This window comes from Nothobranchius furzeri, chromosome 10 (assembly GCF_043380555.1).
Source record: "Nothobranchius furzeri strain GRZ-AD chromosome 10, NfurGRZ-RIMD1, whole genome shotgun sequence".
NCBI lineage: Eukaryota > Metazoa > Chordata > Actinopteri > Cyprinodontiformes > Nothobranchiidae > Nothobranchius > Nothobranchius furzeri.
Window position 1 is genome coordinate 31,895,564 of NC_091750.1, and position 72,089 is coordinate 31,967,652.

The following is a 72,089-nucleotide window of genomic DNA, read 5'->3' on the forward strand; positions in this document are numbered from 1 at the left end:
ATCCAGATGGAATCAGAAATCACCGTTCTCAAGAATCACGCAAAGGGAGCTAAACTCAAAGAAAGGGTAAAATGCATTGCGCCAAACCAGACATCTACACTTAAAAGTCTCCTACAAACTAATGAAAAAGAGAAGTTTGAAAATGATGTGAAAACGCTGAAATCAAGCTATGTGGCTTTTTAGCCGAGCACAACATTGCAATGAGAAGCACAGACCACTGAGTACAGGTGATTAAAGGCATTCTGCTGCGACAGACAGTGAATCAGATGAGGAGATCGAGATCAGCAACTAGGTGAGTAGGCTGCTTTGTCATTTATTGGGTCAGTTTTTCCACTGCTGTGATGTTTTGTCGCGTACTTTTAACCTATGTAGAAATGAAATAAAGTGGACTGCGCAAATGTGCATATTGTGTCAATGCGTGGAGGTCGGAGTGGTGCCGACACACTCTGCACGTTTATAGGCATTATATTACTGGTTTTAAAGATGTTTATTTAAACAGGGCAATATAAAACACCTTCTTTGTTATATTATATTGGAGTGAGAAGTCGTTTATAGAACGTTATTATCAAATTTATAATGTACGATAATTTGTACTGAAAAACTATAATTTAAGCCTCTCCGTACGATATTGTGGGATTTTGGATCTGGCAACACTGGTTCCAACTATCGGCTTGTGGAGCTCTCGGGAGACCGATGTTTTCTACCCGGTTCTCCCCTCCTCACAGCTCGGTGCATCTCTGTCTGATCGTGGCTTCTGTGTGCTGCGGCGGGCTACCAGCCTGTGGAGCTCTGGGATGGAAACCTTTCCACCCGGTTCTCCCCAGCGGCAGCTCTGCACATCTCAGATCGCAGCGGCGCTTGTCTGCTGTGCGGCTGCCGGCTTGTGGAGCTCTCGGAGACCTCTGTGTTCCACCCGGTTTTACCCAGCGGTCAGCCCGGCGTATCTCTGACTCAGAAGCTCTGGTGTTGTGCACAGTTAACTCCGGTTGTAGCTAGGTTGCTACCTCCTTTAGCTTAGCTCCCACCTCCGCATTAGCTTTGGGTTAGCTTGGAGCTAGTTCGACTGGGTGTCATCAGTTGATCCCAGCCTTACAGCCCCACCCTCAGCTCCACCTCTCTTCCTTTTTGTGGAATTGTCTGGGCTTGACGGAACCTGTGACAGGGTCAGAATGGCGGTGGTGGCCACCTCCCATTTCTCTTCAAAAATGGTCTATGGAAACCCATTGTCCATATATGTTTGTCGATGTGAAATACACAAACTGCTCTACAGACTTGAATGTGGCGGTGATTTTAGTTGTGCTTTGTTCTGCCATGACATGACACTGATTTAACTAGACCATAGCACGGTCACCAGATCCACACCGAGACCATCAGCAACATTGCAGTAGGATTTATTAAACAAGCAGTTCTTTCTGGTACGTTGCATATTTGGATGATGACATACCGTTGTGTTGTTTGGCCCCAATTTCCTCACATTTCTAAGTAACTGAAGTCCTGCACTGCTGCTCTGGGGTTCATCCAACTTCAGTCCATCCCTTTTTAACACCACCCAGGCTAAACGTGTTACTGATACCATGATTCAAATTGAATTTAAAATGTGTAAAATATTGTAATGGCTTCTCATTTAGTTGAAATGTATTTTTTTAAAGTAACTAATGAATCCTCTTATGAATTATATAAATGGAAACCGCATTCCCTCGCCCGGACGTGGGTCACCGGGGCCCCCCTCTGGAGCCAGGCCTGGAGGTGGGGCACGTTGGCGAGCGCCTGGTGGCCGGGCTTTCACCCATGGATCCCGGCCGGGTACAACCCGAAGAGGAAACGTGGGTCCCCCTTCCCATGAGCTCGCCCCTCGTGGGAGGGGCCAAAGGGGTCAGGTGCAGTGTGTGACGGGTGGTAGTCGAGGGCGGGGACCTTGGCGGTCTGATACTCAGCTACAGAAGCTGGCTCTTGGCACATGGAATGTCACCTCTCTGGTGGGGAAGGAGCTTGAGTTGGTGTGTGAGGTTGAGAGGTTCCAACTAGATATAGTTGGACTCACCTCAATGCATGGCTCTGGAACCAAGTTTCCTTTAGAGGGGTTGGACTTTCTACACCTCTGGAGTTGCCCCCACTGAGAGGCGCTGAGCAGGGGTGGGCATACTAGTTGTCCCCCATCTTGGTGCCTGTACGTTGGGGTTTACCCCAGTGAATGAGAGGGTAGCCTCCCTCCACCTACGTGTGGGGCGACGGTTTGTGACTGTGGTCTGTGCTTATGCAGCAAACTACAGTTCAGACTACCCACCCTTTTTGGAGACTTTGGAGGGGGTGCTGGAACGCACTCCTGGTGACTCCCTCGTTCTGTTGCTCACGTGGGCAACAACAGTGAGACCTGGAGAGGTGTGGTTGGTCTGCAGTGATGCGGGCGTTGTACCGGTCTGTCGTGGTGAAGAGAGAGCTGAGTCAGAAGGCGAAGCTCTCGATTTATTAGTTGATCTACGTTCCTATCCTCACCTATGGTCATGAGCTTTGGGTAGGGACCGAAAGGAGATGGCGGATACAAGCGGCCGAAATGAGTTTTCTCCGCAGGGTGGCTGGGCTCTCCCTTAGAGATAGGATGAGAAGCTCGGTCATTCTGGAGGGGCTCGGAGTAGACCCGCTGCTCCTCCACATCGAGAGAAGCCAGTTGAGGTGGCTCGGGCATCTGGTCAGGATGCCTCCTGGACGCCTCCTTGGTGAGGTTTTCCGGGCACGTCCAACCGGGAGGAGACCTAAAGGTAGACCCAGGACACGGTGGAGGGACTGGAGGTACTATGTCTCTCACCTGGCCAGGGAACGCCTTGGGATTCCACCGGAGGAGCTGGCCCAAGTGGCTGGGAAGAGGGAAGTCTGGGCCTCTAGCCTTAAGCTACTGCTCCCGCGACCCGACTCCAGATAACCCCAAAATTCCACTACCTCCGCTCCCGCAGCCGCTCGCTTCCAAACTCAATTTTTACTGGTACCCGCTCTACAACGGCTCCGCTCCGGTGCGGAGACCTGAGGTGGGCAAACAAGCATGCGCGGGATTTTCGAGATCTTGCGATACAGTCCGAGTAATAAACGCGGAAGTTATATCCAAACACCCGTTGTGTGGGAGAAGCATCGGCATGAACTGTTTAATCTGCCCATCATTTGTGTTGAGAGATCAGCAGTGTTTGGATCAACAAAGTGTGACTACTTTGATAGTGGAAACTGTGTTTATGGCTTACTTTTGTGCATTTAAACTTCAGCCGCCATTGATAGTTAAAAGTTGTTAAACCTGTGCATATGAAACAAAAAACGCTTTTTGTTTATCGATTTATTGTGAAAAACGGAAGTTGTGCTTGCTCCTTTTCCTGTTGGGCGGTTGTGATTCCTGTCCATTGACTGCGGAGGTGCTCCGGCGTCCGGCAAAAATAGGATCGATTCTATTTTTGCCGGACGCCGGAACAGAGGGCGGCGCACTGCGCCGCACTGCCGGAGCACGGCCGCAGTAGTGGAATTGCTTTAATGACTACAACGGGACAGATTTTGCTGCGGAGTTCGTGCCGGAGCGGAGGTAGTGGAATTTGGGGGTAAGCGGATGAAAATGGATGGATGGATGGCAACTAATAAATCCAAACAGAAAACAAAGTCATTTACTCATTTTAATGTATAAAAAAATACTTTTCTGCGCAAAGAGACAATCGGTTCCTATCTGCAGAGCAAACGAGGAACCAAAACAATAGTGACCACCAAATAATGACAGGTGGAGCAAAACAAGATGAGGTAAATAGCACAATTTACAATTAATCATGCCCCAAATTCACAACAACAATCATCAATACAGTTACAAAAAATATTCAACAAGAAAACAGACCTATTATACAAGGCAAAGTTCACCTAACAGGATTATTCTGTGTTCTCTACCATAATTAGACCTCTGTACACTAAAGCTGCACGTTGTCCTGCCGATGCATCATCAGCAGCACATCTACAGTGCACAGTATCATGAACACACTATCTGACCACCAGGCAGGAGACACACAGTTTAGAGGGTCCAATGCAATCGTCATGGCAAAAGGCACCACAGCCTTGGCACATGATCATGGCTTTCAGACGACACGAACACTTGAGAGCCACTTCCTCAGCGGCGTTCTCCGTGAAGGCCTGAATGCTGAGAGTAGTATGGCTAGAGGTGAGGCGGGGGCGGAGCTGGAGTACACTGTCAGCTACTCCCCGAGGAAAACCACCATTGTCCATCATGGACACGTTAGCCGTGTAGCTTACTCCAAGATTTCCACTCTGTTTGGGGACTTTTCCATACAGCTGGAAGGGAAGGGAAGATGCAGAGGAGGGCGAGGAAGAGGGAGAGCTGGACGAACAGGAAGCTTTGTTGTGCTCTTTCTTTGCTATTCGTGCCAAAGTAATTTCCATATTCAGGAGGCCCTCCATTGCACCTCCACTCAAATATCCATCCATACAGTTCACAGGTTCCTTTTTGGTGCCATTGAAAGGCAAAATGGGGAGGGATTTGGCAAGAGCCTGGCAGGAAGGTCTTGCACCACCTTCATTCTTTACTGTAGGAGGAGACTGGTGTGGATGAAAGTGGGGGGGCTGTGACTGTGGGGGTCGCATATTTATCTTTGTCATCATGGCACTCTCAGCCGGATGAGGCTCTATGCAGGTAGGTGAGGGGGTAGTGGGCACAGTCTGATATGCTGACTGAAGCCTGTCTGGAGTAACTTTCTGAGGAGACTGATGACCATGAGAGTCATTAGCAGGTGCAGGTTCCACAACAGCTCGAGAACCAACGTCCGACTTACTGCTTCTGGATAACAAGGAAGTAGAAGATGGTGGCAATGAGGTGATAACAGGAACAGCCCCAGAAGCCTGTTGGGGCAGGTTCACAGATGCATCTGATGTTTCCAGGAGAAAAGACACTGAAGGACCTGTTGGGGACCTTGTGATAGGAGACAAGTTTGTACTAGAAAACTGGACAGAGAACTCATGCTTGTTGTGAGGCCCCAGGTTCCTTGTTGCTGGTGGTCTGATCTGGGACCCTGGCAATCGGCTAATCTCCAGCCTATTGGCAGAGTGAGCGGGGAGAACTTTCTCCAGGGGCAGGCTGCCCTGGAGCAGCTGTGTCACCAAAGGGTTGTTGGCCTCTACAGTGGACACAGGTCTCACTGTGCTTGTCAGTTTTTTAGAGGCAGCAGCAGTGTTTAGGTGTGAGACACCAGACATCTCATGACACCTCTCTTCAGCGGAGTTTGGTGTAGAGGTTCGACAGTCTTCTGTAATTTCTATTTTGACCACTACGTTGTTTTCTCTGAGCCCGTGTGGAGAGGCAGCAGGAAGAAAGTGATGGTCTGAGGAGAAAGGGCAACCGTGCTGCTGAGGCAGACCATTGGGGTAGCAGGGTGCAACGACTGTCTGGCCTTGGTGACTGGACACCAGGGCCTGAATGACAGGCTGTTGGTTTGGAGAGGGAGGGCTACATATGACTAACTGTCCATGTTGGTGGGAACGCCAGTGTGGGTCAGTGTAATTTTGCTGCTCATCTTCCTGGCTGTCATTCTCACAGTCTGAAGCGGTTTCTGTAGAGTCACTGTGAGTGTCAGCCTCCTCATCCTTCTCCCTGCAGTCATTCAGCATCTCAACACGTTTGGTAGATGAGTCATCTGTCAGCTGTCTTGCTGAATGAGAAATTCCTTCACAGAGATCCCTGTGGTGAAAACTGTGCTGGATGATACCCCCAACTTCAGCCACATTTGCCTTTTCAAGTTCTTTGGTCTGACATGAATTAGCCAGTGTCTGAATAACGTCCACGCCCTGAGCCCCAAACCTAGGAAGGGAATCTGGAATAGAAGTTTGGGTCAGTGAAGGTTTTTCACAACTTTGGTGAACAATAGCAAACTTGGGGAGCTGGCTTTCCTTATCGGTCGACTCAGAGGCCAGTACCACAGATCCCGAGTCCGGCTCTGGGGAGGCCATACCAGTACTGTCAGCAAATCCACCAGAGGGGGTCTGAACTGCTGTTGACTTTTCTTCGATATCGTCTCCAACCTTGAGCAACTTGGTAGAACTATCTTGCAAAGGACTTAAGGTCTGTGGAGACTCCAAGGACGTGGATGTAGATGTGTTGGACAATGAAGGAGAAGGGTGAGAGCCGACTTCTACACTGAGAAGCTGTAGTTGTGTTCCAAATGAATTAGGGCCTGAAGGTGATTCCTGCTCCTCCATCTCACTACTTCTTCTTCTTCCATCTCCTCCTCCGGGCTCGATAGGTCCTGGATGCTCTCTTGTTCGTCGTCCATTGCTGCTATCCGGTAACCCAGCAGCAGGCTGCAGCCGGACACTGGTCGGCCCTGGCCCTTCGCTAGAGGCTGCAACAGCAGCAGCGGCTTCGCGCTGGGCACGGGCTTGCTGGGCACGGGCTTTGATGTCTGCCAAAGTCCGCGCCCCCCCCGTCCCCGACCTACGCGAGCCCTCGCCGGGGGGCACGATCCGGGGACAGATTTGGTAGGTGGGGTGCCCTTTGACCCAGGGAGGTTTGATTCTGGATAGTTGAATCTAAGACAGAAAAAAAATGCAACTAATCAGTTACACTTCATGTACAAAGAGTTAGTATGGCAGGTCTTAGTTTAAGCAACATGGTCTTACCCGGATAGGTGGCACCTTGGGTTCTTCGGTTGTCGGCTGTGGTTTTTCCGTACTGACACCGTCAATTGTGGTACGAAAGGACTGACGGCTGTCAAGTCGCGCCCTTTTGACGGGAAAGCTAGAGAGAGCCTCGGTTTCGTCTTGCCTTCTCTTCTGCTCGTTGAGCTCAGTGCTGAGAGCCAGAGTGGTAGCTGGACTGGCTGATGGACTGCTTTCACGGCTGCTGGTACCAGTTCCCCCGGTGACTGAGGTAATCACAGAGGCTGTGTCGTCTAGAGGATCAGCAGGAACTGTAGCACTGGAAGAGCCTGAAGATGATGAAGAGTCCAAAGCTGCAGCAAAAGCTCCCTGTTGTTCAGACGAAGAGGGCGATGAAGCAGGTGAGGATGTGGATGAAGACGATGAGGTAGAGGAGGAAGAAGAGGATGGTGAGGTGGTGGAACCTGACACAGCTGCCGTTTCCTTGGGGAGGAGGCTTGGAGTAACTTCAGGCTCATAATTTGCACTGGTGGATGCTGGACTGGGACTGGGAGCAGGGGAAGGGGAAGGGGCTGGCAGCATGACTGGTTCTGGGGTGGGAGGAGCCACTGGCTCTTTAGAGGCACTCTCAACAGGGGACTCCACACCACAGTCCGTTTGGAGAATTACCTCTCCTTGGATCACCGTGTTGCTGGACACGGACGAGTCTATGGTGACAGCTGCTATGTCCAACACATCACCCGTCTCAGCTGCTTCTGTGGACGGCAGCGCTGGAGCGGCCTTGCAGAGTGTCCGACGTGCTCTGCGACGCAGGTCAGCCCGTGTGCGTTTTCTCATCCTGCCATCCCTTCTTCGACGACCCACACTGCGTCTTTTAGGGGCACTAGTTGCCACCACATTAACATCGCTGTCCAGTGCTACTTCAGCAGCTTCGCTCATCGTGAGCTTCAGGGACTCCTCTTGTGTGAGGCCAGACCTGCAGACACAGAAGGGATGCACTGTAGATGACACTAAAGAGCCATAATACACAAAGAAACAATGATACCAACCTACTGGACCACCACAAAGTCTCAGGAGCGCAAACGCGCATTACAGCTGTTATTCTGGTGCGCATTATTTATTTTAACAATGCATGCACACCTGCAGACCACTTATGAGCACCCCCTGCTATAAAGCATTTACTCATGCTTTGTCATCCTCCTTCTCACCTTGGATGTTCAATTTTAAATATGTGAATCAGTATAATGTGGTTTTATTTTTTTATTTTTAATAGTTTTTATGAGTATGTGACTATTTCTGCCCATGTTGTTTTATTATGTGCAGTGCTTGAGTCGGTTGTCATGCCATGTTAAAAGTGCCCTATACATAAAGTGTATGGCCTTTGAGAAGCCCGACATAGGTGAGGTTCAGTCACATGACACAAAAACACAGAAAGCTTGAATCTGGATGAATTTGGCAAATCTTACTTTTCTCCATGGTATTCCTCAAAAAACTTCTCCTTCCACACCTCCACCTTCTTCTCCTTCTCCATTTCCTGTCGAAAGCGGGCTTGCATCTCATGAGTGAACTCACCTATGAAGTTAAACAAATTTGTGTTTTGAACATGTAGTTCCACAATTCACCTTTCAACAGAGTGGGGCTGTTCTGATGGTTTAGGATAGGACCACTATTAGTCATGGTTCAGATGGTCCTCCGCTCCAACAAACTTTAGTTGATTAACAGATTCATGAAGAAATTTAGGGCATGATGAACACATAACTGAACCATTGGACACCACTGAGAGTTTTGGGTCAAACTCTGCATGCACCGTGACCCAGATGGATGCGGTTAGTTTGGAAAGCCTTTTCCAACAGCACAGTTCAGTGTTTTCCCCTAAACCTTCAGTACCTGCTTTGTTGTGGTTCCTGGCATGCCAACTAAGGTTGGGCAATATATAAAAATTGCTGGGCAATATTTGTCGGTCTAAAATAGAGACTTTGGGTGATTTATTCCCACAAGTAACGTTTAAACTGTCTGTGGGCCTGACACACCGGATGGAGCACTCCACCAATCACAATTACTTAGTTTGTGGAAGCAAGCCACGAAGGTTTCACGTGACAGTTTGTGTTTTCTAAATTTCAATTTTAGACTACTGTAACTCTCTTTTCACGTGTCTGAGCCAAGCCCCCACAATGCGGCTCTAAAATTGCAGTTCCACCCTCATCCACTAGGGGCTGGTGTCAGAAGCGAGCAAATCCTCATTGACCCCATGTTAAAAATACCAATTTCACAGCAGAAATAAACATGTTTACAGCCTGGTACCAGAACATGTTTTAGGTTTAAATGATCTAGTTTACACTCATGACAACTCTGAGGGGGGTGAATGTTTTTCTCACTCTTCTGTTTAAGTGTATTAAAAGCCTAAAATTCTGTATAATTAATGAGCATCAGACCCACGTGACCACAGAGCTAGCTCCGGGGAAAGGCCTCAGTAGAGCCTCGGTCTGGCCTGGAAACTGTTCCGGGATTTTGAGTCTCTGTGTGTGTGTGTATTCTTGTTTGGATATTATTTGTGCAATTGTTGGACAAAATGACTTGCTGTGGCATTAATTGCACTAATAGAGCGTCAAAGGAGTCTCCACTTCATGTTTTTCGGTAAGTAAAATTATATTTATGTATTTTAGGTCACTGCCGAGCTGAGCTTAGATTTTAACATGTACTGTTTAACCATGAAATTTAAATGTAATAGAGTAAAACCCAGTGCATTTAACATAATGCTGCACTTTAGAAAATGGGTTGAAATATAACATGTTGGTGGAGCTGGGTTCCCACTATCGGCTTGTGGAGCTCTCGGGAGACCGATGTTTTCCACCCGGAATGCCGGCTGTTTCTTCCCGCAGCTCGGCGCATCTCTGTCTGATCGTGGCTTCTGTGTGCTGCGGCGGGCTGCCGGCTTGTGGAGCTCTGGGATGGAAACCTTTCCACCCGGTTCTCCCCAGCGGCAGCTCTGCGCATCTCAGATCGCAGCGGCGCTTGTCTGCTGTGCGGCTGCCGGCTTGTGGAGGTCTCGGAGACCTCTGTGTTCCACCCGGTTTTACCCAGCGGTCAGCCCGGCGTATCTCTGACTCAGAAGCTCTGGTGTTGTGCACAGTTAACTCCGGTTGTAGCTAGGTTGCTACCTCCGTTAGCTTAGCTCCCACCTCCGCGTTAGCTTTGGATTAGCTTGTAGCTAGTTCGACCGGTTGTCGTCAGTTGATCCCAGCCTTACAGCCCCACCCTCAGCTCCTCCTCTCTTCCCTTTTATGGAATTGTCTGGGCTTGACGGAACCTGTGACACGGTCAAAATGGCGGTGGTGGCCACCTCCCATTTTAGCACAAAAACGTGTTATTGGAGCCTATGGAAACCCATTGTCCATATATGTATGTCGATGGTCTGAGCAGAACCTCCCTGAACCGTCTACAGGTGGTTCAGAACGCCTGTGCTCGGCTTCTGACCAAGTCCTCCAAACACACCCACATCACCCCGCTTCTCCAGCTTCACTGGCTGCCAGTCAACTTCAGGGTTCATTTCAAGATCCTGGTTCTGGTCTATAGGGCCTTACATGGATGGTGATCTTCTCAGTCCCTACACCCCCAGCAGGTCCCTGAGGTCCAGTGACTAAAGCCTACTGGTTGTGCAGCACCAGGCTAAAGGTCAAAGGTGACAGATCATCTGCTGCTGTGGCCCCCAGACTCTGGACCTCTCTCCCCCTGAGCCTGAGATCAGTGGACTCAGAGGTCTCCTTCAAAAAGCAGCTGAAGACTCACTTGTTCAAGCTGGCTTTTGTATGACCTTCTTCACCTCTCTCTCTTTATTCTGCTCTCCCACCTATTCCACCTTCCTCAGGATCCACTGGTTTCCCTCTTTCCTGTTCACTCTCTCTCTTTCTTAACATTTTTTATCACAATTGTCACTTTTTTGCTCATTTTAAATATATTTGTAATCATGTGAGCATCACAGTAAACCAGTGGAGCAAACTGAGCTTTAAATATTTAGGTTTTCTGCTCCAAAACATGAAAGTTAACAGGTGAGAAATTGCATTTTCATTTAAGATAAAATGGTATTTATATTTTGTTGTTGGCCCGTGACTTCGTCCCAGGTTTTCATTTCTGAGTTTGACACCCCTGCTGTAAACAATGAATTGAGTGGTTTGACAGTGTACTTTTAAATGATGTGTAATATTTGTATGTAAATGGACCAAGTGCTGCAAAAAAGATGCAGATTTGATGAAGGGAAATGTCCCATCTGCTAGACTAATTCAAAGGCATAAATAAATACTGCTCATTAAAAAAAAGATTGGCAAAGGGCTTGGCTAATCAGTGATAGACTAGTAATTTGTTTAATCCCCCAACCCTAGAGATGACCCGGTCACAAACGCTACAACGGTCACAACTGGCTAGTGTGTGGAGTCACTGGTTGCTGCAGAGCTTTCTGCCTGCAGCTGCTTCTCGGTTCAGAGTCTGACAAAAAGCCATCGACTAATCAGAATGTTCAACATCACCATTGTTGTTTTTCTGTGTAGTATACAGGTACTTTTGTCCTGAACGAAGGTCGTAAGTGCTGCGGTTCTCAAACTGGGTAAAGGTAGCTGCTTGTACCCACAGTGCTGAGGCTCCTGATGGTGAGGTCCACATTAGTGATTAAAGATTAGCAGACATGTTCATGCTCCATTACTCACTCACCCTCGGCCAGCCTTTCCTTCCAGCTCTGGGAAGCGTGGGTGAAGAACTCATTATTGAGAGCTGAGCTGCTGAGTCTGGCCATGCCATCAGGTCCAATCTACAATCAGAGACGGCACAGAGCAGGTCATACGTTAGGGGACTGGGACAATCAGAAATGAATGGCTGGAGCCAGAAAAGATGACATCATTGGCCTCTCACTAAAGTCTAGTTTGTGCTTCTGCGTTTGTGCTGGTACGAAGGCACGCAACGCCATTACCCGTCCTTCTGAGGGCTCTACAGCTGGCTCGCAATGACAGAGTCGAGCCCACTTTTCTCAACATCCACCAAACGAGACAGACCACAAGCTTGTGATTGGTCAGGACTCTGCTTTTGTCTACAGCACCACCACTGCCCCCTCAAAAACATAAAGAGGGCGACAGATATCTAGCGGCAGACACGGAGCAGCTTGAAGAAAACCTGCAGAAAAACTAAAAATATGAACATTTGATTCCCCGTGACTGGAGGAGTGATTCAATGGAACTGACGGGAAACGTGGGCTTAGAGGTAGCGAATGCATGCAGAAGTGGAGGAGAATGAGAGACAAGTGTGTCTGTTAAGTTTCTGAAATACAAAATACACAATATTAAATACACTACTTCGGACCAGACACATGAGAGGGTACCACAGAACAGCACTGCACCCTCTGCTGTCCTGGCGGGGAATTGCTTTGCAACGCTCTTCAGGAGACCTGAGTCCGACAGCAAAGCGTTGGTTAATGTGTCTCCCTTGCGGATTTGACGCAGAAGCATAAACCAGGCTTACATAAAAATAGTCATTAAAAAACTTCTTACACAAAGGTCAAGCAAACACGTCTTCTTTCAGATTTATGGGTTTTTTAAATATATAAACTCTGTTATGGTTACACTGCTCTGGAAATTTAAGTCAAAACACCGAGCCTTTCAGGTCGGATGTTTACATCTACAAATGCAGCAGGAGGAAACACGGTCCACACCTTTAAACACCAGCAAGTACAACCCCCTAAATCCATAGGATTATAGATACAGCTGATCTGAGATCAATAACAGCTGTTTTGATTCCACTGTAGGGTCTGCTCTTCTTTGGAAACTCAGGATACACCTGAGAAGGATCAAAAGTTTCCTGGAGAGGACCCCTATGGCTCTCCGGAACAAACCCTGGTCTGGTTCTGGTGGAACGTCCTGGCCAGTAACCTTTGGATCAACAGCTGAAAACACAGAAGAGTAACGGTCCTGCTGCAGCCCCATGGATGGGTCTAGCCAGGACAAACTAGGCGATGAAGACCAGATACCTGTCGGTCCACCTCTGGTAGCAAATGCAGGAGCTGCTGCTGAGAGTGCGATGGGAAGGCTGAGAAGGTCCGCACGTTGATCAGAGCTCTGATGTTGGTGTTCACCAGGATGGAACCAGGAGTCTCGAAGTCCACGTCAACCCCTCCTCGACTTCTCTTCATGTGTCCTGCAACAGAAACAAAGGGTTCCCCTGAGAGAAGCCAGTGTGATGGTGGAGCAGACACAAACCAGAGGCATGTGGTCCACAAGGGACAGACTCGGTCCATTCAGTAGAACAGGACATATGACCCGACTCCGGAGAAGCGGATGAAAATGGATGGACAAATAACAGATTTACACGTAAGTAGTTTAAATAGAGTGCTGTGCTGTTTGAATGTATAAACTGAACACCAAGAGGAATCACTAGTCTGATTGTTTTCCATGAATAAAATAAAAATGTCAGCAGGAGCGTCTCAGGATCTGCCTGAGTTCTGTCTCGGTGAGACAGATAACAGCAATCCAAAGTGCTTTTTATGTGTGATCTGACAATTGATCAACCATTGCTTAAAATGAAATACAGCTTAGCCGGTTAATTGCTGTGATCATAAAACACGTAAACGGCAGCACGCAGAACTCACGAGGCAACGTTTACTTGTTGCTATAAGTAATAAGACAGAAAAAGCCACGCCAAAATAAGTTTAGGAAGCCCACTAAGAATCGTAATAAAAGCATTTAAAATAAATACCATACACAGGTGAGGAAACATTGGTTTAAGTACCTGATATGAAGCGGTCGCTGCATAAGTGAAAACCTTTACTCTCCGGATCCCACAGCTTCATTTTAGCCCGGTCACTAGCGCGTTTTATTACAATGATCTAATGTTTGCGACATTCTGGATCTTGGAGAGTCCTGTAGATGGCTCATTCCTTATGTCGTCCGTGTCTGTTCTGCATCCTGGGGCACAACAGGAATCTACCATATTTCCTGTTTGATTGAGTTTTCTGACAATAACAAATAGTCCAGCTGCCGGCTTCTACCTGCCAATATGGGGCCGTTTCGATTTGAACTGTTGCATGCTGGGAGACGTGACGTCAACTCCCGGAGCTCTATAGTCCCAAAAGTCGGAATCTGTTTGCTTCCTTTAAAGGGATATTCCACCCAAATTTAAATTTGTCTGTTGACTTATTTCCTAGTTATATAAGTGGGAAAAATTATTTGCAACCAGCCCAGTCATTCTCCTGACCCAGCTGTACTCCTTTAGCTTTAGCGTAGCATAAAACACTGAGAATGGATCCAACTAGCATTGAGTAAAAAACGTGCCTAAAATCACTCAGTGGTGATCCCAGCTCTGCTCGGTGGCCTAAATAACCAGACGGACAGAGGTGAAAATACTCCGTAACATACAGGAAAACTTGGAATTACTTTGTGAAAAAGAACAGCTGTACGTCTGCTGAAAGTGTCAAGGCAGCCCCAAACACAGCTTATGCTGACAAAAAAGTAACCAAGTAACTTTTACTTTGAGTACATTTTATTTAAGATACTTTTACTTGTACTTGAGTAAAATATTATCCAAGTATTGGTACTTGTATTTAAGTAGGAAATGTTAGTACTCTTAGCACCTCTGACCAAAGCCTACAGGTTGTGCAGCACCAGGCTAAAGGTCAAAGGTCATCTGCTGCTGTGGCCCCCAGACTCTGGACCTCTCCCCCTGAGCCTGAGATCAGTGGACTCAGTGGTCTCCTTTAAACTCACCTGTTCAGGCTTTGGTGGGACCTTTGGTTGATTCTTCCTCACTACCTTCTGTTAATGATGCTCTCTGTACCAATTTTACCTTTCTCAGGATCCTGTGTTACCTTTCTAGATTTTTGGCCTCCACAGTTTTCAGTTTGGTAATTTTTTTTAAATATTCCTTTAGGGCACGAATCTAGCGTCTTTGGGAGACGCCATGTTTCTTTCTGGCTGTCTTGGGATCCTACGCCTGTCGATGACATCACACTAAATGATTGGCTGTACGTACGACTTACAAAAGTTACATAACCATGCTCAAAACCATTTAGGCAGAAAGAAACATGAATGCAATAACAAAACTGCTAAAATCTTTCTTAAACCTACGTGAAAGAACAGAATTGAAAAAGAGATGCAATATATTTTGACCGAGCGGTATTGCCATAGTGCAATGATGTCATTGGCAGGCACAAGCCCCCGAGCACATCTGAGTAAATACAACGGCTGAAAACTACAATCAGCAATGCAGTTTCTCATGGAATTACCTGAAGGACCATCAAAGTCTGAGGAGCCACGCCACGGTTGCATGCTTTCTGCTCCACAGGTAACATCTACTGTAATGTTTTCTAGTGACATGTATATATGTATATATACACACATAAACACACACACACACACACAGACACACACACACTTTTTTACTTATTTTTGTTCTTGTGAAATGCCTCGTGATTTTATCTTGAGGCACTATATAAAATATTGTTTCTTCTTCTTTATCTCTAAGATAATTTAACTTAGAGCAGTAATGGTTTTGTTGCTCAGACAATCCAGATCCTGCACCCACAGCAGGGATCTGATCCGACCTCATGAAGGTTCTTCTACAGAACCAGACCAGCATCACTTACTTATTTCTGTTGGATTATCTGACCAAATACCAATATTCTTTTAAAATCACAAGCAGACGAAGATCACCAAGTAAAATGAAAACGGAAGTTGTCAAGAGGCTAGACTAAAACATTCCGGTGGTTCCAGCACAGTAGGACGGGTCACCTGAGGGGACGTGCTCTCCGTTCACTTTGAGAGGAGTGAGGACAACCCGAGGCATCATCACAGCCTTCTTTCTTGTTCTTCCTGACTGTGGAAGAGCACAAATAATGTTTACCAGAATGAAGTACAGAGCTAAATACTTATTTTCTACATCATAATACAAATGATTTAAAAGTCATTAAATGTGATTTCCTTGATTTTTGATATCTTCTCTCAGTTGAAGTGAACCAATGATGAAAATTACAGATGTCAGCTTTTTAAAGCTGCTTTCTGGAGTTCCCCCCGTTCAGAAAGTATGTATGATTTTTCAGAAATCCGTAAAAGTGATTATCTCATCATGTACTGTGATATAATATAAGCAATATGTTGTTTTTTTTGCTAACCACGCCCCCTGCCCCGCAGAGCTCCATTCAATGGAAACTGAGCGCCGACCAGAACTAACCAATAGCATTAGACTACCGCTTATTTGCTTTAAATTTAACGAATACCTTGGTTGATGCAGAGTTGATGAACTTTTCATGGACAAGAAAGTCTCTAAAATATAAATATATGAAAACACAACATGGCATGAGAATAATACTCGTAAAACAGCGTGTTTTAGCTCCGTTTGTCGGCTAAGAAGCACATTTATAAACAGAAACGTGAAGTTGTGACCTTAAACAGGGGAATTGACTTTTTGTCTGATATGCTTGTCAGCCACTAGATGGTGCCTTCAGATAAGAGAAATACTCCGGAAAGAATCTTTAAGAGGGGTACTTGCACAAACGGTGGCTGCCAAATACCGTACATAAGACATGGTCAGTGATTGGCAGCCAGGCCTTCTTGTAAGCCTTCTGAATGGTCTAGGCACTGGAAGAACCATACATACTTAGAGAAGGGTACCGTAATCAGTACTTTTTAAAGGCACCAGCTGAATTCTTTGGTACCGACCAACGACAGATTCGCGTGATATGAAACGGTGCATTGTTTCGGTACCATAGAGTTTGGAACCCGATTTCCCGTGATAGCCTGCAGTGCGTTATGTCGTCCGTCGCTGCGGGCCAGCTGTAAACAGAACAAGCAGCGTGGTAGAAAGAATGCGCTCTAAAGTTCGGGTCCACTTCAGCGAATGTGATGGGTGACCATGACAACATCGACACTGTTCCATGTGAGTTACCATCGTCTTAATCTGCTCCAGCAAGTAAAAAAACTGATTAAGATAATGTTAGCTTGATAGTTAAGTACCAGTATCTATGTTTCCTAGGTACCAGGAAATAGTACCGAATTGATTCAAATGTGAAAGGTACCTAGCCCTCAAGATATTACATGGTTATTTAAAGCACATTTCATAATTTGTCAGAATATTTTCAGATGTTTACTTGTGTTTTACAATAATTAGTAGTTGTTTTTTTGATCCAAGGTGGTCCGTACACTTGAGTAAACACAAGCCACAAAGCAACAACAAAAGTAAGTACCACGGCGGTGGTAAAACAATAAAAATAAAGGCCCAGCAGGAGGAAACGACCTGGAGGAGAGGCTGCTGGTGACAATCTACAGAGCCTCCATAGAGAGCATCCTAGCGTACGGCACCTCAGCATGGTATGCAGGTGCTCAGCTGCAGACAGGAAAGTACTGCAGAGGGTCATCAGCACAGCCCAGAAGATCACCAGCTGCTCTCTGTCCAGCCTGGAGGACATTACCTCAGTAGAGCAGGCAACACCACCCCAGTAACCACCTGTCGGAACGGTTACCGTCAGGCTGACCGTACAGGTCACATACGACCAGGACAAGTAGATTCAGGGACAGCTTCCACCGTAGTAACAACCACAAAACCAGGTGAACCCGTAAACCTGAACCACACATTCACTGTTTCAAGACTGATCAGGTGCACTAACATTTATAAGTGCTATTTGTGTTTACTCACTATGCTAAAACTCTGTTTACAATAGTGACCTGCACATTACCCAGCGGATGCTGCTACAATATCAGACCAGCCAACCATGTCAAAATCTTTTGAGTACCACTTGTGCGGCATTAATTATTTTTTACATACAAGTCTGTTACTTTCAACACTGTAATTTCCCTATTCACTGGCTGGCTTTTATTTACCCAGTATGTCATTTAGTCAGTGGAAAAACGGCTTTTTGCATAATTGGTGCTAAAACCAATAAAAGACACGTGTGAATGACGGGAACCTGACATTACACCATAACTAGTCTGTGTTATTGGAGGATTTAACAGAGCGTACACTCTGGAGGGAACGCGTTCTCCGTGAGCAGAGGAAAGCAAAGGAAATCTTTCTGCTATGCTGGGATTTGGGATCCTTTGTGGGGCGACACAAACCTCATAAATCCGATTCCAGCTCATGTTTTATTTTACAACTATCAGAACCCCTCAGAACCTCCTCCACTCCCCGATCATACATGCCGCATTGCCATGGTAACCAAATAGCTGTGGCTGCACTCTCAGAAAACATTTCCAAATAAAACTAACTCCAAACAGAATGACTCCCTAATGTAAATGAGAACCTGTTACTCTACGATTTATAAAATCCATTTTTTATTCATTACTGACAGGAACCTCATGTGGTTTTTGGCACTTCGGCAGCCTGTGTTTCAATCTCGTTGTCAAGAAAGTTTCTCTTTTTTTCAGAAAACGGAAAAAAAAATCACAGGGAATCCCCTCACATGCTGAGGACGCAGCGTGACCAAATATGGTTAACTCATTCACTGCCATTGACGAATAAATTTGTCAATTTTTTTTTACTGTGTGGGTGTCGGAACGAGCCCCCGCACCGTGAGAACAAACAACTCAGCTCTAAAGTCGATCTTCGTCACGTGATCAGGAAGCAGAAATCCATGTGTTAGGAGATCGTTTTGGGCCGCTGCTGTAAAAAAACAAGTGAGGCGCGAACCGGAAAAGCTTCTGGCGATCACAATACAACAACGGATTATGAAAGAACGGATAACGCTCGAAACGTGCGGATTCTTCCTGATGTAAGAGGTGAGTCTCTGCTTTGTTTTGCTAGTGTTGGCGTCGACATCATCCTAGCGCGCAACGTTCTGTCACTCTTAAAAAAACAGTAAAAACTGTGAGAAACACTGGCAGCGAAGGGCTTTACTGATCAGGAATCGGCTGGCAGTGAATTACCGTAAATTCTCTAATACAGGCCCGGGCCTGTATTTGACTCAAGCTCCAGGCCTTTATTGGAAGGAGGACCAGAATTAGAGGCAGGCCTCAATTTCTATTTGAGAAAAATGAACTAATGGTTCGCTGGAGTTTGACAATTAAAATTGCGCCCACATTTTCAAAGTTAATCACATTTCTTTTAACAATGATAGTTTCTGCTTCAGCCCTCTCCCCCCTCCCCCTGCCTCAGCCCTCTCCCCCCCTCCCCCTGCTTCAGTCCTCTCCCCCCTCCCCCTGCTTCGGTCCTCTCCCCCCTCCCCCTGCTTCAGTCCTCTCCCCCCTCCCCCTGCTTCAGTCCTCTCCCCCTCCCCCTGCTTCAATCCTCTGCTTCAGTCCTCTCCCCCCTCCCCCTGCTTCAGTCCTCTCCCCCCTCCCCCTGCTTCAATCCTCTCCCCCCTCCCCCTGCTTCAGTCCTCTCCCCCCTCCCCCTGCTTCAGCCCTCTCCCCCCTCCCCCTGCGCAGCGGCCGCAAACTCACTGATGCACCTGCAGCCTCTCGGAGTTCCTGCTGCTCTAAACATTAAAATAATTATTTCATTTTCTGTTCCTCACTTCTGATTAGCTTCAGTGGTGTCTGTTTGTTGCAACCAGCAGGTACAAAAACTAACTTGTTTTTATTTGACTATTTTTCTGTCCTGCCTGTTTATTATCTTCCTGCATCTCCTCTCAATCCTAAAGAGAAACTGCTACCTGGCTTCATATATATTCACCTCATGAGTTACCTTTGAACTGCAGTTCTAAAATATCTACCGACCGCTAAAACAGCGGGGTGCTCACCGGCCGCACCGGTGAGGTGCGTCACCGAGGACAAAACAGGTGATGCGCCCTGATCCACAGCAGCGAAACACATCAGGCACAAATAAAAGAATAAAAGACAGAAAACATAAAAGGAAATGAGCCGACATGAATGATCGCGTGTTAAATTAGTTTTTGAGGTGGCGACACCTGATTTGATAATGTTACTGTGGCCGTGCTCAGGACGCAGATGTCTGGAGCGCGTCAACAATCAGAGCTTTGCATGCGCAAGCTGGTTAAGGTTAGGATGGGGGTGAGGGGAAGGTTAAATTGCAAGAGGGAAAAGGTCACAATTCGGTTAAATGTCCGTTTTACGGCGGGTGTCAGTACCGACGCTCTGGCACAGCGCGTTGCCTCCAGACACGCAGGAGCTCGTCACCTGCTGACAGCAGGCTGCTGTCTTTTCTGTGGACTGCATCTTGCCGGTCATGATCACGTGACAGCGACTAGTCGATGACAGGCATAACAAGTCACTATAGAGCGGTGAAGTCGACTAGTGACTAGTTCATACAACCCCTGCTACTGCTCCCCAGAGTGTTCTGCAGCATAATCAGCACGTTCTCTTTGGACTTGATATCAAATTTTCGCCTCCTCTTCGTCTCCGCACGGTTAAAGTTACCCTCGCAGTCTATCACTGGCAAATCAAAAGTGAGACGATGACACAACCGCCCCCCGTACTTGCTTGTTACCACATTCCACCCGGCCACAATAAAAAAACGGCCATTATTCACCTCCGACGACTCAGACACCGGCCAAAATATGATACCCGGCAGTTAATTGAATACAGGCTAATATTAGAGGATTTACGGTAGTTAATTGAGGGAGTTTTTCTATGCAAATGTCTGTCAACAGGCACAAGCACCTGAGTACGCACAAGTGGGAATTATCAACAGCTGATTGTTGAGGAACATGCGTACGAGATGTCACCGTGTGTTTCACAAATCAGTCTTTTGACTGTTCGTACGAACATTCTAAAATCCATTCCTAGGATTGAAGATAGGAACGTTTCTACGAATGTTTGATTAATGAGGCCCCTGGTTTGAAGAGTCTAGGTGTTGTAGTTTACAGCTGGACCAGATCTATGGTGGACCAGATGAAACTTGTCTATTTTTCAACTGTAACAAATCAAATAAAGGCTTCACAAACTATGTTTTATGGACTCTACTATTAGTTTAAAATAATCTAGTTAAGTTCTGAATACTCTACCAAGAACACGCTTATTTTCCAATGGGGGAAACCATTCTTTTAGGTTTTGTGTGAAAATAAGTCCAGAACTACAAATGTTCTTCACAAAAGTGATGTAATCGAACCAGACACGGAGCAAAACAGAAGGAAAAAGGCAGTAAGTTCAGCGAACTTCAAATCCTTCCATCAGGAGGGAAGAACCACCATAAATCTGGCCATGTTGTAAGTAGCAGCTAATGACTGGCATGGTCAAAACACATCACTAGTTTTAATTTAAGCATAAATACAACATATATGTGATCCAGGGTCCAAGGCTAAGCGATTAGAAAATAGCCCTTTTAGCACCGTTGACTTGCTTTCATTTTTTCATTCTTCCGGGAACCCATGAGCCGACCAGAAAGGGAGGAGACTTGGGCTCCCTGCTGAGCCTTTTATAACAAGAGTCTGACATTTCAGCCTCATAATTTTGTTGCTTTATTTAATATTTTAAGCAGCAGACCATGGTCTCCTGAAACATGTCAACATGGAACATTCGATTAATCAGAAGATTCAACAGAATATTCAAATACTAAAATATCCAATAGCTGCAGTCCTATTTTAAACCAGAATGAAAAACAAACCAACACAAAAACACAACCTGCACCAAACCGAGGTACGCCTGAGAAGGGAAAAGTCTATAAATACAAAACAGTGGTGTTGTACTTGAACAAGTTTATTTAACAATCATTCGTAAACTTTTTGTTTGGTGAACGTAACCCAAACTCGCACATAATTTGCCTGATGAATATTAAAGTGAGCTCTCATTCTGGCGTGTGAACGGGTTTATGAATGGAGCTCTACCACAGTTAGAGAGCTCCAGATCTCCACAGAGCTAAAGCCTTAGCTAAAACATCCAATTAACCCTAGAGTTTATAAGAAGTGGACCACGAAAATGTAACTATCATGCACAGTAGCCATCGGCGTCTACTCTTCTACTGAGAGGGTGCAGGTCAATCCAGAGACACCAAACACGGAGCCAAGTATGCCAAAGTTTGCCTTCAAGAGAAACAACAAATAGTCAAACAATTAAAAGACAAACTGCGATGGCAGCAGTATGCGTTCACAAAAGCCAAAGCCAAAAACAATGCAGCAGTGAGAGCTAGTTTTACTGTGGCTGAAGAAATTGTCCGCACTTTTGTAAAGCATTCATATTCATTTTATGTGTACTTCTGGTTGCTCTGGTTTTACTTTTGAGTGAAATAAATTTAAGAAAATTCAAGTTTATCATGACTTTGGCCTCGTCTGATCAGTTTGCTGCCTGACACTGAAGGGCGGCACATAGGAGGCACTTGAGCAGTGCATTAATCACAGCATGTTACAGTCAGGTCCATAAATATTGGGACATGGACACAATGCTAACATTTTTGGCTCTATACACCACCACAATGGATATCAAATAAAACGAACAAGATGTGCTTTAACTGCAGACTGGCCGCTTTTATTTGAGGGTATATCATACATTTTTCAGCACGCCACTTGATAGTGAGACTGCTACCCGTTAGCTTTAGCATTAGCCGATCTGCGTGTAGCTGCACTTTTGATCCCAAACTATGGACCGGTTCTGCCTTTGCTGGTTCCTTCATTTTCCTCCACTGCATCCAGATGACCACACTGTGCGCCAGTAAAAAGCTTTTTTCTTACACGTAACTTACTTTTGTTCAATAAAGTTCTGGGGAAAATAGTAATTCAAAGATGTTGCACCAGTGCTACGTTTAAAAATAGACAGACACACACAGACAGGTACAGCCCTGCTCTGATACGGAAGAGCCTGGGGGAAAATCAGGACGACAATAGCACCAACCATAGATATGTACCAACTAGCGAGAAAAGCAATTTTTCATCTTTTTCTGCAGCGGTTTTAGTGCTTTTCGATGCACCGCTGCTGATACAGCACCCTGTAGTGGTGCAACGCTGCAACTGCAGTTAAAATAACATCCATATAGCTGGGGCAGAGTGAAATCAGGCTGGGGCGGCACAAAATTAGCTGGAGGCGGCCGCCACGCACATTTGAACGCAGGTAAACCCTAAACTTGTTTAAATATTTTTCTTTATATATTTTTTTAATAATTTGATTGTTGAGCAGTGGAGTAATGTGGGTTTCTTCACCTGACAAATTTGACTATATTTATGTTAAAGTTGCTTTATTGAGCAACAAGTAAACAATTTTTAAATGCACAGTAATATTTATAAATTGAATGAGTAATAAATACATTTGACTATATGTTATAAAGTAGTAGCATTTATTTTACATTATATTTGGTTACATTTATAATGTTTTACAGTTACATGTGGCCCTTTGAGGGCAACCATTAGGCTAACGTGGCCCTTAGTGAAAATGAGTTTGACACCCCTGGATTAGAGCAACATTAAAGCAGATGTGATCAGAGAAACATTAGTGGTTTGGTGCACAGTGCTGACCTGTCTGGAACGGCTCAACCGGGTCTGGGCGTGTTGGGTCTGCTGTCCATCTGAACGGTTCTGTTGTCCTGCTGTCCTGCTGAGACGAGTCTGCGGCTGAGTGCTGGGAGTCTGCAGCTGAGAGGAGCAGGACGCATTGGACGAACTCTCATCCACCGACACTTTAGGTCAGGAAAACAACAACCACTTAATACAAATGCCAACAGGAATATGGTTTATCCAGTTTTAAAGTCTGAGTACATTTCAAGTCCTAAAAGGCTCTGGTACCATCAGAATGCCTGGTTCTGATGAATAAATGTGAGTCGTTATCAAGATCTGAGTCAGTCTGGACTTTAACAGAGCTCTGGTGGTACCAAATGTAACTGATAACTAATGGTAACCAGTGGTAAGTTAGAGTAACCAGTGGAAACTAGATGTAACTGGTAACTAATGCTAAGAAGTGAATAATGGTAGCAAGTGAATTTCCCCACTGTAGGACTAATAGTCTATTATCTTCTATTCTAACCAGTGGCAACAAAAAGTAACCAGTAACTAATGGTAATTAGCAGCAACTTAAGTGCAGTGGGAACTAGATGTAACAGGTAACTAATGGTAACCAGTGGTAACTAAAATGAACTGGTCATTCTTAATTACAAGTGTTAAATACAAGTAATTACTCATAACTGGCCACTAGTGGTAACAAGACTTAAACAGTGGTAACTACTGGTCACTAGATATCACTAGTGGTAACTAGAAGTAACCAGTTATCAGTGATACTTGTAACTTTGGTGCTGTTCAGCGACTTTGCCAAGGCAAGGCAGCTTTATTTGTATAGCACCTTAGAACAGTATAAAACCGACCAAAGTGCTTCACAGAAATTAAAAACATTAAAAAATACACAACATAAAAATGCATAAGGACTAAAGATTAAGAACCAACACTACAAAGACTTTCATGACGAGTTACAAGCCATATCATAAAAATGGGTTTTTAAAACCACAGTGAAGAGGCCAACCTAATGCTTGGGCATAATGTTAGGCAGCACATTCCAGAGCCTAGGGGGCCGCTACAGAAAAATCCTTGGCACCTCTCAGAAAGCCCTCTTATACTTTGCTCACTGCCAAAGCAGTCGCGATATGCTGATGTCTGTGAAAAGTCCTGAAATGTCATGGAAACACAATAGCTGAGAGGACTGAGCCATTGCATCTCCCGGTCAATTTCCACCCTCCCAAAAATTACCCTGAAGGTCTGACAATGGAAACGTGCCTAATATCTAGCAGCAGCCTGAGCTTTGTGATAGAAAGTTAAGTGGCAGAGTGGGTGGAGCATGCATTTACAGGTCAAAGATAAGGAAAGGATCTGTAATCCAACTCAATTCAGATGGAACAAACCAAGTTCAAGACTATAGGTGAGGGTTGGAACATAAACTGACCGATAAATCGAGAGCTTTGCTTTCTGGCTCAGCTCTCTTCACCATGAAAAACCGGTACAATGCTTGCTCCATCTTTCACTAACTTGTGAACAAGACCTCATGACACTTGAAATACAATGCTTGGGGCAGGACCTCATCTATGACCTGGAGAAGGCATTCTTCCACATGTACATTAGTTTGGCTGCGGCCTTTCTGCGTGGAGTTGCGTGTTCTCCCCATGCATGCGTGGGTTTCCTCCGGGTACTCCGGTTTCCCCCACAGATCACAACATGCCCTATAGGTTATAAACTGTAAGTTTATCAAACCAGGAAAATGAAAAGGGAACAGAAAGAAGAAAACTCATGTTATCTGTCCCTTTTTAACTAAAATGACATTTTTACACTGAAATATATTGAAACTTTGTTGCCACTTGCCACGTTGGAGAAATGGATGCTTGGTTAATAAAGACATGAATGCATGCAGTTGTCCCCCAAATGCGGGGGGGTGGGGGGGGGGGGAATTTCTCAAGTAAATAGGAATATTTTGGAACAGATAGAGAAGTCTTGGCAAAAAGGACATCTTAATGTTTATTCTACCACTTAAAGAGAGGGGTAGCATATCCCAGACTCTTAACATCTTGTTTCAATCGATCTATGAGGGGCAAAAAATTATATTTATAAAGATCCTTGTAATTTAGGGATATCTAAATTCCTGGATATTTAAACCTTTTAGTATTAATTTTGAAAGGTGTGGAACCAAAGGAAGTACTTCTTGCAGCCAAATTAATTGGTATCAGTTCACTTTTCTGGATATTAATTTTATAACCAGATATTCTACCAAATCTATGCAAAACGTTCAGTATATGAGGGAGGCTGTTCATGGGATCACAAACATATAAAAGCAAGTCATCAGCATAAAGAGAAAGCTTGCACTCTTGACTACTGCGAGTAACCCCTTTAATATTAATATCCTGTCAGACAGCGAGCGCTAAGGGTACTATGGCTATTGTGAAGAGGAGCTGTGACAATGGACAACCCTGTCTAGTGCCCCTCTGTAGGTCAAATAAAGCTGAAATGTTATTTGTTCGGACAGCTGCTATTGGTGATGAATAGAGAATTTTAATCCAAGATAAAAACTTTTGACCAAAACCAAATTTTTCAAGATTATAAAACAGATAGTTCCATTCCACGCGGTCAAACGCCTCCTCCCCGTCCAACGATAGCACTGTCTCTGGTGTGGCTGATGTGGAGGGGTTATAAAGAATATTGAAAAGACGCCTGAGATTAAAAAACAAATATCTACCCTTCACGAAGCCAGTTTGGTCAGACGCTATGATCGCGGGGAGAGCGTGTTCTAAACGTCGGGCAAGCAATGTAGTACGGATTTTGACATCTGTATTAAGAAGCGATATAGGCCGATATGAACTACAATTACTGGGATTATTATCAGGCCGATATGAACTACAATTACTGGGATTATTATCATTCTTCAGAATAAGAGAAATGGTGGCTTCCCGCATAGTACGGGGAGAGAATTTGTTGAGAGGGATTCATTAGATACAGAGTAAAAGTGGGACAAGTACCCTAGAGAAAGTTTTAGAAAATTCAGATGGAAACCCATCTGGGCCCGGTGATTTTCCACTTTGCATGCTCTTCATAGCTGCAATCAGTTCTCCTGTTGAAATATTCTCTTCCATCCCGGCAATTGATTCTGGTTTCAACTGGGGAACGTCCAAATCATGAAAAAAGGAGTCTAGTATGGAATTCTCCTGGAGCGACTCCGAGGTATATAACCTTGAGTAGTAGTTGTAGAAACACCTGTTGATTTCAAATTGATCTGTGTGTTTTATGTTTTGCTCATCATTAACTTCCGATATATACTGGTTAGCAGTTCTCTGATGCAGCTGGTGTGCCAAAACTTTACCTGCTCTTTCCCCGTCTTCATAATACTTACGCCTGGATTTCAAAATCAAATTTTCTGCTTGGTGGGTCGAAAGGAGGTCAAATTCCATTTTGAGAGTCAGGCGCTGTTTGTGCAAAGTATCTGAAGGTGAGGCACTGTACAACAGATCTAATTTCAAAATTTCATCGGCCAATTCCATCAGTCAGCTTGTGCACTCCTTTTAACTTGCACAATATGAAATAACCTGTCCTCTCAAATACGCGTTTAATGATTCCCCAATTAAAGAGTATGAAACCCCTGGAGTCTGATTCTGGGCAAGAAAAAATTCAATTTCCGAATTAATAAAAGTCACAAAGCCATCATCAGAAAGAAGCAGAGGATCGAGTCTCCAAGATCGGTGACCCGAGGCTACCCCTGGAATGCGCAATGTCATAGTTAAAGGGCCATGGTCCGAAATGACAATAGGTTGATACTGACAATCTGATACATTTGGGAGGAGTTTCTTATCTATAAAAAATAATCTATTCTTAAGAATGACTTACGGACTGGCGAAAAAAAAGAGTAGTTCTTGGTATTAGGATTGTAAAAATGCCAAACGTCGGCTAAACCTGATGCCTGGAGAAAAAATTTAATGACCTCAGCTGACTTTGACCTGACTGCTGATTTGGGGAGCTGCGATCCAAAGCTGTGGAGAGAACGCAGTTCATATCCCCGCCCAAAATAACATGATGCAAATCCATACTAGGCAATTGTGAAAACACATTGTTAAAGACAACAGAATCATCCCAGTTTGGGGCATAAATGTTTACCAAGATAACTGGAACTCCATGAAGACGGCCCACCACCATCACACAACGCCCTGCTGGGTCAGACTCTACTTTAGACATTATAAATGGAACCCTTGTGTTTATAAGAATAGTAATCCCCTCGTCTTAAGAGTTGAAATTACAATGGTACATTTGTCCAATCCAACCCCCCTTCAACCTACCTTGATCAGCAACACGCAGAAGGGTTTCTTGGAGATAAACAATATCAGCTTTCAGATTAAGATGTACAAGAACATTTTTTCGTTTCACAGGATGGTTTAACGATTTGACATTCCAGCTAACAAATTTTACTGAGCAGCCCATACCCTGTCTTATAGTGATAACATTAGCCATTTTTAATTATAGAAAGAGTGAGGCAGTTCAAAATCCCTTTTATAACAGGATCTTGGACTTCACACCTGCAGCTCATGATATAACCCATTAATAGAGGCCTAGCGGGTACCCCAATAATCCCACCTCAGTCTTCAACAAGAACATGACGACCAAAACCCCCACCTTTTAATAGATCACACAAATGTGGACAACGAGAAACCACTAAATGAACAGCAATATGGCCCCAGCCCACTCTCCTTAACATGGAATGTGCATTAATATTACAGAACTCGAATTACTATTTGCAACAGTGTATGTCAGTCAGCATTAACCCACCTCCTCATCAATTGGGTGTCCACAGAACAGAGAAAGAAAACAGGAAGGAGGAGGGTGGCATCTCTGATAATAAAAATGTGATGAAAAGTATGATTATTGTCCTCCCGTGGGTTTGTCTGCCACAATGGTGCTCCTCACGTAGGCCATCGCCCTCTCTGGGTTCTGACACTCTCTGGTGTCCCCTTTGAACGGGATGTGGAGACGTGCAGGGAATAGTATTCCATAACGGACATCTCTATTGCCCCGCAGCGGATTCCTGAAGTCATTGAACACAGCACGGGCCTTAGCAACCCTTGTGGTTGGTCTGGAAAAATTGCAACCGGTTGCCCTCTGTAACGCAGCGGGCCTCGTTCCCGAGCATGTCGTAGCACATCCAAGCAGTCTTTGTGATAACGTAACTTTGCAATGATGACCCGGGGTTTGCCATTTGGCTTCTTTGGTGCAAGACCTCTGTGTGAGCGGTCAATCAGGATCTCTTTCTCCAACTGCTTAACTTCTTTCAACATCTTGGAAACTGAAGCAGCGGTGCTCGAGCCTGCTTCCTCTGCGATTCCCACAATACAAACATTGCACCGCCGCAGCCTCCCTTCGATATCTTCATTCTTCTCCTTAAGTTCTGTAACTTCCTGCTTCAGCTCAGCAACAGCTGTTTGCAACATGGTGACTTCATCAGAGCATGTTGTTAGCCCTTCCTCCACACTGACAACCGTGGCTTTAACAGAATCCACATCAGAGCCAACAGTCGATCCTTTAGCTCACCCCTGATTGCATTTAGCTCGTCAGATAAAACACTTTTCAGTTCAGACCTAATAATTAAAGCAACGTCTGCTCTCAGTGAGGTGACAACTTCCGCTTTCAGGGACTCTGCATCCATCTTTCCCTCCGGGGCCGGAGTGGGCATCTGGTCCATCCGAGATGGCGAAGGCTGCACCGACGAGCTAGCTCCCTCGCTAGCCTCTAGGCCTGTGTACTTGTATTTCCAGAGCTTACTCGCCATTTACCGAACGCCCACAGTCCAAACTTAAAATATTACTGTCTATAGAAGTTACAAATTTGTGCACACGTCGAATATGCCACACGAGCAAAATGAAACGGAGTTTTAGGAGTTTAGCTCCGTACCATGCGTCTTACTCCATTGCTGGCTCACTAGCGCCCCCCTAAATGTTTACTTTTAAAAACAAAATGTTAGTGTAGAGCAGTGAAATAGGCACCCATTGAAACATTTTCAAACTGCAAATGTTCTGGAAGTTGCTTATGCCATTCACTTGGATAGAAAAATATGTTTCATAATGGAAATAAACTAGTTATCAGTACAAACCAGTATACTGCACAGGCCTAGATGGACCCAGCTAATCGCTGGTACCTTTCTATGTATTAACTGGGTATTGTCCCATCCTCCCATGCAGCAGTGACCGCTAAAGGGCTCAGGTGCATGTTGGACTCACCTTCATGGTCTAAAGCAGCAGCAACACTGGTCTCAGTAGAGTCACAGCTTTCCTGCTCAACAGCTTGACTGGAATCAGCTGGAGTGGCTGGTGTGCTGCTGCTGCTGGCAGAAGTAAGTGTGGAGCTGTCGGCTGGATTTATTGGCACCTCTGACACCGAAGAGGGTTTTGTCCACTGGAGGGCCTTCTTCTACACACAGCAGAGCACAGAAGAGCAGCAGTTTAGAAACAGAACCCCAGCAGATATGAAACAAAGCAACTGAGAAATAACTGAACTGTCTACAAACACTGTGTCCAAAATCAGAGACTGCGTCCTTGAGGTAATCCTAATGTTATTAATGGATTATTATTGGTCAGTACAACATGTCGCGAGTTTACGTGTATACATCATCACATGTGCTTTAGAGAATCAAGGGGAATTTTTGATTTGGGACTCTGTGGAGCGACAGAAAACCCGCACAAATCTAAATCCAGTCCACATTCAATTTCACAACTCCCAGAACCTCCTCAACTCCCCGGTCATAAATGTCGTGTTGCCAGGGTAACCAGACAGCTCAGATAGGGCTGCACTGAGACATTTCCTAACAAAGCCGACTCCAAACAGAACAACTCCTTAACTGTAAATGACAACCCATTATTTAAACTTCACATATACGGAAACCTCTCCTGTGTCCTGCAACTTGTTTGGTTCTCTTACACTTCGGCAGCCAGCGCCTTGATCTTGCTGTCAATAGTTTATTTTTTCTCCAGGATTCCCCTGAGGATGTAATAAAATATGGTTAATTGAGGGCTATTCTTTATGTAAATGACTGAAGGGACACAAGCACCTGGTACGCACAGGTGGGACTCATCAACAGCTGGTTGCAAAGGAACATGCGTACGAGTGGCCACGTTTTATAAATCGGTATTTCGACTGTTGGTAAGAACATTCTAAACTTCATTCATGGGAAGAAACAGGAATATTCCTACAGAGCGTTTGAATGAGGCCCCTGGAGTGAGGATGCTGCTCCACAAGGCTGCAGTGCCACGGCAAAATGTTTTATTGTCGTCGTCGTCGTCTTCCTCCGCTTATCCGGGTCCGGGTCGCGGGGGCAGCATCCCAACTAGGGAGCTCCAGGCCGTCCTCTCCCCGGCCACCTCCACCAGCTCCTCCGGCAGGACCCCAAGGCGTTCCCGGACCAGATTGGAGATGTAACCTCTCCAACGTGTCCTGGGTTTTATTGTGTAATTCACAAATGCTTTAATGTTTGAAAATAATTATTGCCAAACTGTACAAAAGTAGATATGCCATGGTATTAGCGTCTTCAGCAGCGTTTTACAGAACATTTAACTGAAATACATTAAATTCTACTGATCATAGTTCAACTGGATAAATTTAGATGTTATTTTAACTAAGATGAGAGATCAGGGCTGCAACAAACGAATATTTGGATTATTGGTGAATTGGATGGGGTCTCAACTCGATTAATCGAGTCATCTGATTAAACTGGGAAAAAACTGTTAGGGAAACACTTTTCTCTGTCTTTACTTTAACAGAACGTGATTGTGCTCTGCTAACAGAGTTGTTGAATGTTAAAATAAAGTTAAAGTTATGGGGGTGGGGGCTGCGGGCGGGCCTGTGGGCTTGCCGCTGTTATCTCCCGTGACTGTCGGCTGCTGGTTGTGGCCCCCCGGGATGATCCTCTGCGCCTCTCGAGAGGGGCAGGGGCTTTTCTGGTTGCAGTCTCCTGAAACAATGTTGATTTTATATTTCCTCATCAGACTGACGCAGCGACAGCTTACTCTAATTGTTTTGTTGTGTGCCTCAGTTTGGAGTTCAGGAGATGGTTTTGACCAGGACCACACCCCTAAATGAAGCAAGTGCCATGTGATTGGTTGATTAGATAATTGCATTAAGGAGAAGTTGAACAGGTGTTCCTAATAATCCTTAAGGTGAGTGTATGAGCCATCTAATAATAAAGACAAGAAGATAGCCTAACAAACAACTTTTAATTCACTTTGTAACCTGTTGATGCAAATGCTACAGTCAGATGGAGGTAGGAACCTAAAAACAAAAAGAAGTTTTACACAAAAATGACTTGTGTTCACAAGAGGCATGGTGGCAAGGTTAAAGCACTTCTTCCAGTCTTAACTCAGAAAATGGCAGGACATGCCAAGGTACGCGTCTGTAGCGTCTGGTGGTCTGTGACGTCAGCAGTCAGGGACCACTGACAGCTCTGAGTAAAGATAAAAGATATTACAGTTAATTTATTTACCAGCTTGATAATTCTGTTATTTCAAATAATGTAGGCTAAGATTTAACAAAAAGAAGATGTTTTATGCTTTCAAAATATTAGTTACTTGATTGCTCAGTCAGCAACCATTTTATTTTATCATAAAGGCATTTTATTCTAATGTTTAATGTATTTGTGTCCAGAGAGAAAAAACGCACACACACATATCTTAAAGGTTGTATCGTATTTCTTTTCCATCGTGGTGGCGAAGTGGGATCAGCCTGGTAGGTAGTTGTCATGGTAACCTGGGTTGATCATCTCTGACACCTTGATACCGACCATGGACAGGAGTCTGGTGACCAGCTTGCTCACGAAGCCCTCGGTCAGGACGTTAGCTTGCTGAGGTGTGCTCGTAACAAACTGCTCCACGGAAGAGGAGCACTTTTATTAACGCTGTAACGTAGCGGGATGAAATAAATCATTCGTGTTTGTGATTAGAGCAAAAACACGTGACATGCAAACGTGTTCTAAAGGTGATAAAATCACCACCTCTACTGGTGTTGCTGCAGCTATAAACACATCTGTTGATGTTAGCAGCTAACAAGGTAGACTTACCGAGGCGACTCTGTTCTCCCCGTGACGTGCTTCATTCTAAGGTGCTCGTGCATCGCCGATGTGCTCCCGTGAAAGGAGAGTTTCACTTTGCAGAGTTTGCACTCTACAGGCCTTTCTTTGTCTTCGTTTACGTTTGTTTATGTGGCAGACGCTTTTATCCAAGGCAACATACAGTTTATAACCTGTAGGGCATGTTGTGATCTGTGGGGGAAACCGGAGTACCCGGAGGAAACCCACGCATGCATGGGGAGAACACGCAACTCCACGCAGAAAGGCCGCAGCCGAGTTTCGAACCTGCAACCTTCCTGCTGTGATTAAACAGTAATAACAACTGTGCACCATGCAGCCTTTGTATAATGCTCCCAAACCTTTGAGCTACATTGCACTCAACATGTTTTCTTTCTTTGGTGATGAAGGCTGAGCTGGATGGCCACCACTGCGCATGCGCCTCGGAGATAAAGCGGTGGCTCACCAGAAAGGCAGGAAGCAACCGCCGAACGTGCCGCAGCAGGCGAGATTAAAAAACTTTACAAAATAAACAACGCGTTGACTATTAAATTAGTATTTGACTATTTTGTTTGTCGATGCAGTGACGAGTTGACTAACCGTGGCAGCCCTAAAGGCAAGGCAGCTTTATTTATATAGCACATTCCATACAGAGGCAATTCAATACGCTTTCCATAAGCAAGATTAAAATAAATATGACAGAAAATACTATTTTAAATTTTAAAAGAAACAAAGTTTAAGTTAAAGGGTGAGCAGATACAGTGCAGAAGGTGCAGCATAAGAACATTTATTCAAAGGCTGATGAAAACATGGTGTTCAATTTTGATTTAAAAGTTTCTAGAGTTGGGGCACACGTGTGTGTGGGGTTGGGCATCGATTCACTTTGAATGATTCCGATTCCAATTCTGATTCCTCGTTTCGATCCCGGTTCCTATCGATTCCTGATTCGGATTATTTCAAGACACGCCATGCTTTACATTAGCCAGCTAACCATGGGTCCTACTTGATGAAATAATCAACTTCAACATGAATTTTAACTATGAACAATAACATCACCTTCATTTAGACCAGGGTCTGGCAACCTTTTCCCATGAAAGAGCCATAATTACCCAATTCACACAGTAAAGACAACACTGGGAGCTGAAGCAGCCACGGCGTTGTGGGCGGGGCCTACCCTCAGACAGCAGAGAGCTGCTTTAACCGATCACAACAGTTGACAGCAACCAACCCCAGTCGCTCACCTTCCAACAGAAGATAATAGATAAAACAGTTTGTATTAAACTGACCCAGAATGTGTAGCTCGTCTGTGTCGACAGTACTTAGATATTTTTCACCCTGTCAGTGGTTTTAATGTTGAGCAGGTGACGCTTTTTGAGGCGTCACACATAACTTAAGAATATAAATTCAGGCTCTGTCTTGTTGGACTGTTGTAATTAAACTTTGTGCTGAACTAAACTTTACATTAACTCATTCACTGCCATTCATTTGCATGTTTTACTGTGTGGGCGTCGGACGAGCCCCCACACCGAGAGAACAAACATCTCAGCTCTAAAGCCGATCTTCATCCGCATACGTCACACGTCACGTGATCAGGAAGCAGAACATCCATGTGTTAGGAGATCGTTTTGGGCCGCTGCTGTAAAAAAAGAGAGGCGCGAACCGGAAAAGCTTCTGCCGATCACAATTCAACAACGGATTATGAAAGAACGGATAACGCTCGAAACCTGCGGATTCTTCCTGATGTAAGAGGTGAGTCTACTCTTTGTTTTGGTAGTTTTGGCGTCAACATCATCCTAGCGTGCAACGTTCTGTCACTCTTAGAAAAACTGTAAAAATGGTAAGGAACGCTGGCAGCAAAGGGCTTTACTGATCAGGAAACGGCTGGCAGCCAGTGAGTTAAACATTGTTGAAAAGGTAAGAAAAGGATCCAATCTGTTATTTTCTTCCCTCGTTTACACTGACGGGGACAACGGCGTGGTGCGCGGCTCTGGTGGTAATCAGGTTTAATGTTCCTGTTTGCAATCATCGTCACAAGAAGGCAAAACAGTTCAATGACAGGGTTCACAATGACCGGATATTTCCCGTATTTATTTTGACAGAGAAACCTCAAGCCTGCAGATGCGCTGACATTTTAATCGTTACGCACATCGTGGAGGTAGCTCCATCAATCAGAACATCTGAGCTGGACGCTGTCAGCGCATGCGTAAGGTGGACAGCGAGCTGAAGACGTGTAGAACGGAGGCTTGGAGCACGTTGCAGAACCAGAACCATGCAGGAAGATTCTGTGTTTTCTAAACCCGGTCTCTCAGAGACTTGTCACTTAAAAAAGGTTCCCGGATTATGAGCCTTTGGCTGAATAGCGCTTGTTCCTGTCTCCAACACTGTGACACATCCATGAGCCTGTCTGAGAAAGTCCAGAACCTCACATCCTCTTCAGCTCAGAAAGCTCCTACAGAGACATCTGATTACGCACAAGCAGGTGACCTGTCAACCGTTGGACCTGTTCAGGTTTATGCAGACATATTTTAAATTTAGAATTGGCTACAGATGAAAAATGAATTCAATAAAATAAACATTACAAATACATTGTAATTAAATATTCATTAATTAGTTTACAAGCAGAGACCCGCATCAGCTGGATGAAAGAGCCGCATGCAGCTCCAGAGCCGCGGGTTGCCGACTCCAGATTCAGACAAAAACATGTTTTGGAGACAAAAGAAGACGACTTGCAGCACAACCAGTGTGTTTGTTTCTGACCACAACCAAAGTGTGGAAGCAGCCTCTGGGATGAGAGGCTAAATGTCTCCAACATATCCAGAAACGTCCAGCTGTTTCCAGCTAAAACTCTCAGGATGATCATGTCCAGGATGACTGAGAACTACACCTCCATGCTGCAGCAGCTTCAGTCACAACAGGAAGTGAAGCTTAAACGTAGCTGCTGTCAGTAACAAGCTAACAGGTTTAAACATTAAAACTCAACAGAAATAGTTCATAAAGGAAATTAAAATGTTCACAACTTTGTGTGTGATTTATTATAATAATAATAATAATAGTTATTATTATTATTATTATTATTATTTATGGTGGCAGAAGCTGGTGTGGTCCACCACAGAGAAGCTGCTCTAGCATGATGACTTTAATTATTCTACAGGTTATTGTTCAGCCTTCTGACGCTCACACACACACACACACACACACACACACACACACACACACACACACACACACACACACACACACACACACACACACACACACACACACACACACACACACAGAGTGTTGGTGACTGCTGACGCTCCGTGTGTGTTGTTATTTCTGCAGTGAGACAAACTCACCTCACACCGTCCAGAGTTTGTTCTTTAAAGCTTCTATTAAATCCACCGTGTTGACGTATTTAACACGTTTCCTCTACGCTGCAGGAGTTAACGTTCATGTTACGAGTAAAAGTTCAGCAGACGCGTTTGTTTATATCTGGGTGGGGGGAGGGGCGGTGCTGCACACAGACAGCTGCTGTGATCAGCTCTGAAAAGCGTTGATCACAATTTGCAGATCACGTTAATTTTTCACGGAACTTGGCCGCAAATTCCTCTTCCGTTGGCGTTCTAGGAATCGAAAAATAAAAAACTGAGCGATTCCGGGAAAAATGAACAGTTGGAACCGGTTCCAATCGATGCGCGATGCCCAACCCTACATCTGAGGTCATGAAGAAGCCGATTCCACCTGTGAGCAGCATAGTAGCTGAAAGCAGCTCCACCCTGTTTGGTTCTGGCCAGCTTATTGTTTCCTAAGCCTTTTTTTAGGAAGACCATTCAAAAGAGCACTGCAATAGTCCAGCTACAAACTAACAACTTCTGTAGCACCAGTGCTACAAGCTTAACATGTTAATGTGCAGCTCTGTTAGTAATGAGTACTAAACAGCAAGATAAGCAGAATTAGCAGCCTGAGCTGATACCATGGGAAAGTTCAGAGACGAGTACCTTGAGCGTGAAAAGGCTCATCCGTCCAGGAAGCTTGAAGAAGATGCTGTTCTTGACCCGATCCCCTCGAACCTGGGAGTGTAGCATGGTGACGAGGCAGGCCAGAGGAGCTGTCCCACTGAAACACACACACACACACACACACACACACACACACACACACACACACACACACACACACACACACACACACACACACACACACACGATAAAGAGCGACAGTGTTTGGAATTGTTCCGTTTAGGTTCAGATGAATCACGTGAGACGGTAAAATGAGCCACAGGATCTGGTCTGACTCTGCTGGACCTTCTGGCATTCACAGCAAATGAACAAAAGCAGTATAGAGCAGCAGCCAGCTCATGCTGGTGTGTTTCAGAGATAAAGCATCTATAATCTGATGGTAACCAGTAAGCTGTTTTCAGAGACAGACCAGCTCCAGCAGGTTTAACTCTAAACTAGCAGCAAACATCTAGTCTGTTGGCCTCTGAGACAGAAAAATATGAAAGCAGTTAAATATTTAGTCCTTCAACCTACCTTCTGTTCAGATGAAGCAGCAGCCCCAGCAGGTCATGGAAAATGAAACAAATCACTTATGAACACATGAACGTCGTCATTCACTCAAAACATCAAGTGACTAAAAAGAATGTGCAAAGATGTGAACAGGCTAATGTGTTGCAGGTGGAGGACGAGGTGCTGACCCTCGTCCCAGCAGCTTCACAACGTCCTGGCACCCACATGAGAACCAGCGACCTCATCAAAGCTGCACTTACCCAGCCCATAATCTCCTGCTCCCACCGTCAGGTATCGTCTGTCCTGCAACGCTCCCACTGGGAATGTCACATCCGGTACGATACCGATATTGCAGGCTTCGGTATTGGCCGATACCGATATCCTCACAAATCATACATACTTTTACCTACTCCGTGGTGTGAAATGTATGAAAGGCTGGAGCACGTGATGTTACTCAACAAGAGTCAGCAACACTAAGTGTGAAAAAAATGATTTATTTTCATTAACCGCAGGTTGCATGAATGTAAACCTTAAACATAATGTATTTATTAAAAAATAATAATAAATTAAGAGACTGAAAAATATCTTAGGTAAACAAATAAGGCATCTTTTTAAAGTATAAAATACTAATTCAAGCTCACTTCAGTTATTTTCTAATTTCAACAAATGACATGAACTGCTGAGGGCGGGGACATTAGAGACAAAACAACACGTTCCGTTTACCAACTGCTACGAGTCCTACGTTTCTACTTCACACTGCCAGAATCCTCATGCAGTGTTTTGTGATGCTGCTTTTGACGCACAACGAGGCAGGACGTATGAAACTTCCCTGCTTCTGTTCCAACACGGGAAACTCGTGCATGGCAAATGTTGCACTGAGCCACACGGTCTCATGGACTTCAACAAAAATGCTGCCAGGGTTGACATTGCTCCTTTGCTAGCATGCCCTCTTCAGATCATGTGGGATTTGCATGCTGGATCTGGGAACAGACTGCTTATATTGGAGATTTTTGATGCAGTTTGATATAATCCAATACAGCGCTTTTGATCCAATATCAAAATACTTCCGACATCGATATGGTAACAGGACATCCCTAGCTCCCACAGTACCTACCTACATTGATTCCCCTATATAGGCTCAGCCGTGGTGCAGCGCCACGGCTGAAATTCCAGCGCTGCGCCTACAAGAGCCCTGGCTCAACATCGACCCCTGGAAGCAGAACAAGCAGCACCCTAATGCACCTTTTATCATAGGAGAAGTTGGTACCCTTTAGTACTCCCCAAGATGCACAGAAAAGTCTCTTGCAGCCTTTGTGAACATCAAACAGGAGGTTGGCCATTTTGGATTAAAGCTGTGATTTTGACACCATGTTGGTCATTTGTAGGGTGAGTTTTTGATTTTACTACCAGTCATTTGTCACCCAATCATCTCAAGAATTGTGTGCGATTGCTAGAGCTGTAGCGAAGCGTCGATGACGTCGACGGCTCGATTCTAAAAATTTGTCGAGGTCAGATCCGGAAGTCAACGCTCCGCGCCCACTTGTTGCATCCCCAGGAATTTGTAAATAGAGGAGGAATCTGCCTGTTTTTCCTCTAGTTCGCCCTCTTCTCCGCCTTCACTAACATCTCCACCAAATACCGAAGACCCGGAACAACGTCCGTCCACTACTAGATTCCTTTCCTGTTTTGCCCGCCTTCGTCTCCCGGCAACGGACAACAACTTCTGGGGTCAGATGCGCTGCTTCGTCTCCACCGCAGATGTAGAAAATCACCGGGAGCGTTTCTCCCTTCATAAAGGAGCTTCTTTCAGACATCAGGAGAGCTGTTTTGGTGGTAGCAGTCTCTCCTCCGTGCTGGTCTGTTTGCTGCTGGGTGTTTTTGGTTTATTTAAACTTGGTAACTTGAACTTAATGTTGGTAAAGCTACTGTTAGCATTTTCGCTAACAGCTTCTTGCGTTTGGATAAGCTGTTACGTTTTGGTTTAGAGTTCATCTTTTTTGTGGTGCAGATCTCCCTTTTATTACATTTAGAGTGTTGTGGGTTTTCGGTTTAGTGTAAAATATCACCTTGAGTTTGGTTTAACCGCCCAGTTTAGAGTTTGGACCTTTGGAGATCCTTATTTTGGTCCAAAACCCAATAATCTTTGCCCAGTGGGACATCTCTAGTTATTTGTACTTTGTTTTAATTCCCCACAGGCAGAATTAGTTTTATTATTCCCAACCTGTGGATGGAAAGATAGTGTTTTTGTTGTAGTTGTAAATAAAACTGGTCATCATTTTAACTTTTAAATCCCATCTTATAGACCCTTTTACTGCCTACGTCATCAAAAGTTGCGCGCGCAGCCTGGCAACGAGAGTGAAGACTTCCTCATTCACACTCGATAGTAAAACAGCATTTTAAACCCTTTGTTTTGAAGTTCTGAGCACATAAAAATGTCGGGCTGTTGCGTGTATGGATGCCAGAATCGCTTCTCTTCAAGCAGTGGACTGAAACTTTACAGAATTCCGAAGGGAGCACATCCATTTCAACAAAATCGGAGGCGTCTGTGGCTGCAGGCCATCAAAAGGGTTGGTGAAAACTGGACTGAAAACACGATCCGAAATGCTCGAGTTTGTAGCGCCCATTTTATACCAGGTAAGGTAATTATTAAATGACAGAATTAAACAAATTTATATGCTTTATTTCATGCTTCAAATTAACATTTCATTCTAATTCATCTGTATTTTCCCACTGCATATTAGTATAAACTGTATTTCTCTAAAATTAACACGATTGTACTCTGAGCACGCTAAAAACAGAAACCTATGCTATACTCACCCTGCCATGCAGGTACGTAGTTCTCTGGTTTGTTTACTACGACCCAAGCCTCGTACGTAGCAGTCTTGTGTCCTTGTCTTTGGCTAGGAAGGACTTCTGCCTTCAAGACGCAAAACTCAGAGTCTATGTGGTGATATTTTACTTTCTGTACGTGACCACAGACAACATAGTTGTATGCATCTAACCATTTGTATGCCCGTAGCTTCTCACGTGTGTACTTACTGGGCCTCTCCACTAAAAACGTGTATATATATATCGGGCCACTGGATATCTGGCCACGCACCTACATCTTCCACCCGTTCCGTAATGCCACAGGGATCCGGGAGTCTGTTGCCATTCGTTGAAGTGAGTTTAATAATATAACATTCAAGATTTGCCGGTGATATCCCCGCAGCGTAGCTTGATAAAGCCTGACACAACGCCATTCTCTGTTGCCAAGCTGTGCGCGCATTCTCGCTGACGTCATATTGTTTAGAAACAGTAAAAGGGTCTATTGCCCCTTCCTTTTTGCACACGAGCCAAACTCCCCAGGAAGGGTCGTAACACCACTCGCCTCACGCACATAAGTGACCAAAACAAGCAGCATGGAGACACTCCGTCTCCAACCAGCTCTCAGGCAGCAGCCTGCACTCCCACGTTCTACACGTCACCTAGGGCTGTGCGATATGATGAAATATTTTGCCTGGACGATAGAAAATGTCTATCGTTTTATATGAAGCCCTTTCGTTTACGTCATGGTTAGAAGTTTTATGGCAGTATTTTACATCAAAAATCACTTTACGGCATGCCCCTGCACACTGCAAAGCAAAACAAACAAGCATGGATGAAGACGGTAGCGCACGCATTCTAAACCAGCTTCAAGTAGATGACCAGCTAACCCAAACCACTTTAAGTCAGGATCTCTGCTGGATTTCTACTCTTCTCTTAAGGAGGAGAACTTTCCAAACCTGAGGAGACATGCTCAGAAGATGTTGGTTCTATTTCGTCTAGTCTTAGCCCTTAAGCTAGCTGCTATTGGAAGGATGATCTCCGCATCAGCCAATCATGAAGAGCTTAAATGTACGCCCACCAATAGTGGGCCCCCTCGTGGTATATAACTGCAGTGACCCCACTGCTCACCCCTTTTTCTCTTCATGCCAAGCTTGAGAGCTTTATTAAAGAGCAAATATTATCTCAAAAGAGCAAATTATCCGAAGACGACTTACCAGCCATGTCCAGCGACACCAGACCCTGCCCGACCTGCCAGACGGGCTCCATTTCCAGCGGCGACCTGCACGCTAAGTGTGAGGTCTGTCTCGGGGCTCACCACGCTGGCTTGGCCTTGACCCCGCAGGCCTCGTGCCCGTTCTGTGCCGCTCTGCCCGTGGCGGAGAAGATTCGCCGGGTCGAGTACTTCACTCCCGCCGCCGACGAAGAATTTCCGGTGGCTGACTCCTACCCGCTGGACAAGGCTTTGGTTTTCTTCGACGCCGGTCAGGAGCCGGCTGGCTTCAACCGGCTGGATGACGTCACTGACAGCGAAAACTACGATGAGGCGGCGTCCCTCCTAGACATAACGGAGGTCGACGAGCTTCGCTCAGCGGGTCCTTCTGCCCCAGTGGCTTCTCGCTCCTCCCTGCCAGCAGTAAGAGCACTGCTCCAGGAGCTGCCCGCCATCATTTCTGCGTCAGCAGCCCGCAAGGGGCTAGCTGTGCCAGAACCGGCCCTGCCTGAAGCGGATGATTTGGCGGGAATTTTCGGGGCAACTCAGACACGCTGTCCAGACCCTATCTGGCCGCGCTTCCCCGCTGCTATGAGCTGCTGGTCTGCCGCCTTCTCCGAGCCTGCCAAGCTCAAGGCGCCAGTCTCCACTAGAGCCGGATTTGGCCTCGCTGTTCGGCGCCAAGAACCACCTCGCTGGCCCGCGAGCTGTTCCCGCTTCAAAACATGACCAGCTGCTGACGCGGCTCACCGACCGCGCACATCAGTGTGCCTTTCAGACCGGCGCTGCAGGGAATAACATCGCCCTTCTTGCCTTCGGCGTCTCCAAGATGATGGAGGAGCTGGAAGCTCCCGAGGAGTCGAAAGCCGTCATAACTAAGACTGCTGATGCCATCCTCAATCTGTGTGCTGCTGTGCTCACCGGTTCTGCTCGCATCGCTGCCTGGCAGACCCTCATCCAGCGAGCGATCTGGCTGAAGGCCCTGCCCTCCATTCCGGAACATCTGCAAGGGAGATGCCACCCATCACCACCGATGTTCTGTTTGGTCCCCATCTTAGGGGCGTCATTGAGAGGGCTCAGAAGACGGCCGAACTATCAGCTACGGTGCGAGACCTGGTCCACCCTCGGTCAGCCTCGCACTCCGGCCGTTCAGCCAGAGGATGGGACGAACGGCGCGGAAGCTTCAGACGTCCAGCTGCACCGCCCGCTCCACGGAGCCGGCCTCCCGCTTCGGCTCCACATCAGCGGGACCAGCGAGATGGCGGACAACGGTTCCGGCGGGGCCAGCAGACGCCGTCTTGGCAGTCCCAGGTGCAGGAGCCTCGCCGAAAGCAGCCACGGAAGTGACTCTTTGGGGGGAATGTGTGTGTTACTGATTGTTCTGATGTTGTTGGTTTTGAAATAAAACGTCACTCAAAGAGCTCAATCCTACAGTCCTCCGCAGAATCCTCTGCCAAGTTTTCACACATGTTCCCCACACCAAGCACTGCTGCACGCACACATGTTCCTGCAGGTAGTCATAATACACGGCCAGCCGTAAGGGTGCGCTCCATTTGCGCTCTGGCCCCAGCATCCGGCCAGGCCCAACTCGTCCCGCTCTCCCCACGCCGTTGGGTGGGGCGGGATGTCATGTCACTGTCTCGACCACGCGCGGCGGCACAGTGCGCGGCTCCATCCGCTAGCACTCTGTCGCCCCCGTGCACAGGCCCGGCTCCCACTCGTCCTTCACTCTCGGACTCCACGCTCCGCGGTGTGGACCAGCCTGTTCCAGCTGTTTCGCACTTGCCCTTTCGAGCGCAGCCCTCCATGGGTCGCCCCCAGTTCTCTGGTACGGGCGACGGCGGTAAGGGCGCATGCACAACCCTCAGACGTTGTTCACGTGACCGCGCACACGCGTCCATTGTCGGAACGCGCGCACGAGTGGCGCCGCCTTTGCATCATGAGCAAATGGATTTCGGACACCATTCATTGCGGTCACACACTTCATTTTCAGGCCACTCCACCTCCCTTCAACGGGATCGTGGAGACGACGTTCACATCGCAAGTACAGTCTCAGGCGCTAGAGCTGGAGCTGCGGGAACTTCTGTCCAAGGACGCTATTTCACGAGTCCCTCGCGGACAAGAGCTCTCGGGTTTCTACTCCCGCTACTTCGTAGTACCGAAGAAGTCGGGAGGAATGAGGCCGATTCTCGACCTGTCCCTGTTCAACTGCTCCATAGCAGTAATGCATTTCCGCATGTTAACGATGAGACAAGTCCTGGAATATGTGCGCCCCGGGGATTGGTTCACGTCAATCGACCTGAAAGACGCATACTTCCACATACCAGTAGTTCCAAACCACCGTAAGTTTCTGCGTTTTTCGTTCAAGGGAGTTCAATATCAGTTCAATCGCCTCCCTTTCGGCTACTCGCTAGCCCCGCGCACTTTCTCCAAATGTCTGGAGACCGCGCTGCAGCCACTGCGCACGGAGGGAATGAGGGTCTTATTTTACCTGGACGATCTTCTCCTGTGCGCTCGGTCCGAGGACGAGGCGTTACAGCAAACCAGGAGGTTGACAGAGCATCTGTCAACCCTAGTCAACCCTAGGGTTTTCTATAAACTGGGAAAAGAGCTCCATCCTTCCATCCCAGTCGATTGTGTATCTCGGGGTGGAGTTGGACGCCTCCCTAATGAGAGCACGTTTGTCGCCTGCAAGAGCGGCAGATCTCTCCACGGTGATCTCCCGTGTTCAACCCCGCAAGATCGTGAGAGCCCGGTTAGTCATGAAACTCCTGGGCATGATGTCCGCAGCCCATTCAGTAGTGCCGCTAGGTTTGCTGCGACCGAGGCGCTTGCAACGCTGGTTCGTCCGCCTCCGGGTACACCCAATACGTCAGAAGAGACGTATGTTGAGGATTCCCCCTTCAGTGGGCGGGGACCTCGCTCACTGGGGGAACCCCTGCATCCTCTCACGCGGGGTTCCCATCGGACGTCCTGCGTCACACGTATCTGTGTTTACGGATGCGTCACTGTCGGGGTGGGGGGGCACGTGCTTGTCCCACACGGTGGCAGATCGCTGGCCCTCCCACACGCACGAGCACATAAATGTGTTGGAGCTTATGACAGTGAGGAATGTGATCAGACACTTCGCTGCCCTTCTCGACGGCCGTCATGTCGAAGTTCACACAGACAACCGGGTAGCGGCAGCCTACATAAATCGCCAAGGGGGAGTTCGATCCCTCCCACTGTTGCGTGTCGCCACAGATTTACTGTGTTGGACACATGTCCACCTGCTGTCCATCAGAGCCATCTACATTCCGGGGGTACTGAATGTAGCGGCAGACATCCTGTCGAGAGGGGGACCCCGCGACTCCGACTGGCGTCTACATCCTGCACTGATATCACAGATCTGGATCAGGTTCGGGGAACCGTCTGTGGATCTGTTCGCGGCTCGCGAAAACGCTCAGTGTCGCCTGTGGTTTTCCCTGAGTCCCCGGGACGGACCCCCGCTCGGGGCGGACGCCTTCTCACACCAGCCCTGGCCTCGAACGCTCCTTTACGCGTTTCCACCAGTCCCTCTGATTCCCCGTCTCCTGGACCGAATTCGGTCGGAACAGCTCTCGGTGATTCTGGTGGCTCCCAGGCGCGTGTCCGCGTCATGGTTTCCGGACCTGCAAGCGCTAGTGTCCGGCTCCCCGTGGAGGGCGGACGCCCTTCTCCAGGCGGATGGGATAATCAAACATCCTCCGGAAATAGGCCAACGGCTGTGGGTCTGGCCGCTGAGCGGTCACGCTTAGAGGCTTCTGGGCTGTCGCATGATGTGGTGGCCACGATTCAGAGTGCACGGGCGCCCTCTACCATTGCCTCTTACGCTGCTAAATGGGCAGCTTTCCAGAACTGGTGCGCAGAACGGAATGTTCAAGCGCTCTCCTGCCAGCTGGCGGATGTCCTATCATTTCTGCAGATACTGATGGACAGGGGCCTCGCATTCAGCACTGGTAAGACATATGCTGCAGCTATCTCATCATGTCATCAGGGTTTTGGAGATAGATCTGTTTTCAATCATCCCCTCACAAAAGGTTTTCTAAAAGGTGTCAGAAGGAACAGACCTGTGTCCCGCCCGCTTTTTCCCCAGTGGGATCTAACGGTGGTTCTGCACGGCTTATCTGAAGCTCCATTTGAACCCTTGGACCAGGTCTCACTCAAGTTCCTGTCGCTTAAAACTGCATTGCTGCTGGCGCTAGCATCAGTTAAGAGAGTGAGTGACCTAACCGCCCTCTCAGTGGCTCCCGCATGCCTCAGGATCCGGGAGGATGGCGGGTCTGCTGTTTTATGCCCCAACCCAGCCTTTGTGCCCAAAAGCATTAATGCTTCCTTCAAATCCAGGTCAATTTCATTGGCTGGACTTTTTCCTCCTCCCCATAATTCTGAGGAGGAGGCGGCTTCTCACCTTCTCTGCCCGGTGCGCGCGCTTGCACGATATGTGTCACGCACTTCAGGGATTCGTCGCTCACAAAACCTGTTTGTGCACTACAGGGAGTCTTCCCTTGGTCAGGCGCTGTCGGCCCAGCGCCTTTCACGCTGGCTGTGTGACGCCATTTCCCTCGCTTACACATCATCAGGGCGGGATCCCCCTGAGGCACTCAGGGCTCACTCGGCCAGAGGGATTTCCTCTTCGATGGCGCTCCTCAGTGGTGTGTCAATGGAAGACATTTGTCAGGCTGCTTCATGGGCTTCACCCTGTTCCTTTACTCATTATTATTTACGAGATGGGTCTTCAGGTTCCATCACTCGTTCAGTGCTTGGACCCCAGCAGGCTAAATGAATGCTTATGGCACCTCATTGGCCTTGCTGAGATGGATTTTATCCTCTTGTGGATGATGTTTTTTAGTGGGGGCCCCTCTCTTATCGTGCCTGCCTCAGTCTTTAGGCCTGGTCTGAGGCTGAACATCCCCCACTAGAGGAGATTTGATTGGGTGTGTCCATTGGTTGTGTTAACCAGTGGGGCGTAAACCCATCCAGCTGCGCTTTATTCCAATAGCAGCTAGCTTAAGGGCTAAGACTAGACGAAATAGAACGTTGGTTACGTATTGTAACCCCAGATTCTATGAGTCTAGTCGCAGCCCTTAAGCCACTGGCCCCACTGGTTATGATGGGAATAAGAGCCATTGGAGGTGAGCAGTGGGGTCACTGCGGTTATATACCACGAGGGGGCCCACTATTGGTGGGCGTACATTTAAGCTCTTCATGATTGGCTGATGCGGAGATCATCCTTCCAATAGCAGCTAGCTTAAGGGCTGCGACTAGACTCATAGAATCTGGGGTTACAATACGTAACCAACGTTCTCTTCGGCTCTACCTACATTTGTGCACAAACATTTTCAATGATGAAGTTTACAAAATCCAGGTATAGATCCTCTCTCACTGGTGATCATTTGTCAGCTGTGCTTCACATCTCCACCTCAGACATTCAGCCTGACTCTGATGCACTCGTTAAAGCCCAGCAGAGACTAGATTTCTCTCACTGAATAAGAAAAAAATCATTTAAAAACACAGAATAAGGTGTTTGGACCACAAATGTAGGCAACTAGCAGTGAACTGGGACACTTTTTTAAACCTCTTTCTCAAGATCACAGTTGAGTGATTTTATTTTACAGACAATACTGTGTGTCTGTAGGATGCTAAGAACCTCTTTCCAACAATATTTGAAACTCCGAATGTGTTTTGGAGTAAATGTGACTGAAACTGTTAACTAATAGAAGTCACAAATGTTTAACAAAAACCAACACTTTGTTTACCATTGCCTTGGGAAATTTGAATAAATCACATTTTTGTAAGCCAACCTCACTTTTTCCTTTTTGCTCATTTATAACATAAAGTCTACTCTTACCAGCTTGAAGAAACAATGATATTTACTGCTTTTTATAAAGAAATACCATTAATATTATGCATAATTGACTTCAGCCTTTTGGCCTGGCCCTCCACAATATTTTCTGTTTCTCATGTGGCCCCATGGAAAAAATAATTGCCCACCCCTGTCCTACTGGAAGCTGGTCCAGACACAGAACTACTGTGGTGGAAGAGAAATGAGGCACACTTTCCCCTAGCGGCCAAGCTAGCGAGGAAATATTTATGCATCCTGCCACAAGTTCCCCATCAGAGCGGGCTTTCAGTGCAAGTGGGAAGAGTGTCCTGCCAGAGGTCAGCACTGAAAGCAGCAAGAGTGGACCAGCTCGTGTTCCCAGCACTCTACTTGTAGAAGCCTCAGATTTCATATCCATTCTACTTGAAGTGCTTTTGTTTACCTCTTAAATATTGCAATCATTTTGCAGCTACACTTTAAACCTTGAAAGGCTCTGTGTGTGATATTTTGTAACCAACATTTATTTTAGGGGCAAGGCAAATTTTTTCATCCCGACTCTGCAGATGGACAAGCCATCGTCCAGAATTTGTCTTTTAGCAGCTTTGGGAGTCTAAAATATTCCCTCACAGGAGACTTCAAGCGCTTATGAAAAACGAAGCGGTCCCGCTGGTTGTTGTTGCTGGTTCTGCTGCGCACGCCCGTTTAGTTTCACTTTTCTTTTGATCTGTTAATTAATTTTCTGATTTGCGGTGTTGGAGCATATAACACCATGGTTAATCAGGAGTGAACTGGCCTATCCGGCTAGAGCTGGGCATCAATTCAAATTTCAAGAATCAATTCGCTTCCAATTCTCAAGAATTAGAATCATCTCAATTTGATCCAATATATTGATTCAGGTCCGTGAACTCTTCATTTTTTGCTGTTACCTTAATTACATGACTATGTAGTTGTGTGGTATATCTACACTATTAACATTCAACAAATTAATTAAATATTGGCTATTTAAAATGGCTGTATTGCCCAATCCTTCTCTTAGAAGTTAGGGTTTTACAAACATGCTGTCAGGTAGAAGTAGTAAACAGACCCAGGACAGCCAACAGAGAAAGTAAGAAGTGTCAAAAACTGCATCAATGGACTGCTATTAGAGCACGAACCTGGGGCACTATTAAAAAAAAAAACTAATTTAAGAATTAATCCAAAAGCAGTAGCTGTGCGCACACACACACACACACACACACACACACACACACACTTATTTTTTTTATATTTATGTTGGCCTCACTTAGGGCTGGACGATATATTGATATTTTTAAAATAGATATAATTTTTTAAACAACAAACAAGATGACTTTATATCTTTATATCGCGATGGTGGCACAGGAGTTAAGTGCTCGCCCCGTAATCGGAAGGTTGCAGGTTCGAGACCCGCTCAGTCTGTCGCTGTCGTTGTGTCCTTGGGCAAGACACTTAACCCACATTGCCTGCTGGTGGTGGTCGGAGGGACCGGTGGCGCCAGTGCTCGGCAGCCTCGCCTCTGTCAGTGCGCCCCAGGGCAGCTGTGGCTACATTGTGGCTCATCCCCACCAGTGTGTGAATGTGTGTGTGAATGGGTGAATGACTGATTGTGTTGTAAAGCGCCTTGGGGGGTTCCAGGACTCTAGAAGGCGCTATATCAAATACAGGCCATTTACCATTTTACCATTTAACTGGTCAAACAGCTATGCTAGCAATTAGCCGCTATGCTAGCGACATGTTGCTCTGTCTCTAAGCGATAATTATGTGTATTCTCACAAGTTTGCTCAATCTGAGAGCCTCTGGGTAAATGTGCTGCTCTAAACTTTGCATTTAGCATTCTGCTTTTGAATTATTTGATGATGTTTAACGCCAACGGAGTTCTGTTTTCCATCCTGCTTGTGCGGAGACGAGCCAAACCCCTCCCTCCTCTGTGTAATCAGGAAACATCTACGGATAGCCGGAGTGGCCAAATGACCTCAAAAGTGTTGTAAGGGTTTGAATAGTAAACTAAAGGGTTAATGTTTTATTTTGAAGGCGAGCTCAACGGGTCAGAAATGTTGTTCCGGTTTTTCCCGCTCTGATTAGCTATGCTAGTAAATACTTTGTTACGAGCGATTCTGTTGAAAAAGTTAAGAGTTTGTAAGGTGTGGGTTACGGCGGCAGTAGCCTGACAATAATACTGATAAAAGAGCAACCAGAGACTCTGAGTCATTACAGTATAATCGCTGACACTGCAAGCCTCCAGCCATGTTGGCCCTGATAACTAATAACTCCACAGTGCATGACCCATGTGACCTTCAGTAGATGCAATGACATCATCAAACAGTTAGATTTATTTTCTCTGGACAAGAAATATACGATATGGCCCACCTCTAGATGAAATTTAAATTATTTTATAGCTTTCAACTGTGTGTGTATGTGTGTGTGTTAGCTGGTAGAGAATAGGCACTAAGGTTAAAGTTTGACAAGAATCATAAAATATTTTTTATGCATTTAATCTACTGATATAAGTTTACAATTTGTCAGACAGCTTGAAGTGAGTTAACTTGTAAATATTTTACAGGAGGAAAAATATCGATATATATATCATATATCGGAATTCAGCAAAACGATATTGACGTAAGTTTTGGTCCATATCGCCCAGCCCTAGCCTCACTCAAGTTAAATGCTTTTTAGCAATATTGGTCAGATTTCTTTGGACTTTATCATCTTCAGGGTAGACCTTCCCTTGAGTGTAATGATTATTTGCTCCAAGAAAAGGCCCCTGTCTGAACCATTAGCCATTTTAACAAGACACACCATGCAGGCAAATCAGCGTAATATTGCCTCAACAGTGCGTCTTATAAATGCGCCATGCTGACATGGCATTGTGTGAATTTTGCGGAATTCGTTCCGCCTTGCTGGGTAGTAATATTGCAGTAATGGTCCGTCATAAAAAAGGCATTACGCCATGGAGCAACAGAGGGAGGTGTCATGATGACGTGGGGAGTTGATGCCAAGCTAGGGCCGGCAAATAGATTGAAAATTAACGTAAACACGGGCAAGAAGTTTTGCTTTTTGAACAAAATCAGCTGAGACGGCAAAACGGAGCGCCGCAGTGCTCCATGAGCGTCTCTCTGCTAGAGCTGAAGCTCAGATCATCCAAGACTGCACAGGGACTGATGGGGACAGACACCTTTAGGAGTGGCTTGTTAAAAAATTGAGGCTTAATCGCAATAAAAAGCAAGTTATGTCCAAGATAAATGGAAGTCCGCGGCAGCCCCACACCTCCTTTATGCCGCCATCACCTAATCTTTTGTAAAAAAGGACACGATTGCATCACATTGCGCCATGGTCTGACCACTTATAAACGACCTAAGGGTCCCTGTTGCCGCCAAGGCGCTGTGGCAAGTTGACAGCATTGTTTTGCAAAAATGGCTACAGACTCTGGAACCGTCTCCCCCTGAGCATAGGACTAAGCTAGGGAGCTAGCTTTAGACTGGTGTTCTGTTGTTAAGCTGCTAGCAATAAGATAAGGAAATTATTATAGCTGTTAGTTGTCTTGAGTCATAACATTTGTGTGTGTGTGCGTGTGCATGTGCGTGTGCGTGTGTGTGTGTGTGTGTGTGTGTGAGCACGAGCGCATGCTCGTGAACGGCTTTCTGACCTCATTTCCTTCAGCCCTTTGGTCTGGATGACATGGAGGATTTGTTTAGGAGTCATGGGTGCATCAGAGAAGTTCTCCAGAACCTGATGGACAGGAAAAACAAACTGTTACTTTAGAGAATACATAGATGAAGGTTTCTGTATCCACAAGGGCAGGAAATGGGTGTAAATTTTCACTTGTCTCACAATTTGATTCTGGTTATTGTGTCACTGATTCGATACGCGTCACGATTATTTCATTTGGACTTGTTTTCATCAATAAACAGAAGATGTCTGATATTTGCTTTAAAAAAAATCATAAACATGTCTGACACAACATGACATCCCCCTTACAGCTTTTCAATCATAACAGGCTTCAGGACAAACCAATCCACCTTTATTTGTATAGTACTTAATACACAACTCTGTTCACCAACGAATCAAAGGTAAAACACTACAAACAACAATAAAACACAAAACAGTCTAAAAAATTAACTAAATGAAACACAACACAGAGGATAACAACAAACTGGCAGTGTTAATCAGCAGTAAATAAAAGTGTGTCCTGAGAAGAGTTTTAAAAACCACTAGTAAGGAGGCCTGTCTAATACTGACAGATGATTGGTTAGACAGTCTAGGTGCAGCAACAGCAAAGAACCTATCAGCACTCAGCTTCACCCTTGCCCTTGGTACCAGCTGCTGCTGTGTAAAAGTGCAAAACATTTAAAACATTTAGGATTTAATTCAGTAAAACGCTAGGGCTGTCGCGGTTGAGGAATTCCCCCTGCGGTGATTCAGGGTGGCTTAATATTGCGGTGTGCGATATTATTGCAGCACTTTTTTATTGCAGTACTATCTAAACATAATGTTTACACATTTTAAAAGGGTTAAAAATTGCCGTGATGCAGCGCGGTGGGTTTCTTCATATTGCGATATTTCATTTTTGCGGTTACCGTGACAGCCCTAGTAAACGATTATTTTTAAAATGATTATTTTGTCGAATAGTCGACTATTCTAATGACTATTTAGACAATTAATCTAATGATTATTTTTCTTTTGCACAGTTAATAAAAACAAAAAAAATCTAATAAATTCCTCAAAAAAATTGATAAATTGTTACTGTAAGAGAATAAACATACAGGCCTTCCACTTTGTATAACACTGCTTTTATTGTGTTGGTTGGTTATGTTCTGGTGACGTGTAGAACTTGGGAGTGCAGGCTGCTGCCTGAGAGGTGGTTGGAGACGGAGTGTCTCCATGTTGCTTTGTTTTGGTCACTTATGTGCATGAGGCGAGTGGTGTTACGACCCTTCCTGGGGAGTTTGGCTTGTGTGCAAAAAGGAAGGGGCAATAAGATGAGATTTAAAAGTTAAAATGATGATCAGGTTTATTTACAACTACAACAAAAACATTATCTTTCCATCCACAGGTTGGGAATAATAAAATAATTCTGCCTGTGGGGAATTAAAACAAAAGTACAAATAACCAGAGATGTCCCACTGGGCAAAGATTACAGGGTTCTGGACCAAAATAAGAATCTCCTAAGGTCCAAACTCTAAACTGGTCACAACAACCACGAGGTTAAATGTTCACGCTATGACACCCCTAACCCACAAACATAAGGGCCAGTCCTCAACTACAGACGCCACAGGACCACTGGATTTACCCCTGAATGCAAACAACCCTCCACAAGCTGCCAGTGCGCACCTAAACATCAGATCCTTCTCTTTATGAATCATCTAACTGCCATTTATTATGACTCCGAGTGTTTTTGAACGTGACACAACCGAGGAGTCGGCGTGGTTCTGTGTGCATGCATCATACCACTACATCTGAACTGCTAGTTAACCTAGCTTAGCTTAGTTCACGTTAACCCGCATGGCTTTTCAGCGATACTTGCTCCGGCTAACTACGAGATGTGCGCCTGTCCCGCTGTTAAAGTCCAACACGGGGACGTTTTTTGCCTGACTTGGTCCTTTTTCAGTTATACAGGTCGTTTATGCGCTGGTTGCCAGGACTGACTGGATGCTAAGGGGCTAGCTTATTGCCTAGCGAACAAAGAGCTCATATCAAGAGATGGCTATCGTTCTAGCCGGTTTTAGCGAGTTGCATCACGTCATTTATCACAAGAAATAAACGCTACAAAACACGATTTCTCTCTGTAGCGTGCATAAACACCACCAGTCCGCTGGCTGGGCCCAAGCAGACATAATAAGGCTGAACTGCTGCTAGCTAGCTAACAACAGCAGCTAGGACGGGGACTGGAGCCAAACACGATATAAAACATCTCACTCATGCGGACAGCGTGAACATGGAGCCTTTTAGGGGCTATCAACAGACTCACCATACGAGCTGCCTCAGCCCAAGTCCTCTCCTTCTTTCTCTTTTGTTTGTCCTTCATTTCCTCCGCTGCTGCTGTTAGTCTGCGGCTACTTGGCTGTCTGCACTGCACCGATGGCGACTCAAATTTTCAGCAAAATGGCCAACTAGGTTTTAGGCTGCCAACGTGTCGGACAAACGCGCGTTCCTTCAGCCGGAGACGACGCTGCGGTGCTGCTCAGAGGCTCGCTGGCGGGTCTGAACAGGCTCCACACGCACGGCTGGCGGTGTAGCTCCAACAGAACGAGAAGCAACTCCGGAATGCAACAACGGGGTCAAAGGTCATATCCTCCACTGGAATGTTACCAACCTGGTCCACGCTTCCGCCAGTAAATGGGTCAATGGAACAGCTGTTGCGCTCCAGCTGGGTGTGATATGAGCGTGATGACGACCACCTGGACCAAACATTTGATTAGTTTCTTTTTCTATTTCTTTTATCCAAAGGGTCATGTGGGATTAGGGTGACCATATATTTCCATTTCCAAAAGAGAGGACAGGAGATCTGTGCCTACCAATGACGTCACACTAGGGATGGGCGATATGGCCTAAAATCAATATCACGATATATTGAGGATTTCACCTCGGTAACGAAAAGTGGACGATAACCACAAGTATATGCAGAAACAAAAGTTGTCCACTAGTCAAATGTATTACGTTGAGTCACATTTTTACATGACTCAAGGTGGTGCACCCAGTGTTGCCAACTGTTTTTGACTGAAAGTAACTGAAGTTCCCCCCAAAAGTCACTAGATGTCGCCAGATGAAGTCACATGCTAATTTACATATTGATGACGCCATCACGCCACATTGGCGTTCATTTTCCCCAGGGCTCCGCTGGGGGTCCCGCAGGGATCGATCCTTGGTCCTCTTTTGTTTGCCATTTATCTGCTACCTCTGGGGTCAATCTTTTGTAAACATGGCCTATCATTCCATCTCTATGCTGACGATTGCCAGATTTACTCTCCGTTGTGTCAGGACAAAGGTCACTCTATCCAGTCCTTTGTGACCTGTATTAATGAGGTGAAGTCTTGGCTAATGGCCATCTATCTGCATCTGAATGAGGGAAAGACAGAGCTCATTGTTTTTCACCCCAACAGCAGGAATGTGGGTCGTTATGTTGATCTTGGCCCTCTTTCTCCATACTCAAAACCAGTTGTTACCAGTTTGGGAGTGAAAATTGATGCTGGACTTACATTTGAGGCTCACATCAACTCAGTGATCCGGTCCAGTTTCTTTCACCTGAAACGCCTTGCAAATATCAAGCATATGCTGTCAAGAGCCCACCTGGAGCGGGTACTGCATACCTTTGTAATTTCTTGGCTTGATTACTGCAACTTTCTTTATTCAGGGTTGTGTCAGTCATCACTGCATCGCCTACAGGTTGTGCAGAACAGCACAGCAAGGTTCCTGACTGGGACCAGGAAACGGGACCACATCTGTCCAGTTCTGGCCTCCCTGCACTGGCTTCCGGTTTGCTATTGTGCACAATTCAAAATCCTTGTCGTTGTTTACAATTTCTTCCAGGGTGGTGCTCCCCCCTATCTAGCCACACTCCTGAACAAACATTCCCCATCAAGCGCTCTGCGCACCTCTGACCAAGGCCTGCTCGCTGTCCCTCGTTCTAGGTGTTGTACTCGTGGGGATCGGGCTTTCTCAGTCCTAGCACCGTCACTCTGGAACCAGTTGCCACCCTCAGTAGGCTGTCCCCATCTCTGCCAGCCTTTAAGAGTCGCCTAAAAACCCACCTCCTCCGCTTGGCGTTTCCTGAATATGTTTGATTCGGCCGTCTTTTACGTTGAATTTCTTTCTCAGTTTTCATTGGTTCACTCTATCCCTTGTTTTACCCATCTGTCCTGTACTAGAGTGATTCACCTTTTTTTGTAATTTGTATTTTGTAATTTGAATTGCTTTTATTTTTGATTTGTACTTCTACTGTACCATGTTCAGCGCCTTGGGCTTCCTGACAGGGTTGCGGAAGGCGCATTATAAATAAAACTTTGATTGATTTGATTGATTGATAGCATCTAAAAGATATATAAATACATACATATATATATATATATATATACGTAAATCCTCTAATATTGGCCTGTATTCAATTAACGGCCGGGTATCACATTTTGGCCGGTGTCGGCGGAGGTGAATAATGGCCGTTTTTTTTATTGTGGCCGGGTGGAATGTGGTAACAACCAAGTACCACAGGGGGGCAGTTGTGTCATCCGTCTCACACCATGAGAAGCTCCTGCGCGTCGGGAGGCAACGCGCTGTGCCAGAGCGTCAGTACTGACACCCGCCGTAAAACGAACATTTAACCAAATTGTGACGTTTACCCTCTTGCAATTTAACCTTCCCCTCACCCCGATCCTAACCTTAACCAGCTTGCACATGCAAAGCTCTGATTGTTGACGCGCTCCAGACATCTGCGTCCTGAGCACGGCCACAGTATCATTATCAAATCAGGTGTCGCCACCTCAACAACTAATTTAACACGCGATCGTTCATGTCGGCTCATTTCCTTTTATGTTTTCTGTCTTTTATGCTTTTATTTGTGCCTGATGCGTTTCGCTGCTGTGGATCGGGCGCATCACCTGTTTTGTCCTCCGGTGACTCACCTCACCGGTGTGGCCGGCGAGCAGCGAACACTCCGCTGTTTTTGCGGTCGGTAGATCTTTTAGAACTGCAGTTCAAAGGTAACTCATAAGGTGAATATATATGAACCCAGGTAGCAGTTTCTCTTTAGGACTGAGAGGAGATGCAGGAAGATAATAAACAGACAAGACAGAAAAATAGTCAAATAAAAACAAGTTAGTTTTTGTACCTGCTGGTTGCAACAAACAGACACCATTGAAGGTCATCAGAAGTGAGGAACAGAAAATGAAATAATTATTTTAATGTTTAGAGCAGCAGGAACTCCGAGAGGCTGCAGGCGCATCAGTGAGTTTGCGGCCGCTGCGCAGGGGGAGGGGGGAGAGGGCTGAAGCAGGGGGAGGGGGGAGAGGGCTGAAGCAGAAACTACCGTTGTTAAAAGAAATGTGTTTAACTTTGAAAATGTGGGCGCAATTTTGATTGTCAAAACCTCCAGCGAACCATTAGTTCATTTTGCTCAAATAGAAATTGAGGCCTGCCTCTAATTCTGGTCCTCCTTCCAATAAAGGCCTGGAGCTTGATGATCTTGAGTCAAATACAGGCCCGGGGCTGTATTAGAGGATTTACGGTATATATATATATATATATATATATATATATATATATATATATATATATATATATATATATATATTTGTGCAATTGTTGGACAAAATATCTTGCTGTGGTATTAATTGCACTAATAGAGCATCCAAGGAGTCTCCACTTCATTTTTTTCGGTAAGTAAAATTATATTTATGTATTTTAGGTCACTGCCGAGCTGAGCTTAGATTTTAACATGTACTGTTTAACCATGAAATTTAAACGTAATAGGGTAAAACCCAGTGCATTTAACATAATGCTGCACTTTAGAAAATGGGTTGAAATATAACATGTTGGTGGAGCTGGGTTCCCACTATCGGCTTGTGGAGCTCTCGGGAGACCGATGTTGTCCACCCAGTTCTCCCCTCCCCGCAGCTCGGCGCATCTCTGTCTGATCGCGGCTTCTGTCTGCTGTGCGGGCTGCCGGCTTGTGGAGCTCTGGGATGGAAACCTTTTCCACCCAGTTCTCCCCAGCGTCAGCTCTGCGCATCTCAAATTGCAAGCAAAACGTGGTATACCACATTTTATACACTTTTTATACACTTTTTTATACACTTTTTATTGCAGGGATTATGTAACACTTGTATTAACTGAGAGACAAGAGAAGAGAGTCACCCTTAAAACGTTTAAGAAGATTTATTTCCAAACAATTTTAAACAATATTAACTCGAACTCTAACTGATGAATGGATCTGGTGTGAATGAGACGTGAGATGGATGGTGTATGTGTGAGTGATGTTGTAATCAGAACTCTCGTATCCGGAGAAGCAAGTCTGAATGATGTTGTGATGTTTTGCTTTAGCTATGATTGGAGTATGATCGGAGTTTCATAAACACATGAGACGCCATCTTGTCGCTCTGCACATACCCTTCAGATGAGACCTCCGTACAGATCCAGAATGCCAGGTCCTCGAACCCCCCTTTCGGTACCGGAGCCGATGAAACAGCGTCAGCAATACGACAGACCAGTCTTTGGGTTGTCTCCAGATAAAAAGCAACAGTTGGTTCACAGCGTCAGATGGAACCCCCTTGGGTCATTGAGTTCAGCTTTTATTCTGAAAGGAACTGTTGCTTAGTTGGTAAAATGCAACAGATTTTATCCAGCTTGTTGGTTCTTTGCTTTAAAAGGAAGTCCGGGTGGCCGGTCCAACACTGATCTTGGCATGCGGTGAACTGCAGTGAACTCCAGTAAACTGTTGAGAACTGATGAGAACTGAACTAAGATGGCGTGGGGACTGGTTTTATTAATCTGGATGTTTTGATTTCTGGTCGAATCAAAGTTGGCAGATTTATAAACACCACAGAAACTATGCCATGCTTCAGAAAGAAAAGTTCTGATTGGATGAGTAAAAAATGTGTCATGCGTTTACATTACATGTAGTCAGAATGTCTAGTGCAGCTAGATTAAAATCATATTACTTATTAAAGCATATTAATCATAACATTGTCATTTCACTGATTGGTCAACATTAAATTATTGACTAACACTTTGTTTGATTTTGAACAGTTTGCTGTCCAGTTAGCTTAGCCTCAGCACGGCTATGGCTACTTCTGTCTCTGCTTCTCCGTCTCCTATCTCTTGCACTCTGTGTCAGATGTTTAGTTACTCCTCTGCCTCCTTTAGCGATAATGGTACGCGTAATAAATGTAGCATTTTTGTAGCTTTGGAGGCGAGGGTGTCGGAATTGGAGTCCCGGCTCTGCGCTGTTGAAAAACCCGTAAACAGCCGTAGCTACTTAGCTAGCGCGGGGCTAACTAGCTTAGAACCACCCCGTAGCGACCCTCCAGCAGAACTTGAGCAGCCGGGACCTCAGGCCGGCTGGGTGACGGTACGCAGGAAGCATAGAACCCAGCCCGTGGGCCACCACCAACCCGTCCACGTTTCTAACAGATATTCCCCGCTCAGTGACGCACCCACTGACAAGCCGATTTTGATCATTGGCAGCTCCATAGTCAGAAACGTGGCATTAGAGACTCCAGCAACCATAGTTAAATGTTTACCTGGGGCCAGAGCGGGCAACATTAATTCACGCTGGCGGTAACGACACCCGGTTACGCCAATCGGAGGTCACTAAAATTAATGTTGCTTCGGTGTGTAAGTTTGCCAAAACAATGTCGGACTCCGTAATTTTCTCTGGCCCCCTACCCGATCGGACCAGTGACGACATGTTTAGCCGCATGCTGTCCTTCAACCGCTGGTTGTCTAGGTGGTGTCCTGAAAACAACGTGGGCTACATTGGTAATTGGAAAACTTTTTGGGGAAAACCTGGTCTGATGCGGAGAGACGGCATCCATCCCTCTTTGGATGGAGCAACTCTTCTTTCTAGGAACATGGCCAGTTTTATTAGTCCTCCATGACTACCCAGGGTCCAGACCAGGAAGCAGAGTCGTAGTTTAACCCACCCCTCTGCAGCTTCTGTACAGTTACCCACCCACTACCCCATAGAGACAGTGTCCTGCCCACGACCAAAACCACACAAATTAAATATCAGGCTTAATAAAGCAAATCATGGAAAACTCATAAATATTAGAACAAATTCAACTGAGCAGAAAACTAGAAAAATTAAATGTGGGTTATTGAACATTAGATCTATTTTTTTCTAAGACTTTGTTAGTTAATGACGACTTAAGAAGCCTTCTCTGGATCCAGATGACCCATTGAATTATAGACCAATATCTAACCTTCTATTTTTATCCAAAGTCCTGGAGAAAATAGTGGCCATCCAAGCATGTGAGCATTTAAACACCAATGCTCTGTTTGAGGAATTTCAGTCTGGTTTTAGAGAGTATCACAGCACTGAAACTGCATTAGTGAGAGTTACAAATGATATTCTCATGGCCTCAGATAAGAATCTTGTGTCTGTTCTAGTCTTGTTAGATCTCAGTGCGGCCTTTGACACAGTAGATCACAATGTTCTTGTAGAAAGACTTGAACATGTTGTAGGGAACATGTTGAGGGAACTGGAACGCTTGAGGGAACTGGAACGCTTGTGGGGAGACTTGAGACTTGGGAGACAGGAACACGTGTGGTGGGGAGACGGGAGACAGGAACACATGTGGCGGGGAGACTTGAGACAGGAACACGTGTGGCGGGGAGACTTGAGACAGGAACACGTGTGGCGGGGAGACTTGAGACAGGAACATGTGCGGCTGGGAGACTTGAGACAGGAACACGTGCGGCTGGGAGACTTGAGACAGGAACACTTAAGGCTGGGAGACTTGAGACAGGAACACTTGCGGCTGGGAGACTTGAGACAGGAACACTTGCGGCTGGGAGACTTGAGACAGGAACACTTGCGGCTGGGAGACTTGAGACAGGAACACTTGCGGCTGGGAGACTTGAGACAGGAACACTTGCGGCTGGGAGACTTGAGACAGGAAACAGGGAGACGTCGACTTCAGAGACAGGAAACAGGGAGTCGTCGACTTCAGAGCCGGAGCCGGAAACGTCTACGTCAGAGCCGGAGCCGGAAACGTCTTCTTCAGAGCTCGAGACGGGAGGCGTCGACTTCGAGACGGGGGGCGTCGACTTCGAGACGGGGGGCGTCGACACTTGGACTGGAGGCGTCAACCCTTGGACTGGAGGCGTCGACCCTTGGACTGGAGGCGTCGACCCTTGGACTGGAGGCGTCGACCCTTGGACTGGAGGTGCCGGACAGGGCGGAGCCTCTTGGATGGGCTGGACCGGAGCCTCTTGGACGGGCTGGACCGGAGCCTCTTGGACGGGCTGGACCGGAGCCTCTTGGACGGGCTGGACCGGATGCAATGTGTCTTCAGGGACCAGCGCCAGAACAGGATGCGATGCGTCCTCAGGGACCACCGCCGGAACAGGATGCGATGCGTCTTCAGGGCCCACCGCCGGAACAGGAAGCGATGCGCCCTCAGGGACCACCGCCGGAACAGGAAGCGATGCCACCTCCGGGACCACTGCCGGAACAGGAAGCGATGCGCCCTCCTGGACCACCGCCGGAACAGGAAGCGATGCGCCCTCAGGGACCACCGCCGGAACAGGAAGCGATGCCACCTCCGGGACCACTGCCGGAACAGGAAGCGATGCGCCCTCCTGGACCACCGCCGGAACAGGAAGCGATGCGCCCTCAGGGACCACCGCCGGAACAGGAAGCGATGCCACCTCCGGGACCACTGCCGGAACAGGAAGCGATGCGCCCTCCTGGACCACCGCCGGAACAGGAAGCGATGCGCCCTCCGGGACCACCGCCGAGACTGGATGCGATGCGTCCTCCGGGGCCACCGCCGAGACTGGATGCGATGTGTCCTCCGGGACCACCGCCGAGACTGGATGTGATGCGTCCTGCGGGACCACCGCCGAGACAGGATGCACCTGCACCTGCACCTGCTCCAGTGTACTTCCCCGGTCAGAAGGTTTTGCTTTCTTCTCTGCATGTTCCCCTGAAGTCTGTGTCTCGCAAGCTCTCCCCCAGGTTCCTGGGTCCCTACGAGGTTTTGGAGGTCCTCAGTCCTGTCTCGGTCCGTCTCCGCCTTCCCCCTGGTCTCCGGGTCCATCCCACCTTCCATGTCTCTCAGATCAAGCCTTTTCTCTCCAGCCCGCTTTGCCCTCAGGCCGCTCCCCCTCCTCCCGCCCTGCTTGTGGATGGCCATCCTGCCTGGTTGGTTCGCCGGATTGTGGACTCCTGTCGTCGCGGTAGGGGCCTGCAATACCTTGTCGATTGGGAGGGCTACGGCCCTGAGGCCTGCTCTTGGGTGCCTCGGTCCTTCATTTTGCACCAGGCCTCATCTCCGATTTTGAGGCCTCTCTGCCTGCTCGTGGCTCTGGGCCGCCTGGTGGCGTCCGTTGAGAGGGGGGTGGTGTCAGGTACTGGGGTTTGTGGGTTCTCATTTGTTCTTCACAGGTTGTTGGAGGGCTAGGGAGACACTTAAGGAGACTCCATCCAGCTAATTACCTTGGCTGCAGAGTCACCCTGCTCACCTGCAGCCCATCATGTAATTAGACAGGAGGGATAAAGGAGCCAGTGAACCAGCCACTCAGCGCCAGATTGTTTGCCTTAGTGGTAACGTCCAGCCACCTGAATCTGTTCCTGTTTATTGAAACCTATCCTAGTTTGTTCCCTGAAACCTCTGTTGTCATGACAGGATTCCTAAGAACCCGTTCTGGATTACGCCTTTGTGTGGAAGTCTCATACCAGCCTCTGCAGTTCCCTTCGGATCTCCTGAACGACGGCTGAATCCTCCCTGGCTCCGTTCTCCTCCCGTGCGTCTCCTGTCCACCCTCCAACAACCCGCCTCACTGCTCCGAACCTCCACATCGACCCACAGCCCCGGTACCGGCTCACCTCTCCCACGCTCTGTTACAACCAAATCTCAGTGAGAACTCTCCCCACTATATACATAAGTATCTCCCCATCCCGATCATCATTTCATGTGTCATGTCTTCCAGTGATCCAATCTCTAGCTCCGGAACCAGCCCATCCCTGCCTCCGCTCACCTCTAATAAACATTTTTTTACTACATCTCCTGGTCTCCTGAGAGTCATATTGTATGTGGGTCAAATATCTAAATAGAGAAAAAAAAACATGACAAATCACTGTAACAAAGTTCTATAAAAAGATAGATGTATGAGTGTCAAAGAGCACTAAAAATGTAAATCAGTGAAATTGGTAATCAACCTACATGTGAATGTACCCATAAAGAATTAAGATTAGTGAAAATAAAAACAAATATGGATAACAGTAATATGTGGATTAAACCCGTCTACTGTTAACTAACTGATAACCTGACTTCAGGAACCCACAGCATGACCATCTCAAATCACCCAAGTCTGCACGTCCTGTATAAACAGGAAAGACAACCATGCACACACACAAACATAGACAAACTTGTGTAACTCAAGACAGAGAACTATGGAGCCGACGAATCTGGCAATAGAAATCACTCCACCTTCAACGTTCTAGCTGAAGGCACAGGAGGTGCAGGTGGAGGAGCAGGACCGGCCTCACGAACCGGTGCGATGGCCCGAGTTAGGCGCCCCCCGACATTGCAGACCGAGTCCCCTAGAAAGGTCAACCGTGCGGAGAAGTGACGGAACAGGAAAAATGACAAACCCCACGACAGGCAGAGGTTTAGGCATGCAGTGAATATCACGACAGAATCAGCGGAGGACCAGGAGTAAGACACTGGTTGAAACCTGAGACCGGGATCTGCCGACAACTCACGCAGCACCCTGTTCACCACACCCACCCGAACCATGGTTGGACCACCGAATGTTACACGATCCACCGTAGCTGGAGTAAGAACAAAGGAGATGTTGTCATAAAAAGGAGAAAACTCCACTTTAGACTTGTGCTCACCAGGATCCAAGTAATATAGAGACCTCACCTACATGGACCGTAGCACCATGTGGAACTGTTACCCGTAGGGTTTGAAAGGGAAGCACAACTCGTGTGGACACCCCATGATGCTCATAGAAAACATCAGCTTCTCTAGAAGGGGTATTAAGTAACCAACGGTTACCAACAACAGTAGTAGTATGAACAACACATGAACGTGGAGTCACAGTCATAGGACATTTTTCAGATGTGTCCAGCTGTCTCAGGCCACGCCGCTGCTGCAGTACCTGCTTATGCAGAGCCGGATATTCTCTGTTAAGCTCATCAACGTGTCGACGAACTGTGTTAATCTCGATCGAGTTGACTGAAGAGAATCCAAAATTTAAAAGATTGCCAATTGTATTAGCAACTGAGAAAAATCCGTCCAGGAAACGCTTTGGCCTAATGCTGGTACCGGTCACTGTTTGAAACTGTGAATTTAAGTGCCTGAATAAGCATGTGACGGATATCAGCTTCTGCATGCTGTGTCAGGGTACTAGTCCAGCGGGCCCCCGTTTCCGAGAGGTTGCCGAAGGCATTCGTCATCTTATCAGTACACGCCATAGCGGGGTCGAATTTGACAAAAATCTTTTGTGTAAATAGACGATAGTCATTAGTAGACCTGGGCAGTCTCGGAGTGTGATACCCAAAGAGGGCCCAGGTCCGTACAGACGTGTTAGAGGTGGCTGAGGATGAATCTCAACTGCGGTTGATAGCAGCCCGAAACACGCCACTAACAAAACGTACTTTATCAGACCTGAAAATGGAAACCAGGAACGTTGTAGGTTGTAGACTCTATAATTCTATGTCAGAAGCATCTGTGGAGAGAGGGTAAATAACCTTCAGAGGAATAGCTCCTTCATCACATTACAGTATTCAGATGAACCACTCACTGAAGAAAGAGGCGCTCTAAAACGCTCCTGAACTCATCGTTATCGGTTGAACATGTTAGATTTCCACCAACAGAAAAGGGATCTCATGTTTATCTTCATGAGCAGAGATAACAGAATCGCTTTGTTCACAAACTGTACCGTTGCTTGGTCAGTGTTTGGGGTTGCTGCTCTCTGTCGACGCGGACTGTAAAGCGGAGGGGGTCCAAACTGGCCCAAAGGGGGACCACATGAAATTCCAATGCAACAAAATGAAGTACAGAAATAGGTGAAAATTTGTATCCTGCCTTTCAACATCACTGTTGCACATACATGTAATTACTGGTATTACCATTGTATATTTCATGCCTATTTGAATTAAACTTCAACAGCTAAAGCTTTCATATGATCTCACAGTTCCAAGTGAACTTGGGCTCTTCTACAGGCTCTGAGTAACTTTAGCTAATAACTTTGGAACATGTGAGTCAAATTTTATTAAAATGTGCAGATTTAACCAGTTTATCAGAGTTTTCAAATAAAATTTCAACTGAATTTCCACCACAGAGTGGTAATAAACGTACCAGTAATATTTTTAGATCCATTGTGTTTAATTTTCCACTAATATCAACACCCCATTGAAAAAAATAACCTTACTATTTTTTCTTACTTTAGAAATAAAATGGCATTTATTCTAAAATGACAACAAGTCTCTAAATATTGTAGGGATAAAAACCTCACTGACCTAAATCTCTAAAAATGATCAGATCTAATCTCAGAATTCTGAGATTAAGTCAAGGCTTCACGTCCTCTCAGCATCTCTTTCATGTTCTTGCTGTGTTGAAATTCTAATTCCATCTTTTAGTTCTTTTTAAACGGAGAAGGAAGTGACGCCACCATCAGCGTCAGCCTGACGAAGTTTGCAGCCGCAAACAAAACGTTGCAGGTAAATAAAACCTTTCTGTGTTTTAGAAAGAACTAAAAGGTGGTATCTCTTTAATGTGCTTTAAAAGGTTTAGCCACAACCCAGCACCTCATCTGTGGCACAATATTTGGGTTTTAACATGAACTGGTCTAATTACTGGTTATGACCAACATGTTTTGTGTGATTTTCTGCACAGTTTTCACGTCAGACTCCTCAGCGTGACACGGAGAAATGACTAGGACAAACATCACAAAGACTCTGTCAGAGCAGACACAAGAGTTTTTTAACAACATGTTACACCGCGCCTGTTCAACTCATCCTTTTGGTGGTTCGGGAGCACTCCGGGTCTGCATTAAAGTCCCGCCTCCTGGTTAGACGTCAGGCAGCCCTTGATTTCTCCATGCAGTTTATGCAAGATTTAAACACAAAACAGGAGAGTGTAAAGATGCGGGACAGAGTCACGCCAACCTCCGGGCCTCGGCACGGAGCTAGCTTATCTCACTCTGGCTTCTTGCCATAATAGCCTTAATAATTTATTTCTATTAATTTATATAATATAGCTAAGTGATAGCCCATTGGCCTACAGCAGCTTTGGGGGCCCCCTAGTGGCTTGGGGGGCTCCAAAGCTGCATAGGTTGCACATATAGAAACGGCTATGTATGCAATAATTATTGACCTGTTGCACTACATAGTCACACTTCCCTTGCAAAATATCTTGCTACATCTGGGCCAGCCTAAATATTGTAATTTTCTGTCAGTTATTAATTACATTTTGTATTATTGTCCAGAGGAGTATTCCTTGAAGCACAATACAATATTTATTAACAGATCCCGCTGCAGAGTTATTCCAAAAAGATCAATTGAATGAACAATAAATGAATTTTAACTTACTTGAGTTATTGGTCTTTTCCACTGTTGTAGGTTTGATGTGCAGACCAGAGCTGGAGGGACTGCCTTTACGCAATGAGTAGTGCGCTGCTTGAAGTAGTAGGGCCCCAACATGGTTGCACAATCCTTTTCCTGACACACAGCTACAGGAAAACACCACCAGATGCCCACTGTCAACAGCTGACAAAATCTGTGCAGACAATAACAAAAAATGCATTGTTACCTGTTACTAGCAAAAACGTCTAATAACACAATATGCTTGGTAGCAAGGACAACATGGAACTTGTGGTGTCTTAGCTCAAACCTCAAATTTGTGAGGCTCCTCGTTTTTCCTTTGTGAGCGGTAGCCTTCAGCTCTCACACACGTGACCATCTACTACCGGGGTCTCAAACTCAATGTAGCTGAAGGTTGCTGTCGGCAGAGTCTAGGTGAGGCCAGAGGTTTTACGCAAGAAAAGCAATGTTAATAAAACAATCTTCTCAGATCTCTTTATTTTCATTTAACACAAAATAAGATGGAAAAATATACAACAAATTAAGAATGAGTAAGAAAAGTAATCAGTAATGAATAAATAAAATAATATGGTTTCTTTACAAACCTATATGTGTGATGGTCTGAGGTGAGCTCATCCTCTAATCAGCCTCTAGCAACCATTCCAGGTGAGCGGTGTCTGAACGGGACAGCAGATCCATCATCAGCCACTGCTCAATGCCGGTTGATCACTCCACACGGGTATCTCCAGCTGGATACTCTCCTGCCACTCAGTCTCTAGGAAACTGTAGTCTAGTTATATTATTGATTACTCCACCTGATGTTTGCTCCTTGTTTTTCCATGATCCTGCTCAACTTCACACCTTCAGCCATACTCCTGGACCTCTCTTCAGCCTGCATCTTCCTCCCCTCAGTCCCGTTCACCACTGCTCATCCACCCCTCTCTGGAACCCTCATCTCGACTCCACTGGACATTTGGATCCCGCCTCCTCAGACCTAGCAGACCTCCCCAGCAGCACAGTAAGACCTCCACTCCTCCACCTTCAAACCAACAGACCTCCTACTAATCCAGACTGCTTGGAGGTCCAGTTCTGCTTCTCTGTCCTGCATCTCCCAGTTTGGGACATCCTTAGTTGTGCACCGTTTAATAAAACTTTTGTTTGATTTAACATTTTAAATGATTTTAGAATAAATCATGATGCCCGGAGGGCGACAGTGTTGGTTCTACTGGATCTAAGCGCTGCCTTTGATACAGTGAACCACACTATTCCTTTAACCCGCTTAAAACAAATCGCCCTCTCTGGTGCTGCACATAGATGGTTCACTTCCTACCTCACAGACAGGACTTTTATGGTGAGTTTGGATTAACTGTTCCTCTGGGGTCCACAGCATCACATGTGGTGTGCCCCAGGGTTCAGTTTTAGGCCCAGTACTTTTTAACCTCTATATGCTCCCTCTTGGCGGTGTCATCAGGAGACACGGAGTGAATTTTCACAGTTACGCTGACGATACACAGTTGTACATCTCTGTGTCTCCTGATGACACGCAGCTAATGGATGCACTTTTTAACTGCATTTTAGATATTAAATTCTGGATGGCAGAAAACTTTCTCCAGCTCAACCAGGACAAAACTGAAGTTTTAGTCATCGGTCCTGAGGCCCAGAGAGAGAAACTTTTACCAAAAATACAATCACTGTCTTTTAATCCGTCTTCACAAGTGAAGAATCTTACTTTCGACTCTGAGCTAACTTTTATCCCACAGATAAAAACATCACTAAAATAGGTTTTTATCATCTCAAGAACATCTCCATAGTCTGCCCCATTCTCTCTCGGGCCAATACGGAGACGCTGATGCTTGCATTTATCACCAGTAGAATTGACTACTACAAAAGAGTACTTCAGGTCTACAACTTTTACAAAACTCAGCAGCACGTGTCCTGACGAAGACCAGGAAGCGGGAGCACATCACTCCGGTTTTAGAATCACTGCGTTGGCTCCTCGTATGTTTCAGGATCGATTTTAAGATACTTTTATTGGTTTTTAAGTGTCTTAATGGTATTTGCCCATCTTATCTCTCACAGCTGTTTTTACCATATGAACCCTCGCGGTCCCTGCGCTCCTCTGGTATCCGTCTCCTCATCATTCCTAAAGTCCAGACTCACACTCACGGCGAGGCATCTTTTATTATTACGGCCCTCGCCTCTGGAACGGGCTGCCGAAGGATCTCAGGGCTGCAGAGAAAGTTCATGTTTTTAAGAACAGGCTCAAGACCCACCTTTTTAGTTTAGCTTTTAACTGATTACTATTTGTTGCATTGTTTTATTTATTTATTTATTTAAATTACTGTTGTATTACACATTTATGTTTTTTTTCTATAATCACATTTTATTGGATATTTTACTATCCATATTAGCTCTTGTGATTTTACATGTTACATATTTTAATCCTTCCTCTGGGGAGCCCTCTGCCTCGGGACCGGTGGTCGGTGGCAGTGGCTGGGGTGCTCCTTGGGTAGTGCCCAGGTAGTGGTGAGGGTTGCTACCCTCCCTCCCAGGGTGCCCTGGATTGGTGTCTTGGCTGCTGCCGTCGATCTGCTGCTGTCGAGGCAGATGGCCCCCTTGATGGCGTGTCTTTCATTACCTGTCCAATCTGAGCCCAGCCTAGTGTTTACTGTGGTCTTTTAATGTGTTGTGTGTGTGTGTGCGTGCGTGCGTGCGTGCGTGCGTGCGTGCGTGTGTGTGTGTGTGTGTGTGCGTGGGAATGGTTTGTGGATTGGTGGTGAAACTGTCTTAATTGCTTTATGTGTAGAAAAGGGATGGAATGTGGGTTATATGGGTCATTTTAATCTGTCAAGCACTTTGTGTTGCTTCCTGTTTATGAAAGTGCTATATAAATAAAGTCTGATTTGACTGTCTCTTGTGTTGAGTGTGCATGTCTTGGCTCAAGTACGTAAACCCAACATGACTACTGGCTGTATTCAGATTTAAATGTCTGGATTAACAGTTCTCCTCTCTTCGCATCCGGTCGGCAACAAGATGGCGCCTGTGCTTGGCTTAACCGCGGTCAGCGGCCACTTTTTCAAACTTTTCTCCACTAACCTCCTCTTTTCCACCTTGCTCCTGTCTGTGATCCTCTTCAGTAGTGTCCCCGCTACCATCTCCTATGATCGCCAGACTCTTTTGTCCTTCCGTTCGTTCACGATCGCCCAAGATGCACCGAGGACGTACCATCCTTTTTGTTTACCTGAGCGGCGCACTGGCCCGGAACCAAACGATGATCCAGAGGTGCGCACCTCTAGCGACGTTTGTCCGGTCCCGGAAAAACGTCGGAGGAAAAGAGGTAAACGAGCAGGAATCCAGGTGAGAATAAGACTTCTCTTAAAGCGTGGTTTATCTAGTAAACATCGGCGCGATCTTCTAGCTTCTTGTCCTTTGTTTGGTGACCTGAGCGCCACTTCCGCATTCCCGCCAGGCCGCGTTGCGACGCGGTTCATCCGTCCAAGTGTGTTAAGGTCGGTTTATCCTCATTCCTCAGTGGTTTCTCCTCCTGTTCCCTCCATAAGTGGTTTTTATAAACACCATGGATCTAACCCTGCTAATTTACGTCCACTAACTCCAGCTGTTTCTGTAGTTTCTGATTCCTCCACCTCACTCAGCATGGCCCTATTAAACACCCGCTCTGTTAACAATAAGTCCTTCCTGCTCAATGATCTAATTCTGTCTAAAAACCTGGATTTTATGTTTCTGACTGAAGTTTGGCAGCAAACATCTGATTATTCTGCTCTGATTGAACTCTGCCCGAGTGGTTATTCTTTTCTTAGCCAGCCCCGGGGTTCTGGTCGTGGTGGAGGCCTAGCTGTTTTTTTCAGAGACCATCTTCCATGTAGCTCTACAACCTCTGGTCACCTTGCTTCCTTTGAACTGCAGCTGATTAAAGTCGGGCGTAAGGACCCGTTCTACTGTGCTGTGGTCTATCGTCCACCTGGTCCAAACAGTTCTTTCCTTCAGGAGTTTAGTGACTTTCTATCCTCCACTGTGAAGCTGTCCAGACTGGTGATTGTTGGTGACTTTAACATCCACGTTGATGATCCCTCTGATTGCTTTGCCATGAATTTCTCCAGCCTTATGGACTCCTTCGGCTTTACCCAGCATGTTTCTGGCCCCACACACACCAGGGGGCACACTCTAGACCTTGTTTTTACCCTGAGTCTAAATGCTGACAGTGTTTGTCCTGAGGACGTTTATATTTCAGATCACCGTTGCATTTTCTTTAACTTGTCAGTTTCTGCGTCCCCACTTCCTGCTCGCCGTATGGTTAGTTCTCGTTTTCTTAATGAGAGCACAGCTAGCAATTTTTCTGCTGCTTTTGATCCACCCTGTTCTTCTGATAACGACCCAGATTCCTTAACTTCTCAGTTTAACGAGCACTGCCTCTCCATTCTGGACAACATCTGTCCTGTCAGAACCAGATCAGTTCCTGCAGTGAACCCTACTCCCTGGTTTACTGACAGCCTTCGCAGCCTGAAGCGCCAATGCAGAAAAATTGAGCGTTTGTGGAAGAAAACCCATCTCCACGTCCATCTGCTGCACCTAAAGGATCTTCTGACATCCTTTAACTCTGCAGTCAGAGACGCTAGGGTTTACTATTTCTCCAACCTGGTGTCCCAGAGCAAAGGGAACCCCAAGGTGCTGTTTAACACCATCAGCAGCATCGTCTCTCCTGCCTCTCCTACAGCCTCCATCCACTCTGTTGCAGACTGTGAGAACTTTCTGTCTTTCTTTGTGGACAAAGTCAATAAGGATAGATCTAGCATCTCTCCTTCAGCCTTATCGCCGCCTCTCCCGACTCCAACCAGGCCCATCATCCTAGATAGCTTTGCTCCTGTTTCTTTGCCTGAGTTAACCAAACTAGTTAACTCTATGAACACCTCTGCATGCCCCCTCCACATCTTACCCTCATCTTTGTTTAAAAGTGCTTTTCAGTCCATCGGTCCCAGCGTGCTCTCTATAATTAATGCTTCTCTGGTCTCTGGTCAGGTCCCTGCTTACTTTAAGAACGCTGTAATCCACCCGCTTCTTACAAAACCGAGTCTCGACCCCTCTCTCCATTGCAGCTTCAGACCCATCTCTAAACTTCCGTTCATCTCCAAGATCTTGGAAAAGGTTGTGGCTAAACAACTCACAGCTGCTCTTGATGAACATAACATCTATGATAGCTTCCAGTCGGGTTTTCGTAGAGCTCATTCTACTGAAACAGCTCTTCTTAGGGTCTCTAATGACCTTCTGACTCACAGTGATGCAGGGGACGGTTCTGTTCTGGTCCTGCTGGACCTGACTGCAGCCTTTGACACTGTTGACCATCACCTGCTACTGGAGAGGCTGAGAGACTGGGTAGGCCTATCAGGATCTGCTCTGGAGTGGTTCTCCTCTTATCTCTCTGAGCGCTCCTTTTCTGTGGCCGTCTCCAAGTTTAGGTCCTCCACCACCTCTCTTACCCATGGTGTCCCACAAGGTTCTGTGCTGGGGCCTCTGCTCTTCCTCCTCTATCTGCTTCCTCTTCAACACATCCTGAGCTCCTTCAAAGGAATCTCCTACCATCTTTATGCAGATGACATCCAACTGTACATCTCCTTTAAGCCCCATGAGATGTCTAAGCTGCAGCTGTTACACACCTGCTTAGACTCTATCAAAACCTGGATGGTGGGAGCTTTCTTCAGCTGAATGAAGATAAGACTGAGATCCTCATCTGTGCCCCAGACAAGCTGGTTCCCAAAGTCAGAGACTCTCTTGGTCAGCCTGCTTCTCACACCAAACCCTCTGTCAGGAATCTTGGCGTGACCTTTGACCCCGCTCTCACCCTGGATTCTCATGTCAGTTCTCTTGTTGGCTCTTCCTTCTTCCATCTCAGGAACGTTGCTAAGCTGAGTCCCGTTCTGTCCCGCTCTGAACTTGAGACAGTTCTCCACACCTTCATCTCCTCACGCTTAGACTACTGTAACTCTCTTTTCACGTGTCTGAGCAGAACCTCCCTGAACCGTCTACAGGTGGTTCAGAACGCCTGTGCTCGGCTTCTGACCAAGTCCTCCAAACACACCCACATCACCCCGCTTCTCCTCCAGCTTCACTGGCTGCCAGTCAACTTCAGGGTTCATTTCAAGATCCTGGTTCTGGTCTATAGGGCCTTACATGGACAAGCACCATCTTACATTGGTGATCTTCTTAGTCCCTACACCCCCAGCAGGTCCCTGAGGTCCAGTGACTAAAGCCTACTGGTTGTGCAGCACCAGGCTAAAGGTCAAAGGTGACAGATCATCTGCTGCTGTGGCCCCCAGACTCTGGATCTCTCTCCCCCTGAGCCTGAGATCAGTGGACTCAGAGGTCTCCTTTAAAAAGCAGCTGAAGACTCACTTGTTCAAGCTGGCTTTTGTATGACCTTCTTCACCTCTCTCTCTTTATTCTGCTCTCCCCACCTATTCCACCTTCCTCAGGATCCACTGGTTTCCCTCTTTCTTGTTCACTCTCTCTCCTTCTTAACATTTTTTCTTTTAAATCACAATTGCGTATTTTTGCTCATTTTAAATATATTTTTAAACATTCTCTAAATGCTTTTTTATATTTTAACATTTTATTTTTATTTTTTGTTTTTGTGAAGCGCCTCGTGATTTTTATCTTGAGAGGCGCTATAGAAATGATATTTTCTTCTTCTTCTGAACATGAGTGGAACATGAACTGTTCTTGGGAACACAGTTCCTCTTGCTGCTAGAGACGGCAGGGCCTCCTCTTTGGCCTAAGGGAGGAAGCAGTGGAGGCCCTCAGTATGGCTTGAAGGTGATGATCAGTAAGTCTGGACCTGTACTTGTTGAAGTTCAAGGTGGAGGAGCTTATCGCACAAGTGTTCCCAAAAAGGCTCATCATCTGCTTGGACATTCGGGAAAGTTCAGAGGAGCTATGGACAGGGACAGGGACAGCGGCAGGGTAGAGGACTGAGCCAGTCCTCACATTCGCGCGCTGCTTGAGTTCCTCCTAGCCCAGCGCGAGCCCGGGCTGTGACGTCATCCTCCCAGAATGCACGGCTCCAATCCAGAGCCCAGGCCAGGCCCGAAGTCCACAAACATTTCCAAACTTGTCCCAAAATGTCGCCACGGAGAGGAAATGGATCCCGGACGAGCAGCCGGAGAGAGAGACCGTCTGTGAGTAGCTCCTCGGTTCTGTCCGCTCACCGAACCGCCGCTATGGCCCGGTTCTGCCGGGAAACCAACTTGGCTCCCGCTCACCAAACTCCGACTCAACTTGGCTCAGCTTTTGTTTTAGTAGTACGGCTCGGTCCAGCGACGGAAGCGGGTGTCCGAACCAGCTTAGCAAAGGTCGTTGTGTACCACCGAACCTAGTTTTAGCCGATCGGAACCAACCCAGGAGGTTAGCTGCGGAACTTAGCACCAGTCCGGTCTGG

At 46.2% G+C, this 72,089-nt stretch overlaps 1 protein-coding gene and 2 long non-coding RNA genes across 4 annotated transcripts; all 3 read right to left on the minus strand.

The window, feature by feature from the left end:
* Positions 1-3,630: 3,630 nt before the first annotated feature.
* Positions 3,631-52,647, minus strand: asxl1 (ASXL transcriptional regulator 1). 2 transcript variants are annotated; one of them, XM_054745605.2, is made up of 12 exons: positions 52,364-52,647; positions 50,042-50,124; positions 49,747-49,749; positions 36,011-36,128; positions 29,197-29,386; positions 22,985-23,145; positions 15,384-15,468; positions 12,629-12,795; positions 11,323-11,419; positions 8,088-8,193; positions 6,643-7,597; positions 3,633-6,552 (listed from the first exon to the last, which is right to left on the minus strand). In XM_054745605.2, exons 1-12 carry the CDS (start codon positions 52,418-52,420, stop codon positions 3,997-3,999), a joined length of 4,578 nt encoding a protein of 1,525 aa, XP_054601580.1. In that variant the 5' UTR covers positions 52,421-52,647; the 3' UTR covers positions 3,633-3,996. The 2 variants fall into 2 exon arrangements, with proteins under 2 accessions (XP_015822856.2, XP_054601580.1); XM_015967370.3 differs by lacking the exons at positions 49,747-49,749; positions 50,042-50,124; positions 52,364-52,647 and adding an exon at positions 36,545-36,712 and having other exon boundaries at positions 3,631-6,552.
* On the minus strand, positions 31,167-31,861 carry LOC139072174 (uncharacterized). The gene is made up of 2 exons (XR_011521767.1): positions 31,634-31,861; positions 31,167-31,412 (listed from the first exon to the last, which is right to left on the minus strand). It is a non-coding gene; the product is annotated as an uncharacterized lncRNA (long non-coding RNA).
* Positions 52,648-64,708: 12,061 nt separating the features above from the next.
* LOC139072176 (uncharacterized) lies at positions 64,709-65,473 on the minus strand. The gene is made up of 3 exons (XR_011521770.1): positions 65,248-65,473; positions 64,953-65,073; positions 64,709-64,838 (listed from the first exon to the last, which is right to left on the minus strand). It is a non-coding gene; the product is annotated as an uncharacterized lncRNA (long non-coding RNA).
* Between the last annotated feature and the right edge of the window lie 6,616 nt (positions 65,474-72,089).

Bases quoted from the DNA above. Each gene is read 5' to 3' on its own strand.
- asxl1 (XM_054745605.2), bottom strand. From the start codon at position 52,420: ATGAAGGACAAACAAAAGAGAAAGAAGGAGAGGACTTGGGCTGAGGCA. The intron at 29,387-36,010 runs GTACTCGTCTCT...TGCTGTGTGTAG, and splicing joins TGAGCCTTTTCACGCTCAAG to AAGAAGGCCCTCCAGTGGAC. The intron at 11,420-12,628 runs GTATCTGGTCTT...CTCTGATTGTAG, and splicing joins TACCAGAGGTGGACCGACAG to ATTGGACCTGATGGCATGGC.